The following is a 71,874-nucleotide window of genomic DNA, read 5'->3' on the forward strand; positions in this document are numbered from 1 at the left end:
ATTCGAGTTCAAAAGAAAACGAGAAGAAAACTAGAGAACCACTGATGGATGGGCCATGAGTGTTCCTTACCCGCGTCCATGCTCCACGTTAATGGGCTTAGTACAAACCGCGTTACATGTCTTTCGGCCTAACTGATAAGTTTTTTAGTTTTGATTTCAATAAATCTGCAGCAAACCTGGTTAAATTCAAAAAATTCAAAAAAAGTTTTAACCAACGGATTATGTTCACAAAAACGTGTGACATATTGGGTAAAAAAAACTGGACTTTTTTTCGAAGGTCGAAAAATCGACTAGCTTAGAAAAAGTGGTTTGATGTAACCCAAACGATTCCGTTTGTAAGAATGTGGATTTTTCGACCTTCGAGAAACGCTCCAGAAATTTTTGCACACACTCTCGTATCCATTCTAAGACGAAGTGTGAAGGTTTTTTCAATTTTTGAATTTCTGTGAAAATAAGCAATTAAATTTCAGTTAAATTCGAGTTGAAAAAGAAAACAAAAGAAAACTAGAGAACCCTGCTGGATGGGCCATGAGTGTTCCTTCCCCGCGTCCGTGCTCTACGTTAATGGGCTTAGTACAAACAGGCTTATTAAATGTTCGGAATATTGTCCAACTATCGCGCCTAGCACTGCGTGCCGGCGTTAATGAGCGCCACCGCTCCCGCGGCTCACTCTGGCCTATAAAAGGGCCGCTGTCATCGTCCCTCTCACACACAAACCCTAGCCCAACCCTAGCCGCCACCATCTCAACAAGAGTCGACGCCATGGGTGGGAGAGGCGGAGGCCGAGCTCGCGGTCGTGGTCGTGGCCGCGGCGAGCTGCACGCTCGCCGTCGCACTGCCACACCGTCGGCTTCATCGCCGGAGATGGACGTTGAGGGGCCCGTGCTGTTCGAGTTCCTCCTCGTCCTCAAGGGCGACCCACGCGGCATCCGGAGGCTGCCCGACTCCTTCGCCGTCTACGTCGCCGGCGGCGACCGCCGGGCACGATGCATCTGCGGGAGGCTTCGTCCGGCTTCTACCGGTGGATCGTCGATGTGATCTACGACGCGCGCGGCAAGATGTACCTCCACATCGGCTGGGAGAAGTTCGCGCGCCGCCACAGCCTCGAAGCCGGCTTCATCCTCCTGTTCTCCTATTTTGGCGACAGGGACATGAGCGTCAAGGTCTTCGACGAGACGCGCTGCCGCCGGGACAAGCACGACAACCACGGCGACGGCACGACGAGGAGGACGGGCTGATGAAGAGTGTTGTTTCTTCGCGGCGAATACGTGCATCGAGGTTTCGTCTGTTCTTCCTCGCAAAGAACCAACGGGGGCACCGTCACCGAGCTGGATTTTCCGGTTTCGGTGACTAGGTGTGCCCTCGAGTGTTCTTTCTTGGCAGCGAACACATGAAACCTTCGATGCACGGCCTAGTTAGGTTTAGTTTTTTTGCAATATTTTTTGTTTGTGTCAACCATGGTTCAAACTATGTATTAGTTTGGGGAAAACCATGTTCCTAATTATGTCTTCGTGTAAACCACGTTCCCAATTATGTATTACTTTGTGGAAATTGAAATAAGAATGCCAAAACAATGTTGAAATCTACATGAATAATCTGGGGTATAGACCATGGTGAGTTACACCCAAACACCCCAAGTATAGGGTTTTAGGCCAAAACATGCATTTTTGGGGCAAATCAAGTGGCTGAGGATGGCAGGGGTGAGGCCACATTTGGCACATGGATGCACCATTGCATGCCCCACACTCCTACCCTTTGCATCTACATGAATAATATGGGGTAGACCATGGTGAGTTGCACCCAGACACCCCAAATATAGGGTTTTAGGCCAAAACCATGCACTTTTGGGGCAAATCAAGTGGATGGGGATGCCAAATCAAGTGGATGGATGTGGATGTGGATGGGGTTGCCAGGGTGAGTCCAACTGAGTGCATGGTTATTTCATGTGAGAACCCTAGGAGACTTAACACAGAATGGGATATGGTCTATTTAGTCAACGTCGAAATAATCACAAGTACACAAATACTCCCTCCGTCCTGAAATAGTCTACATTCTAGCTCTAAAATTTGTTCTGAAATACTCTACATTCTAGCTTTTAGTCAACAACAACGGTGGAAACGAGATGGTTTTACTCTCTTTATTGGATGTTGTTATTTTCAATGTAGTTTGGATTGGTTGTTCAAATATCTAAGTAGTACTAATAAATGCACTACTAATTTGTTTTATTTTTTCTAGAATGTAGACTAAATCAGAACGGAGGGAGTATGTGACTATTTTTTACCTCAAGCTTATATGTGACTATTTGTTAAGGGTTCACAATTCTACCAATATGTGACTATTTTTTACTGCTTTCTTACCCGTAGCTTCTATGTTAATAAAACTTGTTGATTTTAGCTAACATCTCTACGTGGCAATGACTTTGTCATCGAGGGATTGAACAAGATTGGCTACGGGGACTGAGTTTGTCTATGTGAAAAACAATCTATGCATGAGAATACCAAACAAGGCATTCATGCATAACAGTTATAACTAGCATTTATCTAGATAAAAGAATAACAAACAAGGCATTCATGCATAACAGTTATAACTAGCATTTATCTAAACAAGGCATTAATGCATAACACTGGAGATATAATAAGTTCTTACTACTAAGACATTCCATAAGTAGAACTTAAGGTTCTACATACACACATTAAACCTAAAAGTTCTTAGTTATCCATTACAACCAGACAGACATAAGCTCAAAGGGACATAACATATATACGGCGGCGAGGCATCGGGCTGAGGCATGCATGGTAGGTTCACATGTTGCGACGCCTCTTGAGGATCCTGCCGGAACGGGGAAGGCGCGGACCCAGCAGAAACCTTGCAAGTGCCTCGTGGTCTGCCTTGCCCTGCCACTCGGGGGCGCTGTGGCGAGTGTCCATAGCATGCATCTCAAGGGAATTCAGCAAGCCGTCCTTCACCTTGCAGGGACAGAAGGGGCAAGCATGCCTTCCCCTACGCACTGTCTTCAGAATCCGAGTCTCGAAACCCTTGACCTGCCTCGCACGTAGGACTCAAAGTTGTCCTCGTCGACGTCATCATCTGTGTTGTACTTGCAAATAAAATTAGTTAGTCATGTGCTTCATATATACATGGAAGGACGAGTAAACCAATACAAGGACGAGTATTCATTTTATTGAACAAAACGAGACAACACATGAGGAATAATCGTACAAGAAAATTAGAACCGATGAGACATTGGATATGCCTCACCTGGAACATACTTCATGTGGAACATAGAACTATTACAATTGGTCGCCAATGATGAGAGGTAGCTAACAATAATATGAGAGGTATAGGTAAAAATTCCCATCATAGTACTACAGACAAATGTGTGTTCCTTATTAGCTTTGCAGGATCAGGGTCACAGCACCGAATTGGCTCTGCCCATAGATTCCAATTTTTCCCCATGATTCGTTGTTTGTAAATTTTGTTTTCCCAAAGTTCATTTATACATACATTTCATGCCGTGACAATTTCTACAAAACATTGTTCGAAAAAGAAACCTTTCACTTTTGAACCGCTCTAACCAATCGGCGGCTTGTTTGTTATGTGATTATAGGACGTGATTAATTAGCAAATTGAATGAAAGCATGCCTTATTTGTTATGTGTTTTGGAACAAATAGTTCTTCATTGAAGCCCGAGAATAAGTAGCCTTATTTGTTATGTGGTTTCTTAATGTTGTTTATTGGTTACTAGCATGCACAACATTTATAAGCACCTAAATTAAAGCATCTTCTTGATTAATGAGCAAATTATTTGACGAGAATACGGCACTTTATTGATTAATAACTCATATCAATAGAAAGGGTCTTCCGGATGCAAGTCGGAGCATATAATTGGAAATAAAACCTAAAGACGCTAGATTACGGGATCTAGCTAAAATGTGTGCCGATTAATTCATAATTGGAGCGTTTAACATGCTAAAAGATGCAACAGAATAGTACTGCAGCATTAGGTTGATGCCCATTACCAACATTCCCACCTGAGACCGATCATGCACGGTGGAGTTTAGTCGCTGGATCAAGGACAAGCAATCGGTGACGAACACGCATTTGAAAAACCCCTATGTCTAGTTATCGGCAGAGATTGTCGAACAGCCAAAGCTTCTGCAATCTCCGGAGAGGTAAATGATTGAACGAATGAGGGTTTTTTTTTTACGAGAAAGATCAAGGTCTCTTCAAAACCACGCGCATCCGCTTATTTGTGGACGGAGGGAGTAGATCTACCTCGCGGGGCTCGACGAACTCGCGGACACGGCAGCGGTTACCGGATCGACATAGCATCCACTCGCATCTAATACATCGACATAGCAGCGGTTACCGGATCCGAGAGGGGAGACAGAGCTTTACCTCGCAGGGCTGGACGTGCGCGGCAGGCTTCGTACAAGGCGTCGATTTCCTTGTACGCCGCCTCCCACTCCGCGGCAGCCACCGCGGCGGCCACCGCATCGGCGCCGCCGCCCGAGATCGGCACCGGCCGGTCCCGCTCCGCCATCCACCACCGCACCAGCAGGCGCAGCCGCTCCCGCTCCCGCAACCGCTCCCGCGGCCGCTCCCGCATCCGCTCCCGCTGCCGCTCCCGCTGCCGCTCCGGCTCCCGCTCCGGCAGCCGCCCCCGCAGCCGCAACCGCTCCCTCTCCGCCGTCCAAACCAGCAGCAGCCGCGGCCAAGTTCATGTCCATGGCCGGATCTGTGCTTGGACTAAGAAATGGGAGTGGAAAGAGAGGCTTTGGTCGAACTAGGGTTAGGGTTTGCTCTCCTCTGCTTTTTGCCAGAAATGGCGATGGTGGGGAGGGGATGAGGCCGAGTGGGGTTAAAATAGGCGACTCTTTTGGACTGTGCGCGTGGGCGTGGACCCTTGTGTGGACCCGTGTGTACGCGGAAGAGAAACGGACGGTAGTGTACGCGGAAGAGGTACGGGCGTACGTGTACGCGGAAGAAGTACGGGCGTACGTGTACGCGGAAGAGGTACGGGCGCGTACGTATTCTCGCGGTGATACGCGTACCCCCTCGGCTAACGGGTCCCGCGGGTTTTGGAGCGGGCATTTCTATACCCGAATCGAATTTGAAAAGACGATCCTGCCCCTCGCCGCGGAGTAATCTGGGTCGTCCTTGTGTTCTGCTCGAGATAACCGTTCGCGTTGGGGGTCTATGGAAGCACTCGCCTTTGAAAATAATCTTGTACACAACATTGCATAAACTGATAGGGCGATATTGGGTAATCAGCTCCGGCCCTTCAGTTTTTGGAATAAGTACAATATTCGTCGCGTTCCAGCCATCTGGGATTTTACGTTCATTCACAGCCAATAAAACCTCCTTCGTGAGATCATCCCCTAAGATATGCCAAAATCGCTTGAAGAAAATGGCATGTAATCTATCCGGCCCTGGCGCTTTCATGTCTCCAATTTGGAAGAGGGATTTCTTCACCTCCTCTGCTGTGTATGGGGCAGTCAATATAGTATTCATAGCTGGTGTAACACACGGTCTCACAACGTCAAGCAAAACTTGGTCTGGTTCCTCCACTTCTCTTGTGAACAAGTTTGAAAAGTAGTCTGATATAAGAGGGACCAAGCCCCTGTTACCTTCCACCCAGTCCCTATTAGAGTCCTTTAGCCGCTTAATAAGATTCTTCCGTTTCCTTGCTGATGCAAAATTATGGAAGTATGTAGTATTGCGATCCCCATGCCGCAACCAATTGGCTCGACCTCGTTGCTGCCAATGAATCTCTTCTTGCTCTAATAGATTTTCAATAAGAACGGTGAGATCCTTTTGCTTAATTCTCACCTCCTCCGTGAAAGGCTCACGCATAACTAATTCTAGCTCACGTTGTGCGTTGCGTAGTCTCACACGAGGGCCTTTTAGAACTTTGCGATCCCAAATATGCAAATCCTCATGGACTGATTTACTACTCCCTCCGTCACGTTAAAGGCAGTTCATTTTCACGTTTGCAATAACCCCCATATACATCCTAAGTGTTCTAAATCTAGGCTTCAAATTAAACTTCAAAAACGGGTTCTTCTCCGTCGCTGTCGATTGTCAGCTCCGTCGCCGGCCTGCTTCCTCGCACGGACGCCGGCCTAAAGCGGACGTCCACGGCCGCACGAAAGCATACCGCAGACGCCCACGAGCTCCCGGACTCCATCATCTAGGACGCGCACGAGCTCGCGGACGCCACCATCGCCACCATCGCGAACGCGCAGGAGGTCGCCGCTGCTGGACGGGGCGGCTCGACCAGGCGGCCGACTGGCCTGATAGCCGCGCTCCTTCATACGTTGGCGCCGCTTCGGTCTTCTTTCTCCCCAGCCTCCGCAGCTCCCTCGCCATCCGCCATCGAGGAAGGAAGTTCGCCGCCGCGGCTAGAAGAAGCTCGCCCTGTGTCGCCGCTGCGGCCAGAGATACCTGCGCCGTGACTCGTTGCGGCGTCTAGAGGCCTCGCCGCTGCTCCCCTGTTGCTCGCGCGCGCCTCGCCGCTGGCCTAATCGCGGCCTTGCCTGAGCTTGTCCTCGTCGTCCTCCCTGCGCCGCCAATCCTCTGCTCCGCGGAGTCTCCTCGTCGACAGCTCGCCGGGGCAGGGCCGCTCCTCCTCCTCGGATCAGCTGCAGGAACCAAGCAAAACTGGCAGCGCCTACTCTGCTCTGTTGCTCGCCCGAGGAAGGTGATGCTCCCGTTCTCTGAAGTATAAGGCACAGATTCAATTCTTTGTCCAATGTTGATTGAATAACTGAAGCACTGCATTTATATTTATAAAACAAAATTGCAGTACCTTCATTTCTCTATGAATATGCCCTTCCAAGTTCAATTGCAAGTATTCCTGTGCATGTTTTTGTTTTGAAGTTTGCATCATCACTTGTCACTCTAGCGACACGGTTGGTGAAGAATTCAGTTGCAAGTATTCTTGTGCATGTTCTTGTCACCTGCGAAGCCGAAGCCTGACTTTCACTGTTAGTCACGGACTGAATTGACACGGTTGGTAAAGAATTAGACGAGTCCTCTGTCTCTGATATATTTGCAACCAAGCCTAGTTTAGGAATTCCCACATCCACCTCAAGAGGTACTGCTTGATTGTTATCGGCTCAGTCTCTTTGTCGCAGCTACCGCCTGAATTCCATTGTCCCCCCACTGCACAACACAAATACACGTAGACATTTCCAAACATCAGTTACTCTTATACTGATACGTCATGGCAAACTGACTTTACAGGAGTTCATAGTAAGAGTGTGCAAACCTGAAGTGGGAGGCCGAGTAGCCTCTGAAAAAGACAGTTGTTTTCTTGGGAGTCACATTTAAATCAACCCACTTGGCCCAAGTGTTTAGATCTTCCTGATAGTAATCTTTCTTGTAGCACATTTGACATTGGAACAGTAAGAAAGACTAAATCTCCCGGCTTCTTGTCAAAAAGTCCTTTGAACTGTTCCTTGCCTTCTTTTCAATTTCCTTTGTTTACACAACGAATGTTAGTTACAGGTTTTGAACGGTACGAGTTATTCATGTTTCGTTGCATACCTGTTCCTTTTGTTTAAGTTTAAGAAGGGCAGCTGTAGCATCAGGCTCTGAAGACTTGTCAAAACCCAATCTTCGGCCCTCCTCTTCTTCTCCCCGCTTGATGCTCATGCTGCGAACCCAGCAGGTTACTGTGAGAGTGTTGTTTGTTTATTTGGAACTGCCAACACAGTACATTTGCACCCTGGCTACCGTTACTGTGTGAATGCAATGATGAATTATTAAAAAACTTTAATGGGAAACCCTCGGAGTGTAGAGTTAGTCATTTTTGATAAAGAGAATATATTAGTATCAAGAAGATACTAATTACATCCACCCACTACTTTAACGGTAATACGGATGCACCCGGCTAAAAAGTAAAAGAAACCTAAGGAAAAAAGTCCCATTACAGTGTTTTAGCCCTTGCACCAACAATACCTCCACCCCAAGACAACACCTGAACTTCAGGCTCTCCAAAAGCGATGTCTCCAAGAGGGAATCAGTGCACAAGCGCCGTCATCGTCCGATCAAAAGATTTTAGGTTTTCACCCTGAAGATAGTCCTCGCTCTCAAAATAATGCCTTCAACAAAGTCATTGCCAGACATAATTAATAATTAATTAAGGCTAAGCCTTGGATTTTCACCTTGAAAGGTAAGACTCTAAACTTCACATGTGTTGTCACCCCGCATTGTATACTATTGCTGACAGAACCAAAACACCAAACAAGTCCCTCAACATCACAAAGACTCGAACCTCCATAGCTAGTCCTACAATCTGCCCTTCATGATATTGTCCGCCTCTAATTTTCACCATGATGAGAATGTCATCTGATGGCAACACAGAACAGAGCTTCACGTCGCTCCCTCCAGAACCAAACGGTCGGAATAAAAGCATGGGTGCGCGCGACCGAATACCACCCCGATCCAGCAAATTCCAGGCAAAAGATGTGATGTTCCATTCGCCGGCGGAGCCTTCCGGAACTCATCACTTGGGCTACATGAAGAAGGATCAGCATCCGGAAAGTCTCTTCACAAACAGAGGAACCCTAGGACAACCAACTTTATGCTCCGAAGCAGATGAGCAGGCCCCCCATGCCGCCATCTGCTGGCCAACGACGACGAAGGGGGACTCGGTGGACGGCGGCCAACCCGCAAGATCGCTGCCCCCTCCTCGCGCCGCCAGCCGAAGCCGACGATGGTCTAGGCGGGCACTAGATCCAACAACCGCCGCCACCATCCATTGCTGGTGGCCATGGAGGGAGAAGCCACCGCCGCTCGTCCAGGGTCTCCGCGCTGAACGCCGTGCGCGTCAAATCCAACAGCCGCCGCCCCAGCCGCCACCGTGGGTCGCTGCCATCAGCAACCCCCCAAGCACGTTTGGCGCCAGGGCCCGCCGCCACGTGGGCGCCGATGGCAGCGGCGGACGGGGAGAGGCCATGGGAGGGGGGCTGGCGGCGCTAGGGTTGAGGCCCCTGGTGTCGCCCTGTAGAGTTCGTTATGTTGTCTTTCCGGGGTTAATTCTTTCAAGGTAGTTCAGGCAAGGGAAGTAAGTGTTCGCTGTGAGTTAAGGATTGGACACGATGAGGGAACATCCTTGCAAAAATTGCTACACACAGATTACTACTGTGTCTGAAAGTTAACTCTGGAGAACTTACCTGGCAGTGGAATTATGACTGTATGAATCAGCGCAATTTCGATTCAATATGCTTGTGAACGGAAAGGTTATTTTCGTTCTGAGTGATTGTAGTTGCATTTAATAAAAATGGACCACCGCCATAAACATTGCAGGCTTGCAGAACAAAACCATATTTAGGTTCAGAACTTCAGATGGCTTTGAAATTGCCAGTAATAAAGCAGCGGCATGTATCCTAAAGATAACGGATTTGCTATGTCTCAGTTGATTGAGATTTTCTTAAGTCTCAGTCACCCACCAAAAAATGCTTCAGTTGCACTTTTCTATTAAAAGTTCTGCCAAAAAAGTGCAATTGAACCGAGTTACACTTTTCTTTAAACTGCAGTTGCACTTTTCTTAGATGACTGAAACTTAAGAAAATCTCAGTCAACTGAGACGTAGGCAAACCCTAAAGATAATGTGTAATAGTCAGGTTTCATAATTCACCATTTTTTAGTTCTCTTGACTGCCCATAATATTTCTGCTTCTGGGTGCGGAGTTGATCCTTGTCTTGTACTAGTGCAATCTTCTAAGAAATATAATACATGGCGCAGAACTCACAGATCCCTAATATTTTTTCGTAACAGTCTGCCTATTCCATGGCGCAGAACTCACAGATCCCTAACTCCTTCCAACCACACTTAGTTAGATACATTTTGTATAAAAGTACTGTCATGCTTCAGCAGCCAATATAATACATCTCATGATCCCTTTCCCGCCTGGTTATCATCATAGTATCTTGCGAATTCTTGATCATTAACAATCAACCGGAGTACCGGAAGTATGTACATTTGGGGGCAGTTGCCAGCTCAAGTACCAATCTAAAATATGACGCCGTTTGTGGTTGTTTTGGCTCAAATACCACCTATTCCCTGACTGGCTTACCCTGGAAAACTTCTGAATCTTCTTTCACATATAGACTTGGGAGCATGATTAACATCTCCGCTTTAAAGTTATTTTGCTCAAAATCTCTGCTCCGTCTGTAATGATTGGGCCTCATAATTTTGCATATGTAGTCATGTACGATCTGTAAATATTCAGACATACTCATCTTATGTTCAGTCCCTGTCCCCAGCTCTGTCCAGAACCACCAAACGCTTGGCTATTCCTGCAGGCAAAATAAGTCAATGGTCTGTGGAGCATTGGTTGTTGCATCAGGTCCTTGGCATCGGGAGAGAGTCTAAACTCTGGAGTTATGTTTTCTGACATGATAACTTGATTAGTAAAAGTTCCACGATTACTATTTATTGGAGAAAATTAAGCATCTGTAGCCCATGCCTGGCCATGGGCAGCCCGGCCCGAAAAACTCGGGCCTGTAGAGAAATGTTGGCCCGACACCCGGGCCGGGCTAGGCCTGGGTAGCCCGAAAATGCCATTTTACACTACGGCCTGGGCCGCGGCCCGACGGCCCGACGGGCTTGGTGGGTAATTGGTCGGGCCAGGCTTGGGCCTGAATTTCGAACGTCGGGCTTTCCTCGGCCTGGCCCGAGGCCCGGCCCGGACCGAGACATGGCCAGGTATACTGTAGCCTATTGCTTTGTTCATAGATATTGGTTTTGTCACTAAAGTTTTACGGGAATTCTACCAACTCTATGTTTTGTTTGTATGTGGGGAACTGCGGATAATAAGGCACAGTTGAGTTTCAGAGTAATGTTCGTACTTTCAGTTAATTAGGCAACATTCGTTTGTGTGGTGATTGAGTTAAGAGTAATTGTACATTATCCTATCTTAGTGTAGCTATTTTGTCAGTGCATAGCTGGCCATACATGCTACGAGGGTATCAAATATTAAACGAACAAAAAGCATCAGAATTGTTTCTCACCTGTACCAGCATTATAACGGCTGTATTTACCTTTGATTTTTTTTCTGCATATGCGTGGTGCTGTGTATATTAATAGACAGGCAATTCCTTGTTTAACCTCTCTAACCCAATTCAACATGTTCATTTGCAGATTACTTCGGATAGTTCAACGGGTGTAGTCCAGCCATCTATGGTTGTTCAAATGTTCCAGTTCTTGGTTGCAATGCTGGTGATGGGTACATGGCAATACTTTGTGCACCGCTACATGCATCAGAACAAATTCCTCTATCGACATATCCACTCGCAACATCACCGTTTGATCGTTCCTTATGCCATCGGGGCTCTCTACAACCACCCTTTTGGACACTTTGGGTGGTGCTATGTCCTTCGTTGTCTCTGGCATGACGCCAAGGACTGCCGTGTTCTTCTTCTGTTTTGCTGTGCTCAAGACGGTCGATGATCACTGTGGGCTTTGGCTACCATACAACATCTTCCAGCACTTGTTCCAAAACAGTACCGCGCGCCTATCATGATATCCACCATCAGCTCCAAGGTACGAAGTACAATTACCCTCAACCTTTCTTCGCAGTCTGGGACAGGATTCTAGGAACCCACATGGCCTATGACCTAGTGAGCCTGAAGGAAGGGGGCTTTGAAGCAAGGCCCGTTGCGAGACTAGCTTTGAGCTCATTGAAGTGTATAGAACTCCAGCGACCCAGCAGGATGTACAAAAATGCTCTTCGGCCGCTCCCTTCCTCGTGATCAGCAGCTTGTAGGGGCCGTCTAACTTGTAAGATGATGAAGGCATTCCAGTACCCCAGCTCCTTTTTCTTTTTCGCGTCTCGGCGGAAAGCCATTCGGTAGTGGAGAGTGGAGAAGACTCTGAAGCTATTGGATTGTGTGTTCTTTTGCCTACAGTTAATCTAGTAGGAGCGCCCACCTCAAACGAAGAAATGATGTTGTCCGGGGCATGGGAGGTCACGTGCATGTTTCTACCACTGATTCTCTGCTTTAAGATTTGTGCCACACAGTGTTACCAAGTTTCATTGAGTCTCAACATGTCACAGTCTCGTTCGACATATTGATATGTAATGAGACTGAATGAACCGGTGCATGGGAGGTGCACGGAAGAATCGCTGTGTTCACCTCAAACGTGCGTGTTTATGTATGGGTGATGGGCTTCTCTTGAATCTTGATTCTTGATGATATTTTTTTGTGCAAAGCAGCCGTTTACATTGCTGTGCAGATAGTGTATTTGCAATTGGTCACTTGTCTATGTACCCAAATTATTTATGTAACTGAATCTGTTGTCATGATCATGACATTCAAACCCATATTTGGTTACTGATGTATAGTTTATTTCTGATTAATCACATATAAATCGTCTGTGGTGGTTCCTTATCTAATTAATTATGTACCCATCTTTGGGATGTAGCTGTATGAGAATTCAGATCCCGTCTTTTGTATGTCTCTAGGAATAGAAAGTAAAGAAACATATCCAGTTATTTCTTTACGAGTTTATGGTATGTTAGCTGCATTATTTGGTTTTTGGTAGTAGCAGCTAAGGCTACTACTTGGAAGTCGGAACTATGAAAATGCCAACCTTTGATATCTCAGTATAGCGGACGAAATCAAGAGCAACCCCGTATTCGGATCAGGAGTCCCATTCATTTTGCAAGTCAGACTGTTTCTCTGATCGCCAGCAAAAGAAGAAAGGGACTGTTTCTGTGTTTCTCCAGGAAAGAAGGGAGTCTTTTCTGTGTTGGCTGTCGTCGTGAGAAACGTGTAGTTGAGCCGTCCTGTGCGTCCATAGTGTAGAGGTAAGCCGTGTGCGTAGCTTAACGTGAGTGGAAGTGTGGATGGAGCCGAACCAACGACCTCGCACGTTCATATGGTTTATTTTAAAAAAAACAAGGTAAAATATTTGCCATTTTTATTGATTAAGGCGAGGTTTTTTTTAGAAGTTTTACAAACCCAAACTTGACCCCTAGGGTCAAGCCAAAAGAAAAGCATACTCACGGGGCATTATAATACTCGACGCTTTTGTCTCGCTAAGCTCCACATTGCCACATCTTCTTTGATTATTGCAACAAGCATGTTTGCGGTGGACGCGCTATTCCGGAACACACGAGTATTTTGTTCCTTCCAAAATTCCCAAAACATCAATATCGCAAGAGATGCCATAGCCTTCCTTCCTTGTGCATGCTTGTGGATCTCCTCGATCCACGACTCCTTGACGGAGCATCTAATATGCCACATACTTAGATCAACATCATGTAGCCCAAGCCAATTCTTCACAACATTTGAAAAAAATGTGAGACGCGGATTCTTGTACTTGATTGCAAAGCTTGCATCTTCCACAATTTTGCCACCCTCTTTTCTCAAGCCTATCCGCCGTCCAAACTTTATTTTGGATGATCGACCAAGCAAATAGTTCGTATTTGGGGGAGCACATGTCCTTCAAACTAAGGATGGCATGGAAGAATTAGGATGACCCAAGAATTACATGTTGTATGCCGACTTAGACGAGTAGCATCCACTAACGGTGAGCTTCCATGAGATTGAATCCGGAGTATTAGGATTCATTTGCAAGGGGCTTATCACCTCCCAAAGGTTCATGAATTGCATAATGTGCTCAATGGAGAGGCCATCTTGCATATTTATTTGAGCGATCCAATAATTGTTTTCCAAAGACTTGCTAACGGACCATTTCCTCCTTTGTGAGACTTTAAAAATATCTTTAGTCCGCCTTCCGTCTAACTAAGGAGCCTCCCAAAAAAAGCATTTTATTTCCATTCCCAGTTGTCACCTTTGTAACTGCGGCGAAGAGTTCCTTATCTTGCGTGGTTCATGGGTTCCCAAGGCCCACCCAATGTTTTGTATCATCGTTCCATTCATGTCATAGCTATCTCATTCAAAGTGCGGACGCAAACTTTGTGAGGTTGAGGATCCCAAGGCCACCAAACCCTTTTGGTTTATAAATTGTTTCGCCATTTATTTTGCATTTCCCCCGGTGACTTTTTCACAAGCCACCCAAAGAAAGGCTCTTATAATGTTATCAATTTTCATGAGAACCTCCATCGGAATGTTGAGCGCACGGTGATGAAATAGATGATAACGCTAGTGAGGATGGACTTCACAAGGGTGGCATGGCCGGCCATGGTTACATGTTTCCCAATCCATGGCACAAGCTTGGTGGCCACCTTATCTTCGAGCTAACTGGAAGTAAATTATCTTTAACCTTTTCACCGAAAGCGGAAGGCCAAGGTACTTCATTGGGAAGTTTGTACGGCTAGCTGGGAAAGCTTGTAGAACATGCTCAAGGTCAATATCCGCACATCTAATGGCCACTACTTGGCTTTTCGTGCAATTTGTGACGAGACCGGTGACATCTCCAAATTGTTGCAAGGTGGAGGATATATTTTTCATGTCATCTTTGTTGGACACCATTAATATGGCAGCATCATCGACATAGAGAGAGGTGTGAATCATAGGGCCTCCCTCTCAACATATGTAGGTTTCCTTGGTCGGTGGTCTTGCAAAGGATGTGATGTAGGTGGTAAATGTCTAGGACAAAGAGAAGCAGAGATAGTGGGCCCCTCCCTCTCAACCTATGTAGGTGTCCTTGATCGGTGGCCTTGCAAAGGATGTGATGTAGGGGGTCAATGGCTAGGATAAAGAGAAGCGTAGATAGTGGGTCCCCTTGCCTAAGAGGTCTTCCATGCTTTATGGGATCTCCCGCAATACCATTTAAAAGCACTCCTGAGGATAAGGAGGTTAGAATAGCCGAAATCCAATCCCGGTATTTACTTAGGAAGCCCAAGTAATCACATCTAATCGAACCGAAAGCTTTTTTGATGTTAAGCTTAAAGAGAAGCGATGGCGCTTTTGACTTGTGCAACTTCCTCGCCAAATTTCTCACATAAAGTGAACTGGCATGCATGCTCCTTTTTTTTGATGTTTAAGCGGTAGAGATAATCATATGCATGAACGGCGCAAGCCTAGTAGCCATCATCTTGGAGATTAGTTTTGCAATGGCGTGTATGAGTCTTATTGGGCGGAAATCAGTGACCTCTTCGGTACCTTCTTTGTTGGGGATGAGAGCAATGCTTGCGGAATTTAGCCAACTGAGGTTATTGGTATGCAAGCTTGAGAATTAGTTGATGATCGCCATTACATCCGTTTTGGTTGTACTCCAATAAGCTTTGAAGGAAGCGCCCGTATAGCCATCCGAACCCAGGGCCTTGTCACTCGCGGTATTGTCCACCGCCGCTTTAACCTCTTCCTCGGTGAACTCCTCACTAAGACTCGAAAGATCACATTGCGAAATCGGAATTGTTGCGCAACTAAAGCCCTTAGTGATTTTTTTGAAGTGGCTATGGATGATAGTCTTCTTTTGGTCATGGACCGTAACCCACCTATTGTGATGTTTTAGGCGTATAATGTGTTACAGATAGGCCCTGATCAACGACATTGGCCTGTGGCACAAATTTATCCCCCGGCTGCCGCAACACCTCACCTACCCGGTTGTGCTGCTGGCCTGCCCGGCCGCCGGCTGGATAATGCGCTTGAGTAGTGGAACATTTTGGCATTTCGTTTGTTGCCTTCCGCATTGATCATTGACACTGAGTTGCGACCTCACAGGGTACCCATCAGCAGCTCAGGTTACGCCTCCGGGTAGTTGGCATGTCCGGTCTCAATCCGTCGCCGGAGAGGCGTGCTCAGAAGTCCGTCGCGTGCACCCCTGAACGCAGGTGCTGCATTTGTACGGCAACACCAGAAGCGCTAATCTGGTAACAAGAGAATCTCCTGCTGGTACCACATACAAAACCAACATGGCTATAGGTGTTCTTCATCGTAAAAAAATAAAGGTTTCTTCAGTCATCAGAGGATTTATAACTTCATAATAATCTTATTAGTTGATGATTCACCACGCTCTAACGTCTTCAGACTATACATTATCCTGCTTCCGCTTTGATTCCTTGATACATGTAGCTCATCCATCCATGACAGCTTAATTAGCCGGCACTGCAGTAGATGAATTGCTATGCGGAGTATGCATACTATGGTGTACACGTACGTACGAGCAGGAAGATAATCACTAGACGAACCGAATTTGCTTTGAAGAAGCTTCATAGTTAGCTAGCGCTTGAGCCCGTGACCGTGGTGCTGAACCTGGTGGTCATCGTCGTCCTCTTCCTCGGAGTAGAACTCGACGATCTCCGACAGGTCATCGGCGGCCGAGCCACCGCCGTCCAGCCACCCGTTGGTGGTCGTGGCCAGCCACAGCAGGTGCTCGAACAGCAGGGCGTCCACGGCCACAGCCACCGCGCCTCCGGGGATCCTACGCCCCGCGGCAGCCAGCAGCCGGCGCACCGGCTCGGCCTCCAGGACCGCTGGCTCCACGTGGAACACGCTCCTCGCCTTCGCCGTCGTCCCGACCTCCACCCTCACGACCGATGCCGCGGCCGCGGAGTGCAGGCGGCGGTACCCGCCCTGTCCGTGGCGGGTGGAGGCGGCGCGGAGGAAGTTGTAGCAGCCGGCGGCGGAGGGCCGCGGGGACGGCGCCTCCTCGTCGGGGAGCGTCACCTGGTGAGGCATGCCGGCAGCCGGCCGGTTTCTTGTCCCGTGGGAAGTGGCCAACGGAGGGTAACCTGGAGCTGGAGGAGGCAAAGTGTTGCTTCGCCGAGCTAGCGATCGGGGGCTGGGCTAGCTGTTGCGTCGCGTCTTGGACTTTTTGGGTTGGCTTCTTTTCTTTGGAGCTCCTTTTATGTTGAGAGAGGGTTTAGAACTAACGGTCGGCTTACCATGATAGCTTTCCTATCGAAATGGATTTGGATCATACGGAAGATGGCTTTTGCGTTTACTTCTGGTTTTCCTTTTTTTCTCTCGATAAATTTGATATGAATGGCCACCTAAATACATGCTTGATGATGATGTGATAATGTTTCAATAACAAAAATATCAACGATTGTCTTGTGTTTCGCAAAAATAAAAAAACTATATGCCTTGTATTTTGCGAAAAGAAAAGGTCATGCACTGTGTCCAACTGCATTTACTCTTTTTCAGTTGGTATTTCTTAGGCACCTAAGAAATAGTGATTTTCCAGTTACACACTGTAAAATAGAGTTGAAAAAACGTTTTTATGCAATTTTAGATTTATGTGACTTCTATATCTTTAAATCTAAGTTAAAAATTTACCGACGCATGATGCCGCTAGGAGGATCCATGCAGCTGTCACCGGCATGGCTTTCGGCCCACATAGAGATGTTGCAGAGTTAACCTGAATCACCAAGTGGAAATGGGACACGTACCAATTCTTAGGACGGGTGCGACAATCACTGGTGTGGTCTTCATTGATTGTATATGGCAATGTGGTGTTTAAACCTCGTTTCTTTGTTGAATTTCTTGCTTGGATCTTACTCAAATTTTCCCTCGGGATGAAACCCTTCGTCTGCCCTTCGGTGGTTGCCTACAGCTGTAACGGCTCTTCCACGTTGTCCCTTTTCGGAGAAATTTTCACGATGTCTGTGTGTTGCCAAGGATTACGATAGTTGTTTGCGTCCGTTGTTGTGTGCAATTGTTTTTGTTATTCTTCATGTTTGAACTAGCTCTTGATCTTATGTAATTGGAGAGGCTTTTTTGCGAAAAGGGGTCATCTTGATATTAGTATTTTCTTCCTTCATTAGAAAGTTATGGTTTTACTATTTTTTTTTTCACTTGAAGCTTGAAAGTAGTTATTTTTTATGTGCATATTATCAGCCTTACAACTGTACATGTAAAGCATATATCAGGGTCTAAAGTTGCACATTATTTTCATGAGACTCAAACCTATCTACTGTGGGCAATATTACCTAATTATATCGTCCATCACTACTTGGTCTCATGTGGTAAGTAACGGCTCGATTATCAAGATCTAACAATAATCTAATGGCGGACAGGTTGCGCATAGCCTAATCACTTGCACGATCCTAAGTATTTTAATCTGAGATGCCGGCGCTAATGTGACTACCACCATATTTTATTTTGAAGAAACGTTGTCGCCTTATCAGTGTTATCACTACAAAACGGATTAGCTTGAATAGAATCGATTGTACTTCACGTGGTTGTTAGGTTTGGTATTTTGGAATAATAAGCAGAAAGAATCACCGGAGAAGCTTCTCGGAATGGGAGAAATTAAATTGTACGTAAGAATCCAAATTGAGTTGCTGTAAAATATCATTTACGTTTTAAAAATGTAAAACACACTTTATTTTACACGATCTTTGACGCGCAACTTTCATCACCGAGATATATCAAAATATAATGATTGAAAATACCCCGTAAAAGATATCATTTTGCTTCATACATTTCTATACTCGCTCCGATTCATATTACTTGGCACTAGTATGATGTTCCTAGAAATAAAATATATATAGATACATTTTGAAAACACACACAATTAGAACTGTTACAATTATTGCCATGTGTCGACACATTACAAAGCCATTTTCGTGTTCCGGGTTCTCTTTGCCGTGTTTATTTGGTACACGGTAAAGAATAAATCTTTCATAGTGCAATTAATATTGATCGGAGGAAGTATTAATTTTATAGACAGATCCATATTATTTGATGCTAAGATAGATACGAGACTACAACTAAAATATGTTTACATACATCTATTAATCTATTAGTATCAAGTAATACGGTTTGGTCAAATTTGTAAACTGGTGACGAACCAAAGCCAAGATATAGGACAGAGGGAGTAATGCTAGTTTGATGAGGCGGCTGGTCGTCCAATCACAATCCTCCTGTTGCTCCAATGGCCGAGCGCTCAACACAACACGCACTTCCGTGACACGATTTGGTGGTTCAAGTTTCATCATCTATCTACGAGTCGTGGCAGCCTCACCTGCATCATGCATCCTGCTAGTTAACTTTGGCCTCAATTCTCCGTACGTAGTGCACAGTATTTGTTCTGTATTTGGAACGTGTTAACCTCAGTTTCGTGCAACCTAGACTCGATTGCGTGCAATCAACTCCTCTGCCATTATACGGCGGACAAGAGTATACAACTAAAATAAACTGCACCTAATTTGTCCAGGGCATGTACTACCTACTGCTAGTGTACTACCACAAAGTTTTATTTTAAAAAATGAGGCAAAACATTTGTTGATTTTATTGATTTATTATTAAAATTATTATTAGGAATAAGTTTTGGGAGTACCAAGCATGCATTAGTACAAGGGCAAGACCTCGTGGCATAATTTTGTCCGGGGCCCGGGCTATGCTCCACATAGCCACCTCCTCTTTTATCTTCACCAAGAGCATGTTGGCAGTTGATGATTAGTTCATAAAGACAATCATTCCTCTCATTTTAGATTTCTCACGAGACAAGCATCGCAAGAAATCTCATTGCCTTTCACGATTGTCCCCCTTTTTTTTTCTTTGGATAACCTCTCTCCACCAATCTTTTACGGTGAGAATCACAATCCATTGTTGCGGTTGCATGTCAATGAACCCACACCATGCTTTCAAATTTGCCCAAATATGTTGATAGTATCGGCATTGGAACATGATATGAGCGGATGATTCTTGTACTTGGTTGCAAAGCCTACAATGGCCGCAATTTGGCCACCCTCGCAGCCTCGCCTATGAAGTCTATCCATCATCCAAACACGATTTTGGAGAATAAACCGTGTGAATATATTGCACTTGGGAGGTGCCCATGGCTTCCAAACCGTTGAAGGCATTGGAGAGATAGTGTGACCCAAGAATTGCATATTGTATACCGAATAATTCCCATCTTTGCCACACTTCCATGCAATCGAATCTGGGGTGTCATGGTCAATGTGAACTCCTGGAAGCATCTCTCATAGCTTGTCAAATTGTGCAATATGGTCAATCGAAGGCCCTCCTAGGTGCAAATATGTGACACCCAATACTCAGTATCCAATGTTTTTATTGGCGTGCACTCATTTTCCTTTTCCTTGCAATCTTTTGATTTTGGAGCAATATCCTTTGGCTGCATCCCACTTAGCCAAGCGGAATCCAAAAAGAGGCCACCACAAAGAGATCACGATATTTTGGAATGTAGGGATTCCCAATCCCCACCCAAGGTTTAGTATCATCTGGCCATTAATTACATAACCATTTTAACCGCAGAGCCAAGGCAAATTTTAATAGGTTGAAGATTCCAAGATATATGTGGCCATTCGGCTTGCACACATGTTCCCAATTGACTTTGCACTTTCCTCCGATGACCTTCTCACAAGCCAAACATAGGAAGGCCTATCTAATGCTATCAATCTTCAAAAGGACTTCTATTGGCACTTTTAGCACGGTGATGTAGTAAATAGCAATGCTAGTTAGCACTACCTCTTTGACAAGCACCGTTCCAGCGGCCAAATTTTACGTGTCTACCAAGCCATGGGACAAGGTTCCGGCCACTCTATCTTCTAGTTCTTGTAAGGAGATCTTCCTTAGGCGTGTGCAGGAAAAGCAAAGACCAAGGTACTTCATTTGAAACCATGCATGAGGAGCTTGTTTAAGGCCATAAACAGATTTTTGGAGACGGCAACCATGAGTTGGAAAACAAGTGTCAACAAAACCAAAGGGTTGCTGACTGTAAACTTCCTCATCAAGGTGGCCATGTGTAAGAAGGCATTTTTAACATCGAATCGATGGATGGGCTAGCTTTGAGAAATAGAAGAGAAAGAACGACATGAATGGTAGTATGTTTAGCAACATGACTAAAGATTTCATTAAAATCAACACATGTTTGCTGAGTAAAGCCTCAAACCACCCAACGAAATTTGTGACTAGAAAGTGAACCGTTGGAGTGAAATTTGTGATGAAAAATCAATTTTCCACCCATAATATTGGCACCCGGAGGGGCAAGAACAAGAGTCCAAGTGTCATTGCTGAGAAGAGCATCGTATTCCTCTTGCATTGCTTGGCGCCACAATGGATGATAGAGAGCAAGAACATAGTTGTGTGAAACGTGAGAAGAAACTATGGACAAAAGATTGAGGCAATTAGGAGGGCCTGGAAGTTTGCATGTAGTACAGTGTGTACAATTAATAGGAGGTGGTTGTGGCAGTGGCGGAATAGCTGAAGAGTTGAATGATGAGGTGGGTGAGGAAGATGCAAGTTTTGCAAGAGTAGGTGGGTCAAGGAGAAGTGGAGACGCAGCAGAGCTGGCTGGCGCCACAGAGAAGGCAAGGGATTTGTCTGCCACAACAGGATTGGCTAGCGCGACATAGGTTTGCAATGGTTTCTACTGCGGCAGAGAGAACTGACAGATTTTCTGTCGTGGCGGCATAAGATGGCGAGTGTGGTTGGGGATGATATAGTGTGATGGGAGGAGGATTGATGACTGTGGTGGGTACAGGATAAGTCCATAGATCACAATGTATGCACTCACAAGGGCGAGTAGTATTGTGAAGGAACAAAGGCAACCCAATATATTTTACTAATTGACAAGCATTTGCATAAACTACTGCTGACTTTGTTGGATGGAATATGTTGGAGTTGATGAAGACGCGACATTGTGTAGGCGTCAGGATGACCATGATGACGATGACAAATATTTGGAGATGACCTGATGGTGTGAGCTTCATGGAAGGCTGATGAAGTGGGAGTGGACCGGAACTATTGCATTGAAGAATCACAGTCCCAGTGAGAAGGTCCTTCACAGAAAAACCGTAAGGATCAAATTCGATGGAACAAGAGTTTTCAGTAGTGAATTAGCGTGCAGAAACCAAGGTTTGATAATTTGTGAAGCAATGAGAATATTACATACATGAAGAGGAATAGATGTGTTGGGGAGAGCATATGAACCAATGTGTGTAATGGGAATAGTTGCATTGTTTCCAATAATGATGCACCGAGAGGAAGAATAGGGGATTAGAGAGAATTTACCATGAGCGGATGCGCCGGAGTCCATGTACCATACATGTGTGCTAGGGAGTTGCTTATTGTTGAATGATGCGAGGAGAGCTGGATCAACCGTTGAACTTAAGGAAGGTGTCAAGGGCAGCATGTTGGTGGTGTTGCCATGCACGTGGTATGCCTGGGGAGCTAAGGACTCACGCGGAGCTAGAAGACATGGTGCCGGAACTTGCCATTGGCGGGGCTTTCACAAGGAGGGTTGTGACGGCCATGTCATGGGAGTCGTCCGCTGTTGCATGAGATGAGCGCGGATGGGGGCATCAGTCCATGGATTGAACTACCATATATTGTTGATGTCACGGCTTCGTCCGTGTCCGCATCGGCCGCCAACACATCCACAACCGTCACCACTGCGGTTGTTGTTGGAGAATGAGCCGTGTCCACACCCTCCCCCGGAGCTAGAGGAGGGACCGTGCTTGCCACCGGCCAATGGAGAGATGTTGTTACCGTTGGCCTAGAGATCGGTGGAGGTGGCGTTCTTGGTGTCGGCCTTTTTCTGATTTACTTCCAAGATGAGGGTCGGGCGTGTCTACAGGAATGAGGGAATGGCACCTGAAACTAAAGAAAAGAGCGAAGGTTGGCAAAGTTGTCATTGAGGCCACACTTGAGGGTCAACACTGGGTTTTGTCGGTGATGGACTGATCGACATCCCCTAGTGTATCAGCAAGGGCCTTGAGTTTCGTGCAATAGTCGTTGGTTGTCATGTCGCCTTGCGGAGTGTTCCTGCACCTCTAGCTTGATCGCCAAGTGCTTATTTTTGTCGCGTAAGAGGTTCTCGATGGCGTCCCAAATAGTTTGTGTCGTGGAGCTGGGGCGTATTACGATGTCAAAGAGATTGGTGGAGATGGAGCCATATATCCAGGAGGGCACGGTGAAGTCATCCCTTCCCCAATCCGACGTGGGGGGTGCATCGGAAGGAGTAGCACAGGCGTTGCGGATGATGTGGCTTGTTAAGCGGTAGCGATCGAGCGTCATGAGAAACAGTTCTCGCTAGTTGGTGTAGTTGGAGGCGGTGAGATCAAGGGTGATCGGGAAGTGAAGCTTGATGAAGGTGGCATAGGTAGATGGTTTGGGAGAGGAATAGGTCGGGTTTTGCTGTCGACGGTCTTGTCCTTAATGGCATTGGTGACCGACGAGCTGTCGAGCGCCGCCTCACGAACATTGAGCTCTCCTTGTTAGAGGCATAGATCGGCCTCACGAGAGCTAGTTTCAGCGTGGCATCGGAGTTCGGCCTCGTGTACGTCCAGGGCTTCGGCGTGAGACTTGAGCTCAGCCTCCTTGTGCATGATTTCATCCGGAGTCATGATGGTGGGAGTTTTGTTCGGCGAGGGTTTAGGGCAGCTAGGATTTCAGTGGAGGTGGATGAATTACAGCTTGCAACTCGAACACGAGTTGTTGTCTAACACATCCTTCCGTGGAATATAAGAGCCATATTCATGGAAGTGGGCCAATGTAGCCATGTTTAGGCTAGTCATAGTGCTAGTATCATAGCAAGTATCATGCACATTGGTCCCACAAAAATGCTGATGTGGCAGCTAATTAAGGATGAGAGAGGAGATTAGAATAACATAGGTGGATACTGTATCATAGCGCATGTCACGAGAAAAATTAATGCCAAACAAATCGTGTGTACAAATTTGCATTGAGATTCTAAAAAGCAATAAATATAGCATGACTATAACACTGCTTCATGATACTAACCACTATAGAGACAGTACCATACAAAAATATTATATGCATGATACTACTATATGATACTTACCACTATGGCCAGCCTTACAGAGTTGTGGATGTGTAGAGTTGAAATTAGTTATATTGTACTTCTTTGTTGCAACGAAATAAAACAATATCGTTTTACGTGTTTTTTTATTTGACGGAAAAAAAATTAAAGATAGAAAGATTGTTGATATAAAATTAGCATCATTATAAGGTGTTTTTTTAATACGAATCCAACAATACTAATTAGGTACAACATAATTAAAATGGTTCGATACTTTCAGTTAAAATGTGTCTTTAATGTGCGTGCGCCTTGTTCTAAGATGGGAAGTTTCGATCTATATGTACTGCTGATTAAACAAGATTACCATGGTACAGCGCGGCTCGTTTGTTTTTGCCACAGCAGCTGCCGACGTGCGGCGACACGTTGCGCCGAGACCGGCCCACGTCGCTCGCCGGTCCAGCGAGCCACCCGACCTCCCGCATCCCCGCACGTGCCGCCCCACGCGTCGGCTCCCGCGAACAAAGCTCCCAGCCTACCACCACCGGTCCGAGCCGATCCATGAGCGGCAGCCTCGCAAACCTCCTACGTACGTACTGCATCGTTTCTCTCTATCACCAGGTGCAAAAAAATGTGCGGAAAGGCCTGCAAGGTCGGCGGCGCCGCGTCGCCGGCGGGGACGAGCAGCACGGCGACCTCCATCGTCGTCCTCGCGTCGCTGCTCCTCGTGGCCTCGGCCGTCGTGTTCTTGCTGTCACCGCCGCCGCCACCGTCGGACGCGAAGGGTCCACCTGAGCCGGTCGAGCTCGCCATCGGCGTCGCCGGCCACGAGGGCTGGCTGGACGCGCTCCGCGCCTGGGCCAAGCTGGCCTGCCTCAGGCTCCGCCCGCTCGAGCCAAGGTAAAATTACTCAGTTTGTTCCATGCCCTTGTCAGCAATGTTGTCAAGGTACGAGAAAGAATGTGTAATCTCATGACGTGTTGTTTCTGTGTGGCGATCAAGGTACGATCTTAGGAGCCCGGTGTCGATGAAGAAGGCGGCCAAGCAGAGCCTGGAGATGGGCAAGGAGGCGGTGGAGCACACCGCGGAGTCGGCGGCGAGGGCCGCCGAGGAGACCATCGCGATGACCACAGAGAAGGTGAGGAGGAAGGTCTCGTCGTCATCCTCGCCGGTGCTACACACCGATGACCTGTGATCAGTCGATGCGAACGCCGAAATTTTGCAGCACAGGGATCCCTCTGCTCCCTTTCTTTCTCCTCTGTATCTGTAGGTAGCTTGGTACTATTGCGAGACCTGGCGTTCTGTAACGTTTTGTAATCTGTACGCACATGCTGCGATTCTCTCCTCTGTACCCTTGTGAATATGAGATGTCAAGGAATTGCATTTGCTGTGAATACTTTCGTAGTTGCAACAACAGTTGTCTGCATCCATTTAGATGAAATGTCAGAGCCCAAGTGATACCAGGAATGGCAATTGTACTATGGAAAAAGCTTTCCTGAACCAAGAGTACAATAGCGAAGCACTTGTCCAACGCATAGCAGGTTTAATCAACTCAACCGACGGCAACCAAATATTTCGTCTGCCGGCTTACTCAACCATAGCATAATCTTTCCTCTCAAAGAAAAAAAAAAACCATCGCATAATCTTCTCACCTAAAGATCAAGATAGGGAGAGAGGTCCTCCCCTACGAATAGGTAACTAGAAACAATCTTTCTGGGCAAAACATCTGATGAGCCTATGGACACAGGAGGGATACATAGAATATACATGATCCATGATCCACGCATGTCGAGGATGGGCATCACTCATTCCGGGCAGATATCCTTGAAAACGGGCAGCCTGCGTCGCCCGCTGCGACCATAGAGGACCTCAGCTATGAGGTCGCCTTCTTCCTCTGTTGGCTGTGGCTGAGCAGACGCCGCCTGAGCTGAAGGTGTTGTTGCTCCAGGTGCTGGTGTCGAGAAAAGCTTGGCTCTGTTTGGTACCATGATGGCACCATCTGGTGATCGGAAGTCGACAGGCGGTGGCCTTGTGGGGCTGAAGAACTGGTGTTTCATGTCGGGAAAACCTGGTGCGCCAGTCAGAGGGCCAGCCTGTGCAACATGAAACAGGATAAGTTACTGTGTACAGCCCGGTGTGGATTTAGCAAATGATAATAAAGGAATGTAAAAGACTCATCAAACCAGCTCAAAAAAGAATGAATTTAGGAACCATCTTAAGCCACTGTCAATCTAAGTTTATGTTGATTTTTACAGTAAAGCTGAATAAACATGGTAACAGTTTCATACGGTAAATCCGTTTAAGGATGAAGAAAAGAATAACATAGGAGGTACTAATAAATAACTGGAGATAATGTATCGCATCATGCTAATTAGATACAAAGGAGCATCGACCGCTCGCATACTCCAGGTGCTGCGAAAACAAGTAAATGGTCTATGCATACAGATTTGTGTGAAATGGCATGGCTTGTCTAATATACAGTTGGGCTTGAAATAAATACTCCAGATCGAAAATTTGTAACTGTAACAGAACCATAGGTATCTACAGCTTAGTGAAAGAACTAGATCCAAAAATGTGTTCAAGGTGAAGGCAAATAAAAAAATTGTGTCAAGCTTAGCAACAGAACTAGATCCAAAACAGGGCCGATATGTCCCAGTGTGGTAGATCGACTTGCTTCCAACAATATTTAAGTCTGAAACAAATTGTATTTTCTCCGATAGCAAGAAAGAGTAGCTAAGGAAATGAGAAAACAGTTTTGCACTCAAGTTAATAATTGTTCACATCACAAATTATGTCTCCACATTTACAAGAGCAGACAACAAGTCTGTGATCTAACCGGACAACAAGTCTGTGGGCAGACAACACTCTCTTTTCTATCAATGCATCGAAACGCAAAGCTTTTTGCAATTTCACGAAAAAATCTGATGAATCAGAACATTTTCTACCATGGCAACAGGAGCAAGCATAAGGAAATAGTAATAAACAATTATGCACTGAAGCTAAGGGTAACTGAACTACTGAAACCTAACCTAGCCCTAGTTTTATGTAAGAGCAAACAACACTAGAATTAAAAAATACAGTCATGTATGACAAAGTAAAGCACTTTGTAGAATTTGCAGTGGGGAGTAAAAAGTAGCTCAAATGCATTGTCAAATAGAGATTATAAAAAATAAAGTCCACAACATGAACTGACATAAGAAAATAGTAATAAACAATTATGCACTCAAGCTAAGTGTAACTGAATTACTGAAACCTAACCTAGGTCTAAATTCATGTAAGAGCAAACAACACTAGAATAAAAAATACAAGCCTTGTATGACAAAGTAATGCACTTTGTAGAATTTGCAGTAGGGAGTAAGTAGTAGATCAAATGCATTATCAAATATCATGAGTATATCTCTACTAATAAGTTACGGACCGGTGGTGTTGGTAGGTCCAAAAAACTGGAACAAATTTTCGTCCGTAAAAAAAACCGGGACTCCCAGCATCCGTCTATAATTTGGTACGTCAAAAAAACCTTGCAGAGTTTACTGCATACGTCAAAAAAACCGCTATGGATGGTTTGGTACGTTAATAAGCCGGACACGGATTAAGAAACCATGTCGTGCGTAGGTAAGAAAAGCAATCAGAGTCCGTCCATGAGTCCGGGTTACTCACGAGCAGGACTCCTTCCAAGAAGGACCAAGCACGCACGAGGCACAACTACTTCCGATCCGATCGATCGGGAGGGTCGATTCTGTAGATGAAAGCCGCCGCCGAGGCACTACCCTCAGCGGCGCTGTCCTTGGCTGCAGCTTAGGCACAGAGGAGAAAGCGACGAGAAGCGGAGCAGGCGATCCCTCCCACGATTCCGTCCGGGGCACAAGCGCGATGAAGTCGAGAGTTCCCTGGGAGCACCGTCCTGTCAGTAGGGCTGGCAGAGGAGGAGCATGGATATCTTGTCTCCTTTGGTGCCGTTCCCGCTGCTGCAGAGGCGCCTGCAACATACACTCCAATTCCCTCCGCTGGCCCTTCACTAGGACGCGTTGGGCCTGACGCTGAGCTCTGAATAATCTTTGATTCCCTTCACGCGTGACGCGCTCTTGCACCGGCGCTTGGCCGAGCCGCCCTCTTACTCCGGCGCTTGGCCGCACTGGCACAACCCTCACACTCCGGCGCAAAGCTGCGGCCGACAGCTCCTGGACGACATGCATGTCGCGTGGCAAGAGCCATTAGTCATGGCGGCTCGTACAGCCGAGAAGCGGGCTGGATGGGGCGTGAGGCGCTCGCGATCTGCGACAGTCGACCCTGGAGAAGTGACCACCACTAGGTCGAGGCCCACGAGCTCGCGCAGCTAGAGCTCCACCAGCTACAATTCTTAGCGAAGGTTCATGGCAGCGGCAGCGATTCAGGTTCAGGCACCTTTTTTTTAGCATAGGTTCAGGCACCTTTGATCCCCAAGGTAGTACCTGAGAGAAGGGAATTAATGCTACTACGTGCAATGCTTCAATCCAACAAGCTTCAAAAAAAATGCTTCAATCTCACAGAAAGAGGGCATGAGAGGAGCTTCCTTAGGCTAAATTGATATTAGAGGAAACACTCTCTCTGCTCTCTTAATGGATTGGATGCTGCAGCATGTGCTAGCCAGTTTCATTTGCGTCTCAAAATTTGTAGAAGCCACTAGGATGAGCGTGAATTATTTAAAAAATAAATCAAAAATCGTACTTATATGTTTAAAATAATTATCAAACAAAATCTGGACATAGTCAATGTTGTAACCTGCAAACATGCAAAATCGCAATGCTAAATTATTTATATTGTAGGTTACACAAAAATGACAAAATCTGATAAAATTTGGATATTTAAAAAAATATGCATATTCAGATGATACAACATTGGCCACATTCGGATTTTTTTGAAACTCCTAAACCATGTTAAGTAATCGGATCAGGGGAAATAGTTGTACATACACAGAAAACAGACCATTACATACAAATAATGGAGAGAGACGGCAGCAAAACGGTAATACTGTAACACTAATCTATCATCTCTTTCGGTTTATAAGTCGTGATATCTTAAGTCTCTTCCAATACAAATATTATTTGCATTAGCTGATGTATGTACTACAACTTTCCCAAAAAAAGAGATTTTACCGTAAGCTATTACTTAAAACCACCACCTCCAGTATATGATCGAAAAGAAATCTTAGTCACAAGAGATAATTGTTGGGTTGTTGCTTTGTATGTATACAACAACAACAAGCCTTTCAGTCGCAAACAAGTTGGATAGGCTAGAGTTGAAACCCATAAGATCTCGAAGCCAAGTCATGGTTCCGGAACGTGGATAGCTAACTTCCACGCACCCCTGTCCATGGCTAAATCTTTGTCGATATTCCAAACCTTCAGGTCTCTCTTAACGGACTCCTCCCATGTCAAGTTTGGTCTACCACGACCCCTCTTAACATTCTCAGCACGCTTTCCGGAGGCCGCCGTTGGATATGTTCAAACCATCTGAGACGATGTTGGACCAGCTTCTCTTCAATCGGTGCTACCCCAACTCTCTCCCGTATATCGTCATTCTGTACCCGATCCTTTCTTGTGTGGCCACATATCCATCTCAACATGCGCATCTCTGCTACACTTAACCGTTGGATATGTCGTCTCTTCGTTGGCCAACACTCCGCGCCATACAACATCGCAGGTCGGATAGCTGTTCTACAAAACCTACCTTTTAGCTTTTGTGGCACTCTCTTGTCACAGAGTACGCCAGAAGCTTGGCGCCAATTCATCCAACCAGCCTTGATTCGGTGGCCCACATCTTCATCGATATCGCCATCCTTCTGCAACATGGACCCCAAATATCGAAAAGTGTCTCTCTCCGGTACCACCTGCCCATCAAGGCTAACCTCTCCCTCCTCGTGCCTAGTAGAACTGAAACCGCACCTCATGTATTCAGTTTTAGTTCTACTAAGCCTAAAACCTTTCGATTCTAGAGTTCGCCTCCACAACTCTAACTTTCTATTAACCCCCGTTCAGTTATCATCGACTAGCACCACATCATCCGCAAAGAGCATACACCATGGGATATCTCCTTGTATATCCCTTGTGACCTCATCCATCACCAAATCAAAAAGATAAGGGCTCAAAGCTAACCCTTGGTGTAGCCCTATTCTAATTGGAAAGTCATCAGTGTCGCCATCACTTGTTCGAACACTTGTCACAACATTATCATACATATCCTTGATGAGGGTAATGTACTTTATTGGGACTTTGTGTTTCTCCAAGGCCCACCACATGACATTCCGAGGTATCTTATCATAGGCCTTCTCCAAATCAATGAACACCATATGAAGGTCCTTCTTTTGCTCCCTGTATCTCTCCATCAGCTGTCGTACCAAGAAGATGGCTTCCATGGTAGACCTCCCAGGCATGAACCCAAATTGGTTTTTGGTCACGTTTGTCAACCTTCTTAAGCGGTGCTCAATGACTCTCCCATAGCTTCATAGTATGGCTCATCAGCTTGATTCCACGGTAATTAGTACAACTTTGAACATCCCCCTTGTTCTTGAAGATTGGTACTAAAATACTCCGCCTCCATTCTTCGGGCATCTTGTTTGACCGAAAAATGAGGTTGAAAAGCTTAGTTAGCCATAGTATCGCTACGTCTCCAAGGCCTCTCCACGCCTCGATGGGGATACCATCAGGACCCATCGCCTTGCCTCCTTTCATCCTCCTTAACGCCTCCTTAACCTCAGACTCCTGGATACGTCGCACAAAACACATGCTTGGTATCATCAAAGGAGTCGTCTAGCTCAATGGTAGAGCTCTCAACCTCTCCATTGTAAAGGTTGTCAAAGTACTCCCGCCATCTACGCTTGATCGCCTCATCCTTCACAAGAAGTTGATCCTCTCCGTCCTTGATGCATTTGACTTCGTTGACATCCCTCGTCTTCCTCTCCCTAAACTTGGCCATCTTATAGATGTCCCTTTCGCCTTCCTTTGTGTTTAAACATTGGTAGAGGTCCTCATACGCCCGACCCCTTGCTTCACTCACCGCCCGCTTTGCAGCCTTCTTCGCCACCTTGTACTTCTCCATGTTAGGCATCTGAAACAGTCCTTCTTCTCCCTAATAACCTTCTGGACCTCATCGTTCCACCACCATGTATCCTTAGCTTCCCTTCTACTTCCCTTAGTCACCCCAAACTCCTCTACAGCGACCTTCCGTAAGCAGGTCGTCATACTCGTTCACATCATGTTTGCATCGCCTCCTTCCTCCCAAGGGCCCTCCTTAATAACCCTCTCCCTAAAAGTCTGGGATGCCTCACCCTTGAGCTTCCACCACTTTGTTCTAGCAACTTTGGCGCGCTTACCCCGCTGGACACGGATCCTAAAGCGAAAGTCAGCAACCACCAGCTTATGTTGAGGGACAACACTCTCTCCAGGTATCACCTTACAATCAATGCAGGCGCGTCTGTCTTCCCTTCTAGAGAGGACAAAATCAATCTGGCTAGAGTGTAGACCACTACTGAAAGTCACTAGATGGGATTCTCTCTTCCTAAAGAGGGTGTTAGCTACGACCATGTCATAGGCTAGAGCGAAGCTCAGGACGTCTTCTCCATTTAAGGAAAAATAAAATCTACTCTCTAAAGGTGTACTAAAATAGAATCAATTAAAAGAGAACGGAGGATGTATTCGGTATTCCTCTTTGAAATATTAAGTGGCTATCTCTACACGAATTTTCATGTGTATCCGGTAACATATATGACAAGAAAATCTTAAGTCGGCCGTAGCAACGCACGGGCATTCTGCTAGTATAAATAAAGTCCACAACTTGAACTGGCATACTAGAATAGTGGACTGAGCTATGACCATATAGTCAACATATAGTTCGATATGCTGCTTATGACTTAGGATTTTAGGAACATAGATGACAAATGTAAAAGTTTGATGGTTTGGTGTGATCTGCTTTCGTTTTGTACACTCAGACTGCCAGACAACCTTCAGACATAGTATGACAGTATCATACAAGAACAAGTTACCTGGCAGAGGCCCAGGTGAATTCTCTTATATTTATGGATATAATTACCTATATTAGGAAAGATTCTGCCCCCTATAACACAATCTAGAGTGCCACATTGGATCTATGTGATTAAAAAGAGAAAGTATTCGAATCATCTGACCATGCAATTATCAAGATCAACAGCAAAAAATACAGGAGTTATGCAATCATAGAATTAGCCTAACCAGTAGGAGGCCTAAAGGCTTTTACCACTAGAACAGATCATGAACCATTCTGTACCCCATCAGTTTGATATATACTTCAGACAATGGCAAGGCAAGACTGCAAAAGAAGTTAGTACTGAAAGTTAGATCTGGGGAGCAGCATAATCACCTGGCGTTTGTGGCCATGGAGGTAGGCCTCAACCTGGAGCGCCTCATGGTCCGGCATGGGGTACACCGGCCGCGGCTGCGCCGGTGGCGAGTAGACGAGGCGGCGGCTGTCCATCTCCGGATTAGCGGAGAAGCGGCGGTAGCGGGGGAGCGAGCCGAGCTCCAGCCCGCCGGACGAGTAGGAGGAGGCGGGGGACCCCGGGTGGCCGTCGGCGACGTCGTTGAAGGCCGGCGTGAGGTAGGTCCTGAGCGAGAGCGACGAGAGGCGGCGCTGCCGCCGCCGCGACGCCGACTCGCCCAGCCACTGGCCGCCGGGGGAGGCGGCGGCGCAGTCGAACTCGAAGTCGAAGTCCATCGCTCGCGCGCGGCGAGATTTGGGGGCAGCGGAGGCGACGGCTCCGGGGAAGGGAAAATCTGAAATTTTTGAAACTGATGGAAATTAGGGCAACCCACCGAGAAGAGGGAGAAAGTGAGAGGAACAAAATCAATTTCTGGGGAAGTCTGCACGCGGCCAAGCACGGCGGGCGGTTTCGAACTCGTGATTTGGCAGGACAGGAGGAATCCGATGAAAATTTTCAAATTTTAAAATCTTATAAAAAGGAGTAAAATTCGAGAAATTAAAAAGTGGAACCGAATGCGACAGGAAATCGACAGGGAATCGCGTGGTTTAAGCCGGGTAGCACGAGGGAGCAGCTCAGCTCCTGCCTCCTGACCTCCAGAACCAAGAACAGCCGAGGACGAACAGGCGGATCAGGATCTAGGAGGTACCAAACGAATCAACAGGTAAGTTCAAAACTCGATCAAATCTCGGACTCCGTCGCGATCTCGCCTGCTGATCCGATTAAGCAATCCGAAAATATAAACTTGCAGAAAAGTAGCTTGATTAGACATGCAGAGCAGTTACCTACTGGCACCCAAAGTTCAAACTCCAACACAGATGAAAGACTGGGTGGGCGATTTCACCTTGTGAATCCTGGGGAAAGTGAAGACGATGGCTGTCCCGCTCGGCCGCAAGCTGCGTCAGGCTCCCATTGGGTGCTCGGGTCGGCCGGGCGGGAAGTGAAGACGAACTTGGGGGATACGAACCAGGGAGAGAATGGGGGACGGGCCAGGTTAAGTACACGTGGCCATTATGTCTCCTAGGATTTAGTTTGGGCTTGGCAGTATGTGACGGGGGTCCAGTACAATCGATGCCTGGGCTTGGGCTGGTTTGACCTAAATCAATGTTTGACTTTGTTTTCTCTTATTATTAATCCACTATTTTTTCTGGAGATATTGCTCTATATTTTCTACACGAATAAAGGTTGATTCTAAAATTAAAAATGAGTTACTTAATTCAGGCCACAATTTTCTTGACAAAATCATGAGATGTAGTTTAAGAAACGTATGCAGACTCAGAAATACAAATTTCAGGGAATCTCCAATAACCGTTTAGGTCCGCGCAGATAAAAAGTAAGTTTGCCCCGAGCCCAGCGGCCCAACGGCGAATGCATCCGCCTCGACGCGGCGCGGTCAGGACCCAACGTGTCCATGCCCGTCTTTCTTGGGCCCGCCTCACAACGAAATTCTACTGGTCATATTCGTGGGCACCTCCAGTCATGGTCGTCGTCGAGGACGATGACGATGACCAGCGACCGTGGAGGCGCTCTAGTGGGATAGGTTTCATTTTTAGTCTTTTTTCGGCTATGGAGTACTTTCTATCAAGAAAATATCAACAAATTATTTTGCGTCGAGCCGCTGGGCTATCCTTGATGCAATCGGTTAATCGTATCATGGCAGCCAAATTCGTATGAACGGCCCGATACGTCAGACCGTTGGAGATACCCTCCGTCCAATACTGAAAATATTCCTTCATACAATTCATATAAGGACGTCTCAACTTTGTCTAAATTCGGATGTATCTAGACCCGATTTAGTATATATATATATCTAAGTTTTAACTAAGTTGAGACATTTTTTATGGACTGATGGAGTATACAGGTTCCAAAAGGTGCGATTTAAAAAAAAGTTACAATCAAAAGTTCAGACGACCTGCACGTTCATGTGAAAAAACATATAATCTGGCCTCGTAAGCAGAACTTACTTACCCTAAGGTCCTGCTTGTTATACCAAGAATGTCCCTGGCAAGAGTGAGGGTTTTACCTGTGAAAAACGAACCTCAAATATAAGTTCATCTTTCTAGAATCAGGTCAGATTGGAGATAGCTACCAGGTCACATAACTGTATCAATACCTACCAGTTCATCTTCCGTAAGAAGATAGAGTTTCTAAAGTGAGAAAAAAGAAGTAAACATTAAGTACCCAACCTGATGATCATCACAAGAAACAGAAGTACACAACCTGATGAAGAAGCATATTATTCATTCAACCACATATATGTTCAGCAAGAAAATAACCATTACATCACACCACAAACCAAGCCAATATATTCCGCACCGGACATAAAAGGTTACAGGGAGTTAATTACACAAAGAATACCTTATTCTATATTTTGAATACAAGCTGTAACTCTCAGGGCACGTCACCCCTTCTTTCAATTCTGTATGCTACTACAACACCGCCTCCAATGCGATATGTACAACCAACAACAAACCAAACTACCAAGGCCTCGTACAAACAACTGGACGAGCTAGGTACACTTGATGCAAATAGGAGTAGCGAGAACTACCCTAGTTAAAAATTAGATCTAGGGGAGCCAAGGTATACATGCTGAGGAGCATGGCAAGGCTTGGTTTTGAACCTAAATGCAAAATTTATTTGCATAAAAGATATATATACCCCTCTCAAAGGCTATTAAGAAGAGCCCTTTTGCAAGAAGGCTGTTGAGAAGTCTCTGGCTTCGAACCAGGCGAGGCCAATTCAAGCACCGACAGCAGAAAATTCTTCTCCTGGAAAGTTGAAGAAAATACATACGTGAGTAACTTTACCAAGTATTTACTTCAAGTGTGAGTTTGTGTGCAGAATATTAATAACAATCACAGGACAGAAGTCAAATGCTTACACTGGCAGTAATTTTTGGAGTTGGCACGTTCTCTGTGTATGGATGGAAAGTTGGGACTGTATGAGCAGGAGAGGCGAATTCCATGCATGGGTGTGTGTTGCTATCTTTCGGAACCTCGCTACAGTTCTCCAAAGCTTGTTTTCGGACACATGCTTTACCTTTGACAGCTCTGTGAGCAGGGGAAGCAAATTCAACACATTGAAGCCTGCTATCTCGGGCAACCTTCTCTGGTATTTCTGCATCAGCATTAACTTGTGAATCTGTATGAGCAGGAGAGGTGTATTCTGTACATTGAAGACTGTCATCTTTACCATCCTCACTCAAGTTTACGGATGCTGGTATTTCTGGATCTGTTTTAGCTGGCAAAAGTATACGAGCAGGAGACATGTACTCCGTACACTGAGGTAATCTACCTTCAGCAGCCTCACTCAAGTTTACGGATGCTGGTATCTCTGGTTCTGTTTTAGCTGGCAAAAGTGTATGAGCAAGAGACATGTATTCCATACATTGAGGCAAGCTACCTTCGGCAGCCTCGCTCAAGTTTACTGATACTGGTTTTTCTGCATCTTCAGCATGCAAAACTGTATGAGCAGGAGACATGTATTCCGTGAACTGAGACCAGCTATCTTCGGCAGCCTCACTCAAGTCTACAGATGCTGGTATTTCCGCATCTGCTTTAGCTTGCAGAGCTGTCTGCTCAGGAGAACTGTATTCCATGCAATGAAGCCCCCCATCTCCAGCAGTCTCATCTGAGTTTACATAAGCTAGAATCTCTGCACCTGTTTTAGCTTCAAAAGTCAACTAATCTTCTGTGATGTGGATTAAAATGCATGTAACTAAGTTCAGATTAAGAGCATAGGTTACCTGGGGAAGGTTCCATACAACTAGACAGTGTGATTCCACAGAGAATATCATCTTCTGTGCCCTGATCTACTGGGCAATTATCCATTATATGATCAGGAGCCATTTCTGATGTTACTCCATTCTGCTCGCTGTTTATTAGAATGATGGTGGATCAACAGCTGAGGCCATAGATTAAACCAAAAGGATGTGAGATACTATTCATTATTTACCTGGACATTTGTTCATCTTCCTCTTCGTTCTCATAGGGATCTACAATTAAATCGTCGAGGTCCTCTAGGAGTGAAGCTGTTCCAGACATGCTGCTTTCTGACATGTCATTGTCATCTTTCTTAACCAAATGATGCTGTAACTTCTGAAAGGTCAAGCATAAAACAGTTTATTCTAAATACTAAAATACTATAGATCTATAGTGTAAAACTTCTGACCATCAAGTTGGTGATGCCATACCTGCCAGGCTTCATCCATGCTTTGGCTCGTGTTTTCAGTTTTTACTTTTGTTGCTAGGGAAGAAAGCAAATCAGCTTGCTGAAGTAATGTAGCAAACTTTGGATCATTCTTGTTCAAGAAATTACCCTCGTGCTTCACACCTGAAATTGTTCACAAGGAGCAAGTTCAAACATTGACACAGCACCTGAATCACATTAAATATTCAGTATCTAGGATAGTAGGCTCACAACTCTGCTCCTCACCATATAATTGCTTTGCTGAGGTCCTAGTAACAGAATTTTGGGTTTCCACAATATTCACACTTTGATTGGGTGGACAAAGGTCAGCAAGGGGTTGCCGAGAATCTTGTCCTATGCTCTTCTCTTGTCCAAATGACTTCGTATTTGGTGCTATGTTCTCCTTGAAATCAAGTTTGCAAGACCTGGTTGCAGAAAAGAACAGGTAAATATGTGTAAGTTGATTCGCATTATTAACCAATAGCTTCTGCTGGTACTGTGTGTACCTCATGTTAATAGGTGGCGAGGAGCTAGGTGCACCACGTGTGAGGCCACCAGTCTGTGTCAGTACCCTCTTTGCATTTGCATTGGAACATACTGCAGTATTTTCCTCGAACAGGTCATCATTATTGGCCCGCCTTTTGCATAATGTGGAAAACCTATTCTTCACTGCATTATCAGTCCTATTAGAGGCAAACGAAAATTTCACATGTCAGATATCTTGTTTCACATATCTAACAGTGATTACTCTTTTCACCTTACTGCATACAGTAACCATTTGCGAGACACTCACCTCCCGGAGACAACCTTTGCTATTTCAGTCCATTTGTTACCAAGAACCTTTTGAGTCTGCATGTTGACAAGTCCAAGATTATCATTTGCACCATAAGAGTTCCACAGCAATAACAAACAGTAATAACAGGTGGTTTCCTAATTTCTCTTATGCACCATTGCAAATGTGTCAGAACACAACCAGCGTCCTAATCAAAGGGAATGGTTATTCTATTATAGCTTTTGAGCAATGTATGATCCCTTCTAGTTGTTCGCATCAATAACAATCATATGTCCTACAATTCACAAAACAAATCCATCATTTTTTCCAAATGTATGAAATCAAGGATAGGATCCAATAAGCACTCATGTGTAGCTCCATGGACACAACTATTTGCCTGTGCAGGTGTTAGTGTTCACCAAGGAAGTTAGATAAAGTGTGGTGTCTTGTGGCCCAAGAAGCTTAAACAGCTGCTGCTAAATAAGCAACCAAGAGAAAGTATTTGCGAAGCTTCTTTTCTTCCTTCTTGTAACCCTGTTTCTCTGAATTATGATCTCTTGACCAATATTCTATCTAGTCTAGGTCCTGAACCTCAATTTCCCTCTCTAATCCCTCCTACTCCAAGAGATGAACTTTGGCCCCAAAATATTCTAACTGTTTGATGAAGCAGTGGCACCAAGCAAGTAAAATGGTAGAAGCACACCAAGTTCTCACCTCGCATAAAAGCTTGTCTTCTTCACGAGACCACCCGCCTTTCTTGCACTCAGTGTTCAAATAATTGTACCATCTGCAGCAACAGCAGGGCAAAAAAAAACACTGGAATTAGCTCTGCTCACGATACCAAGCCAACGCTTCTGCATGTCATAAAAGATACAATTGGACAAATACTACAAACGTCATAAAACCAAACAATTTAGAACCAAAGATCCCTTTTTTTCCAGCAGAGAGAGGTGCATACCTCCTCCTGCACTGTCTAGCAGTCTTATCCTTGAATTGTGTCGCTATAACTGTCCAGCTACAAGAGGAAAAGAGAGAGAAGGCCGAGGTTAATTTTAGAAGGCCTTGCTGCAAGGGAGGATAGCGAAAAAAGAAATCCGTACTTGTCAGTTCCAAGGTGCGCGATTTGAGCACGAAGCACGTCATCCTCCTACAGGAAACAAGTCAGAAGCATCAGAAAGATGTTGAACCATTTGAGCAGAATCGCAGAGGCACACAGTCGAAAACCATGTAAAAGTAGTCAAAAATAAGAAAACAAACAATAAAATAAGTTTTCAGCCTCGGAATTGCAAGCACACAATTAGGATAAGGCAAAAAAAAAATCAAAATTTTGTAAAACATGTGCGAAACTGCCTCTTTTTCGGCAAACGGAAAAGGGGAACGAATCGCTACAGGAACGAAGGAAGTCCCAAAATCCAATCCAGCGAAATCGAGCAGGGAGAAGCAGCGCCGCGGCAGAAACTTCCGCAGCCGCGAGACCCCAGGGAACAACAGCACGGCATGGCACGCACCTCGGCGCTCCAGCTCACGATGTGGCGGTCCTTCTTGGCCGCCGACGAGGCGGCGTCGGCGGCGGAGGAGGAGGTCAGATCGGGGCCGGTCGCCATGGGCCCAGATCCCGCATGTTCCGCGCAGGGATCCGGCGGGGCGGGGAGGTCGGACCGGGTAGGGTTTGGAGTTTGGGCGCGACTGCGCGAGCGAGCGAATTTTTGAACTGGAGGTCCGGAGAAGAAGACAGCGAGGAGGAGGGGAGAGTGGTGTGGGTGAAGATGGAATTTTTGGTCTGTGGGGAGTGGAGCAAAGGTGGGTTTTTTAAGGATGGGCCATGGCGTGAAAGGGAAGTGTTGTTTGGGACGACGACCCTCCTCTACTACTGTGTGAGTGTGAAAAACTTTGCACCAAAAGCACGTGCTGGTGCTGGGATTAATAAGGGTACAACTGTACAAGAAGAGACCAATTGTACTGCTGGCATCTATTATCTCCTTGTGGCTACCATCACACTGCATATCTACTGATAAAAAAGGCTTAAGTATTCATTTAAGCCTTTACTGGATCTTATTTCAATTTCAACTTTTTGAACCAAAGTTTTGGAAATGAAATTTACGATTATGATGCATTGATCGGAGATTCCAGGTGTACACATATCTCGTACGGAGAAAACTTGACCTATCGTCTAGGACTTCCTCGCCATAGTTACACCGACCCGTTGGCTTCAAGGATGCGGAGTAGGTGCGCTATAGATATACACTCACACGGCGTCATCGGCTTTTGTAGGCTAGAGGCGGTAACAAAGTCTCCTAGGGACTATCTCTAGTTTTCTTCGGGGTTTGTTCTAACTCTTAAACTTGTTTAAGATATGGCTTCTCACCTTCGGAAAAAAAAACCCCAAATAGGTCCATGTGAAGGCATTAGGCCAAGGAGGCATCTAATGTGTGCCACATAACAATAGTTCTTGCCTAGCGTACAATTAGTTTTCGGTTATTTTGCCATAGAAAAGTTCAACCTTAATCTTTTAGCTCACTACTTCGAATTTCCAAGTCAAACATCAGTCATCAGCAGTGGATTTTGACTTAAATTCAACAATTCAAACCTCAACTTTTGAATCTAATGTTTGAAATTCCAACTCGCTGGATTTTAGGTATGTAAATCAGAAACTTGATTTAATAAAATCATTCAGAAGAAACACCGGTTGTAAACAATATTGAGCAGACACAATGACTGTAAACAAAATATCTTGTTTAAGATACACATCAAGAAGAAAACAACTTTTTCTCATTGGTTTCTAGGAATGTTCCAACAAGTTGAGTTTATACTCTTTTAGCCAAACACTGCTATGGTTTCACGCTTGGATTTTGATTCGACGCGCGGTAAAGTACCAGACCGACCATATGGACCATGCCTATGTTCAGGTTTATTTTCCATGAAACAGGTTTAATTTAAGACTCTTATGGAGAGATTATTTCTCGGTTCACTTAGAAATAATTATTTGCCAATCAACCTTCATAGCCATTCATTGTGAATCTTTTTATTTCCTTCATATTTTCAAAAATATCAAGGATCGGATCAGATGGTTTTTAGTGCTGCCTTGATAATTATTTTCTTTGACATCTAAGAAATATGCAAATTACCACTCTAAAGCAACATATCATCCCATTCCACATATATTATACATCTGACCGTAAATTTTTCCGGAGCTACCTAACACAAGATGGGTATAATTAGCTTTTTCATATATACTCCCTCCGCCCAATTAAAAGTATCTTAACTTCGTCTGAATTTAGGTGTATCTAGTTATTATTCAGTGTCTTGATATATCTAAATTTAGATAAAGTTTGCGACATGTTTCATGGGAGGGCTACTACTTTACCATTTCTCTCCCATTTGCTTTCCTTTTTTTCAACGGTGAGCAATGTTCATGACTTGCATCATACAGTGCGTGCTCCGTGCCATGCGTGTACGCATGTATGAGGCATCCGTGAGTTCGTGTGACTCTGTTTATGGTGCCACGCTCCTGCTACGTTGTACTAAAAGGTTTGCACACATTCGCTTCAGATAACGAAGGTTTGTGCATGCAAGGTGATGGCAAAGGCACAGGTATCTTGTGAAATCGGTTCATCGTTGCCAGTTGCCACCACAACAAATATGAATTCTTAGATTTCCATCTCAAACTTAAATATGAGCAGCTAGCTTATTTTTGAAAAAAAATAAAAAAAAAAGCTTATTTTTGAAAATTAGGCTGTTGCAACACTGTAGTTAATCTTTTCGCAAAAAAAAACACTGTAGTTAATCAAGTTTTACTTGATCTAGTCGATCAGGTCACCTGGCTCTGATACGCATGCAACTGCGTGTTCCATAAACCCTGCATCTTCTTGCCACTCAAATAGTCAAATGTGCGATTCGGCAGATATGGCTGTTCCTCTGTTGTTTGTGGAACAAGTACTGTACTTAGGAGTATGTTAGACTACTAAAGGAGGAGTTAGTGAAAGTTAAATAAAGGTTGACGGTGCGCACAATAGCCGTGCTCAACCACTTTCAAAAAAAAAAGTCTAACTAGAAATTTGAATGGATTGTGTGGTGCTGGTGGTTAAGTAAAAAAGATTAATTGCTAAGATTTGAAAGAGCATTACATATAGTCAGGTGTTCGGCAACCTACTAGGTAGTGAAAGTCTTGTTTGTCCACTGGTGTGTGTGATCGTGACCACTTAGCCATTGTTAATCAGCGATTTCAAACGAGGAGTATAACGGCTACGAAGAAAACCCTACTCGAACATTATTGACTTGGTGCCACCTCGGTGTAGATAACTGTCACTGCCAGATTTTTGTTTCATGCATTGCAATTTCGTGAGAAAGCTAGGTACCGGCATCGCGCGCACAGCATGTAGTAGTTGTTTCGAAGTCGCAACAACATACTCCTATACGATTTTCAAACAAAAAGTTCTATACATGTATATTTGTTTCGGCCGGCAACTACTAACTCTACACAACACGGGATCTAATTTTCCTTCAATAAAGGGTGCTTCATTACTTAAGAATATAAGCATTACACTCAGCATCTGCATAACAAAGATGCACACAATCATTTATAGTTTGACGGACGAAGCAAGAAAAAACAAGGTTCGATAAGGAGGTGCAACGGCATCTAATGCGAAGAATGGACTATTCGAAGACTATGTTGACACCTATGTTGGATAATGCACTCCTTGACCGTGTCATTCAATCGTGTAGACATCTCCATAAATAGATCTTTATTCTTCATCCGCTGAAGCGACGACCATGAACGGAGTGGAGAAGTACATGGTAGATGACCAGCATAAGAGAATAATTTTTATCGGGGATCTCATTCTTGCAATGTCCCAGGTTTAGAGACGATCGAGGGGTAGATTTTAGAAAGGGATGTGCATTGCATAGTAAATTCTGGGGAAATTTCGCGCTTTTAAACAAAAACTGCATCGAAGGGGGACAAGTTTCTCTCTCGACACCTTACAGGGTTAGGGTTTCGAGAGTGCGACAAACTTGCTCTTATCTAACTAAACTAGGGTTTTGAGAAGAGAGGAGAGAGTTTGATTCACAACTTAAGTTGCATGATTGAATTCAAACCTAAGTTGAATTTGAATTTCATAATTCAAACATCAAATAAATATCTCATAAAATCAATTGTGAGGAAATTCATTAAGTAAATATTAAATAATAAACACTATGAACAATTAAAGTAAAATAAAGCTCATTAGGGAAAACTTTGAGCTTTATTGATATTCACACATTATACAATGTCAATTACAATATTCAGAATTGAAATAAAGGAATTACTTACAACACATTACACAAATTGGGATAAATAAAAAAAAAAGATAAAAGAAAAGTACAAGTATGAAACTATTCTAAATACTACAATGTGATTATCATCCAATCTTGAGCTTGAAGATCATCTTGTTCATTTGATCATCATTTTGAACCTGCACATACACACAACAAACACAAGTTATGCCAAGTGGCATAAGCCACTTGGCAGGTTAAAAATAAAATGGAATTGAGCAGATATGATCAGGTTCTGCCGAGCTGATCCACTCCCAGCCTAGAACCAAGCCAGATACCAAGCACTTGCATACACACACAGCAAGACTGCTCACAAGGCAGTATGCATGCCCAACAGCACACACAGGCCAGTGAGTCACCACAAGATTGCCAGGCCAAGCTGTCGACCAGAAAGGCAATGAAAGGGAGGTATAAAAACCTCCACAGTAAAACCTAACCAGTCCATCGACACCAGCAGCTGGGTAAGTGCATCAAGAACACCAGAACACTTAGAACAGGAAGAACAGCAAACCCTCAGAGATCATCCAGGGACAGTTTCACCAAAAACTGTCAACTGTGAACAAGCACTGGATGGAGTAGAGCAAGCTCAAGCTAACCAGGAGGAGCAGGGCAAGCCAAGAAATCAACACAGCAGCTAAACCTCTACACCAACAACCTTTCTAGGAGCTGGAGTGAGGTATACCACACAAGAGCCTGAGCAAGATCATATCTTGCTCATACTTAAGCATGCTTGCATCACAGGAGCACAGAAGGGTATGGTTACCCTGTGTGAATCATCATCTGGTGATCAAACCATTTAATGCTGGCAAAGAGGGAATTAAGCCAGAAGAAATCATCCCAGGGAAGCAATGGTCAAACCCACTGTATTAACACTGAGATAAACCAAAGCATCCAGCAAGGAAAAGATTCACAGCTAGCCTACCCAACTCACCTAGCACTACATGGTTTGCTAACCATCAGATAGATAGGCACTTGTGCCTATTCTAGTTTGTCAACAACAAAGAGCACCGGAAATCCAACATGGATTGCCCGGAGATGTATCCACCAAGCCACAACAAGCCACGAGAGGGGGAGCTACCCTTGACAAGATTACAGAGCATGCCAGTGGCTACCTCAACCCACAAGCCAACACTTAGAACCACCACATCATCACTAGATAGGTTCAGTAGTGGGCTAGGGTACCCAACCGAGTGGTTGGCATCCAACTAGCCCTAACAAATTCATTGAAATGATCATCATCGAATCACAGTTCACATCATTTATCTATCTAATCAAGCAAGGATAAACGAGATAAATGAAACAGACAAACAATTGATGCACCGGGGTCTTGCAAATGATCAAATGGATCATGACAGGCATCAATTGATGCTTAAGCAAGCAACAGACACATCGGGCCAAGCCTCGTGTGATGCATAAACAGCACGAGAGGAGCCCCAGAGAGTCACAGAAAGGAGCACAACAGATAACTATCAAGCAAATGATGATCAGAGGATCATCAGAGCTTGCTAACTCTTGCTACAGATTGCCATAGCCTAGTACCACAACAGGAATTAACCAGCTGCTGAAGAAATCCAACCAAGTCATAACTGAATAATTAGATAACTGAATTAATGACTTTATAATTGTATCCAGAAGCACATCAAAGGCTTGATGAACCAAAGGATCATAATACACAAGAAAAGCACATATTAATTCATCACTGAATCCCACTGCTAAGCCAACGGTAAGGCTCACTGGAGCATAATCATGAATTTGAACACAATGATCGAGCCGGAGGCACCTGGCACTTGCATATATGCAAGGATTAAGCACAACAATCAAGCCAGGGGCAAGAAACCAGGGCCAAACATGATTATCCAGTCACAAGCAACAACAAGCTGGAGCAACATGGCAAGCCATGAGCATCACAGCTTGCTCATGAGCAAGTATGGAGGCGGCACAGAAGAAGAACTAGCATGTATATGAGCATAGGCTTAGCAACACAAGCATTAGCTAGAGCAGAGAGCCGTATGAACAGCACAGCAGCATAGGCATCAAGGCAGCAGCAGAGCAACATACGCACATACAGCTAGCTACGCACCGCAGAGCACCAGCACAGCAAGCATCTCCAGGAGGAGGAGCAGCCGCGGCCAAAGCCAGAGGTGGAAGAAGAAGAGCTGGCAAGAATGAGAGAGAGGAGGGGATCTGAGGAGGCGTGTACCTGGAGCAGAGCACCGGCGTGCCATGGCGGCACGGCGGCACAGGCCACCACGGCAGCGCCAAGCCGCGCCTGGCCTGGCGTCGCCGAGCAAGGGCGCTCCAGCACCACCACGACGCCTGGATCGACAGCGGGCGACGGAGCACCACAAATCACCACGGCCGTGCCGCAGAGGCGTTGGGGACGAACGGAGACGGCGGTGAAACACGGATCGGCGCGGACCGAACGGTGCGCCGTCGTGAGGCCGTTAGATTGCGACCAATCTCGCCGGCGGCGATGGCCGGAGCTGGCCGGAGAAATTCGGCGAAGGGGCGGCGACGCGCGAGTCCCCAGAGCTCAGGGATTAGGGTTCGCGAGGGAGAGAGAAGGGAAGTGAGGGCGACCGAGTGGGCCGGACCAGGCCAACTGGGTTGAGCCCAACCCACTCGGGTTCACCCTGACAGGTGGGCCCGAGGGCAATTTGGGCATTTCCAAAATACCATTTAAGTAAGAATTTCAAAGAATTTTAAAAAATAGAATATGGCTCTAAAAAAATAATTAAAAATATGAAAATCAATCAGCATAAAATTCTCTATCCAAATAAAATATCAAAGAGGATTTTTGAAGATAATTATGAATAGGTCTTAATTTGATGATTTAAATAATGATTTAAATCACACATATTATTTTCAATAAAGAAAATAAGTCCATTAATGTAATTGGACTATAAAAACACCTTGACAATATTTCAAGGTTGTATTTACCCTAAATAGAGAATCTCCAAATTATTCTTAGTAAATACCTCTCACATAAAATAATAAGACATCGGAAAGGGGGGACAAACCCTAAAAATGGAAAGCATGCATAATTGCTTCTTTAACCATTGCCCTTATCGGACAATGATGCTATTTTTCAGAACAAGAGGACAAGGGTCAGTCCACACCTTCCAACTGCAAAACTTTGCAGTGTTCAGGCAAGTTCATCACTTGCTCATGTCATTTGAGTATTTCTATCAAATTACTTGCAAAGTATTATGGTTATCACTATTGCATAAAAACCAAAACCACTACTTTCATAACTATGAATATGACTATGTGGTGGGCAATGGAACCATGGATTGTGTTGATATGGTGGAGGTTCCATTGCAAGGGTTAATATCCATCTAGGATTAAACAACAAATATCGCCAGTGATTCTTGTGCCATAATACCCGTGTTAACCATAAGATCTTGAGTGGGACGGAGTAGTCAAAAGTGTTTCCACCTCTCGTACATCAACGGATGCGCTTACCGTAGACACTTGACACTAGTAGGAAAACCCTTATAGGCGATGCTTAGTTCTGTGGCGCACCGTTTAAAATGCGCCACAGAAAGTTATTTTGTGGCGCACCAGACACGGTGCGCCACAGAAATAGCTTAATTTTGTGGCGCACCGAGGATCCATGCGCCACGAAATTTGGTGGGGCCAGCCCCAATCATTGGTTTCACTATTTCGTGGCGCACGAGATCACGTGCGCCACGTAAATAAGACATTCCCGTGGCGCAACGGCTCGGTGCGCCACCGAATTAAGACTTTCGTGGCGCATTGTTCCCGGTGCGCCACCGAACTAAGACTTTACGTGGCGCACGTGGGATGGTGCGCCGCGAAAGCCTTATTTCGTGGCGCACATGAGTTCCCAACTCCACCCCCCCCCCGTGGATCGCCTTTTTAACCTCTGTAAAAAATAAAAAAAATAGATAAAAATTTCAAAAAATAAATCCCTTCAAGATTCCTATGTATTATGTCATCTTTTACCACTGAGAATTAACAAACAATAATTTCGACTTTTTTTGCAAAATTGCGTGGGAAAATCATCAAACTGGATTTCGGTTGCATACGAACTCGAAAAAAAACGCATAATATATCAAAATGTTCCCACGAAAAATCTACATCCGAATTCACCGGGGCTTGCCCGGTTGGACAATTTTTAGAATCTCAAAATTCCAAAAGAGTAAAAAGTTACGGGCAGTTAAAGATTTTTTGCTGCAAAATAGAAAAAAAGAAAAAAAATTCTGTGGCGCACCAAGTGCCCGTGCGCCACAGAATTAACGTCCAAATTTGAAATTTCTGGCGCCCACTTCTCCTTCTCCTCCATTTCTCCCCTTCTCCACTTCTCCCCTTCTCCTCTTCTCCTCCTCTCCTCCTCTCTTCCTCTTCTCCACTTCTCCACTTCTCCCCTTCTCCTCCTCTCCTCTTCTCTTCCTTTCCTCCACTTCTCCACTTCTCCTCTCTCCTCTCCTACTCCGGCGACCAACTCCGGCGACCAACAACTCCGGCGAACTACTCCGGCGAACTGCTCCGGCGAACTACTCCGGCGACCTACTACGGCGACCACGACCAACACCTCCTCCGGCGACCACCTCCTCCTCTACCACCACCACCACCACCACCACCACCACCTCCTCCTCCTCCTCCGGCGACCACCTCCTCCTCTACCACCACCACCACCACCACCACCACCACCACCTCCTCCTCCTCCTCCTCCTCCTCCTCTACCACCACCACCACCACCACCACCACCACCACCTCCACCTCCACCTCCTCCTATTCCACCACCACCACCACCTCCTCCGGCCGGCCTCATCCTCCACCCACCCACCCCACCCACCTCCGGCGACCTTCCAGAAAATTTTAAAAAAAAATTCGGCGGCCCCAGATCTAGATCTAGATCTAGATCTGGCCGCCACTTTTTTGAAATTTAAAAAAAAATTCCGTGGCGCACCGGCGGTGGTGCGCCACGAAATAAGACTTCCTGTTTCGTGGCGCACCACCGTCCGGTGCGCCTACGTAAATAAGCTTCGTGGCGCATTGGCTGGTGCGCCACAGAATCCTTATTTTTGTGGCGAGAATTCTGTGGCGCACCACCCATGCGCCACAGAATGTGTTTTTGGTGCGCCACTGATGAGGCTTTTCCTACTAGTGTGACCCAGGTTGGGCAAGCGGTGGGGTGGGGATCCCATTCTAATTCCACACGGTAAGTGGTCTATGATGGGTTGCAGCTACCGGCGAAGGAGTTTCGTTAACGAGTCCCAAACTGTTGTCGTGGTCGGGGTCCATCCTTAATTGGTGTAAGAGGACCGACGAGGACCCAGGGTCGGGGTATGCAACCAAGGGTGGGTGTGCGAGGCAGCGGAGGAACATGATTGGCTAGACCTTATACCGGGCCTCACACCGAAGGAAGTGTGGACGGGAAAGCTGCCCGGTTGGCACCAAGGTTAAGATCTCTTATGGGTAAAGCAACACACCTCTCGCGAGTGTAAAGAACTGTGACCTGTCACTCCTCGTTCCGGGATTGAGGAACTGCGAACGCGGCCGGAAAGGAGCTCCATGAAGTTCTAGTAAACCGGTGAAGGCCGACGGACATAGCTCTTTGGAATAAAAGCAATCTCTTGAAGAAATGTTTACCAAAACTTGCATTGGTATTAGACTTTCTGGTCTAATATCGTAGCTAGTGCATTAAACACCTCTTATCTATAATGAACTTGTTGAGTACGCTCGTACTCATACCACTCTTAAATCCCATGCTTAGATTGTCTGAATCGTCTGGAGGAGGACTACGACAACAATGAAGGAGCCGAGATCATCGGCTACGAGGAACCGGACCTCTCAGGAGGAGTTGAAGGCGTAGACTACCTCATCGTCTACGGATCCGGAGAGGCTTCCGGAGGAGAACAAGCCTAGGGATATCCGCTAGTAGTAGTAACCGAGCAGTCTGAACTCTTAGTAGTTAGCTGCTCGATGAAATAAATGTTTAGTTTAATGAAACTCTGGTATTGTAAGTTAAGTTGGGTTCACCTCGAACCCAGGAGTACTCCTCTTAGGACCCAAGGGGAGCTCCAAGATGACATGTGTATGATAGTTGTAATAATAAATAAATGAGTTATGGACCCTGCTATGTTCTGTTGTACTACTCTGAGGGATGTAATATTTGCGGAATGGTACTTCGTGAATGTTATATCAACGACTGGCATACTACAACATGCAGTGGTATGCAGGGTCACCACAAGTTCTTCCATTTCTCTCTCCTCATCACCCATTGAGAGTTGCCAAGTTCGTCCCGGCTCCCCATCTCTCATCCGTGGTTTCGCCGTCGGCTGGTGTGGTAGGGGGAGAGGACGCTGCTCTCCTCTTGCAAAATAATACTTGCAATAGGGTTAGTTGTAGTTTAGTGTTTGCCCTTGTAGCTTGCCTCTCCATGCCGCGAGAAGTGCGTTGCGGTGAGGATCCGTCGGTGACCTCCTTTGTTTTTCCTCCATGGTGAAGGCCACGAAAGGGGTGCAAATCAGGCACATGCTTCTGCAATAAGTTCAACCAAGTCACAACTAGATTGCAGTGTATACTTCTTTAGGGTCCTTGCTGTAAAAGAGTGAGAATCATTTTGTGACTTCTAACGTCTTTGTAACTTGTATGCCCATCGCTTAAGCAGCATCCAAATCCTTGGGGATTCTTTCCCTTCTAAAGAAAAAGCTAATAACTATATATAGGCTCGAGGTTGTAGCTCTATGTAGCCTGTACATGACATTATCAAAAGTAGAACACTTCTAACAAAAATATATTTTCCATTGTATTCGTTCCTCTTTAAACCTCTTTGAGAAAGAGAGAGAGCAAAGAGAAGGAAAATGCACTTTGGCTCATAGGAGTATTTGCTCTCATTATGTGAATCCACATTTTGAAGTGTTAAAAAATTCTAAACTAAATTTTTACATGTACATCTAGACATTTTATGTTGGTACACAAATTTTCAAAAAAATAAAAAAATTTATGTGGCTCCTGTAAAAAAGACAAATTTTGATGCTGTAACACGACTACGTACATTACATTTTTTTGTCTTTTTTGTACACACCACACAAAATGTTGTTTTTTCATGAAAACTTGTGTACGGACATAGAATGTCACGATGTACACCAAAAAATTATGTCAATTTTTTTTGACATTTTTAAAATTAATTTTTAAATATTTTGTATAATGAGAGCATTTGCTCCCAAAACGCCACCTCCCAAAGAGAACCCATCAAGTAAATAAAGTAGCTCGTCGGAAAGCTACACTATACAGCTGGGAAAGCCCGGGGTGTGGTGGCCATGGCAAAATTACAATCGCGGATAGGCTAAGGGCATCTCCAACGCGGGTACGCAAAACGTCCGCGTGCGTCCTTTTGGGTAAAACGCGTCCCAACGCACGGACGCAAATGCAAAACGGACGGCCAATAAAGTCCGGGGCGACCCAAATACAACTTAAATTTAGGCGGACTTTGCGTCTGTCCGGCTAGCTCGGGACAGCTCCGGACGTCCGTTTTATCCACCCAGGCCCACAGCTTCTCTCTCCTCTATCTTCTTTTTCCCATGGAGATGACCGGCACAGCCATCGGATTTTGGCTGGCCTGGGCTAATGCCGCCGTCGCCCACGCCGGCAGCACCCCGTCGCTGACTCCTCACTTTTTTCCATCCATGCCGGAAGTTGCCGCTGCCAAAACGAGCTCCGGCGGCGAACCTCGTCGACGGTGACGCGTAGGGCGACGACCGCTCGCCACGCCGGCGCGAGCACGACCAAGGGCGGAGCCACGGCCAAGGGGCGGGCAAGGTCGCCGGCCGCGGAGCCACGGCCAAGGGGCGGGCAAGGTCGCCGGCCGCGGAGCCACGGCCAAGGGCGCGGGCAAGGTCGTCCGGGCCGCGCCTCACCACTCCGGCAGCGCGGGCATCGGCTGCAAGCACCGGCCGCCGCGGGCGCCCTCGCCACGCCACGCCACGCCGCCGCGTCGGCCACGGGCGGGCTCGGGCGGAGCTCACCGCGACGGGCGTCGGCCACGGGCGGGCTCGGGCGGAGCTCACCGCGACCGGGCGCGGGCACGAGCGGGGCCGGCCGCATCGGCCACGGGCGGCGTCGGCCACGGGCGGGCACATGCGGGGGCGGGCGGGGGCCGGCCGCGGCGGCCACGGGCGGGCGGGCACGGACGGAGCTCGCCGCGACGGGCGCGAGGCACGGGCGGAGCTCGCCGCGACGGGCGCGGGCACGGGCGGCTTGCTCGCGTCGGCCACGGGCGGCGTCGGCCACGGGCGGCGTCGGCCACGGGCGAGCACATGCGGGGCGGGCGGGGCCGGCCGCGACGGCCACGGGTGGGCGGGCATGGGCGGCTCTGCTCGATGCGCGCGCCGCTCGCTCGGCGATGGCGCAAACCTCGTCCTCGCGCTCGCGGCGGGCCTTGTTGCCGGCGAGCGAGACCGCGCGGAGCTCGTCGGCTGCGCGGAGATGAGCCGCTGGCCGGAGCGCGACGTGGGTGGCGGCGAAGCGCCGGTTGTCGACGAGGAGCCCCGGATGTCGACGTCCCCGGAGATGATGCGCTCCTCGAGGGCGGCCACGGCCGGGTGCGCGCGGACCCCCGCGCGGGATGGGGAGGAGCTCGCCGCGACGGGCGCGGGCACGGCCTCCTCTGCCTCCGCGGCGGCCACTGCGGGAGCTCGCCGTCGTGCGTCTCCGAGTAGTACTACTACGAGCAGACTTTGCGTATTTGGGTGCGTTGGGGAACACAAAAAAAATAGGACATCCGCTGCTATCCGCGTGTCCGTGTAGCGACCCAAACGACCCAAAACGGACGGCTAAACGCGTCCGTTTGGGTCGCAGGGTTGGAGATGCCCTAATGTCACTTTGGTGCTCACAGTATATCCCGGAGCAAAGTGCAGCGTGCGTGCACCCGACGTGATGGCTAGCGTGGTGACCGAACTCAGCGTCACACGCACACGGTCGCCTACACTACAATCCGGTAAAAAAAAAATTTAGACGCAGTCACCGTCCTTTTCCTGTTCAAAGCTGCCGCCATTTCTGCTGCTGGGACCTGGCACTGGAATTCAGTGGCGAGTGCGTTTTTCTGGGGCCTGCTACGGCTGTCAGATCTGTCAGTGCCGAAAGTGTCCAACCGAGGGAGTAGCATCCTATGCAAGTGCAACGACCCGGTCAATCGCTAGTCATCTCCCCACCTCGGTTGCAGCACTAATCCTGACTCCATGGCACGATGGCATTGGGTTCGTACAAGGTTATCTCGCGCGTGGAATATTTTCATCGTTTTTCCCTCCTCCAATAGACGGACGCATTTCGGACATTCAAATGTTGATTGTGTTTGTTTGCCTCGGCCGCGGACGTCATGCGTGTTGAAATATTGGGCCCACTTTTAGTGGCCCAAATTAGATTTCAGTTTTCCTATAAATCTCAAAGCCCACATAGTGGCAGCCTTGTGAGTTTGAGCCCAAGTTGGTGGCAGCTCACTAGGGAGTGGCAAGAGGTGGGAAAGTTTAGTCCCACATGGAAAGTTGGGAGGAAGTTACACCACCTTATAAGGTGGGTTGTTCCACCACTAGTAAGTGAGTGAGAATAGGAGTGCTACACGCGCGCTCCTCCTCCTCCTCGCTCGACACGACACGACACGACACGACACGACACGACACGACGCGCGCCGCGCTCGTGGTGAGTGGATTGAGCCTCGAGCCGAGACGTTCCTTACTTTTTGCAGCTCAGGAAAACGAACAAAGTCCTAGACGGACGCGTCGCAGTTAGTCGATCCGGGTCGCTCCCGGATCGTGGGCTATCTGTAACCGACTCGAAACGTTCGTGCGACGTGGGCGTGGCCCACGTTGCCTAGGGTTTCCCGAGCCTATATAATCTCCTGCCCGGCTACCGCAGAAACACATCCAATACACGAGTTAGGGTTTCCACCTCTCTCTGCTTGCGCCGCCATCGTAGCCTATTCCATCCCGCGAGCCGACGTGCATCGACGAACGGGAGAGCGAGGTCTCGGAACCGCTCGTCCTTGCGATCCTGTACGGGAGAGGGCGGAGTGGGTTTTTGGGAAGCGCTCGCGCGGCTTGCTCAAGCTCTTCATCACGGGTCGCCTTCGGTCCAAGTCGGGCGGTGCGCCTACCGTCGTCTTCAACGCCGTCTACTTCGACCCGTCGTCCCCGTCGTCAACAACGTTGTCATCAACAACGTTCTCGCTGCGACATCATCCGCTACACCTCCACCGCCACCTCCACCGGATCGGTACGTGCGACATATCTCGATCCGTTTAGCGATGGATGCTTTACCGTTTGCGTCTACTGCTACTCATGTTGATTAATGCATCTAGTATGTTTGAGTTTCACATGTTAGTAGTTGCTTGCCATCATGTTTTATATTCGGAATTAATCATGGAAATTGTGCCTAATTATCCAACAATCCAAAAACCTAATTGTAGGCAATTTCCTGAGTTAACAATGGCTGGTTTTGCTGATGCACTGAGGCCGGATAAGTTTACCGGTGTGCACTTTATGTAGGATAACGTTGCATAGAAAACAAAAATTTTCCTACCGCGAACACGAAATCCAAGCCAAGATGCAATCTAGAAGACGGTAGCAACGAGGGGATTATCGAGTCTCACCCTTGAAGAGATTCCAAAGCCTACAGGATGAGGCTCTTGTTGCTGCGGTAGACGTGCACTTGCCGCTTGCAAAAGCGCGTAGAAGATCTTGATCACGGCGCCACGAACGGGCGGCACCTCCGTACTCGGTCACACGTTCGGTTGTTGATGAAGACGACGTCCACCTCCCGTTCCGGCGGGCGGCGAAGTAGTAGCTCCTCTTGAATCCGACAGCACGACGGCGTGGTGTCGGTGGCGGTGGAGAACTCCGGCAGAGCTTCGCTAAAGCACGCGGGAGCTATGGAGGAGAGGGGTGGCTAGGGTTTGGGAGGGGGTGGCCGGCCACTCAAGGGGGGCGGCCAGGTTGTGGTCTTGGGGTGGGTCGGCCCCCTCCCCTTGGCCCCTCATTATATAGGTGGAAGCCCCGAGTGTTGGACTACAAGTTTCCGAATAAGACCCGAACCCAAAACCTTCCATGTGATAGGGAAACCTACCCAAGGTGGGAATCCCACTTGGGTGGGATTCCCCCCTTCCATGTGGGGGGGTGGCCGGCCCCCATAGGGGAGTCCACTTGGGACTCCTCCCCACTAGGGTTGGCCGGCCATGGAGGTGGAGTCCCTCCGGGACTCCACCTTCCTTGGTGGTTTCTTCCGGACTTTTCTAGAACCTTCTAGAACCTTCCATAGAACCTTCCGCATCATTTTAATTCACATAAAATGACATCCTATATATGAATCTTATTCTCCGGACCATCCGGAACTCCTCGTGATGTCCTGGATCTCATCCGGGACTCCGAACAAATATTTGAACTCCATTCCATATTCAAGTTCTACCATTTCAACATCCAACTTTAAGTGTGTCACCCTACGGTTCGCGAACTATGCGGACATGGTTGAGTACTCACTCCGACCAATAACCAATAGCGGGATCGCGGAGATCCATAATGGCTCCCACATATTCAACGATGACTTTAGTGATCGAATGAACCATTCACATACAATACCAATTCCCTTTGTCACGCGATATTTTACTTGTCCGAGGTTTGATCTTCGGTATCACTCTATACCTTGTTCAACCTCGTCTCTGACAAGTACTCTTTACTCGTACCGTGGTATGTGGTCTCTTATGAACTTATTCATATGCTTGCAAGACATTAGATGACATTCCACCGAGAGGGCCCAGAGTATATCTATCCGTCATCGGGATGGACAAATCCCACTATTGATCCATATGCCTCAACTCATACTTTTCGGATACTTAATCCCACCTTTATAACCACCCATTTACGCAGTGGCGTTTGGTGTAATCAAAGTACCTTTCCGGTATAAGTGATTTACATGATCTCATGGTCATAAGGACTAGGTAACTATGTATCGAAAGCTTATAGCAAATAAGTTAATGACGAGATCTTATGCTACGCTTAATTGGGTGTGTCCATTACATCATTCATATAATGATATAACCTTGTTATTAATAACATCCAATGTTCATGATTATGAAACTAATCATCCATTAATCAACAAGCTAGTTTAAGAGGCATACTAGGGACTTCTTGTTGTCTACATATCACACATGTACTAATGTTTCGGTTAATACAATTATAGCATGGTATATAAACATTTATCATAAACATAAAGATATATAATAACCACTTTTATTATTGCCTCTTGGGCATATCTCCAACACTTTAAGAGGTGGCAGGTTAAGGCCACGCTCTGGCTTACTCATCTGAAAGTGTTCGAAGTTAGTGATGGTTTACCTGAAGGAACTATATCTGACCAAGATCAGAACAAGTTCAAGGAAAACAATACTCTCTTCGTCGGATGCGTTACGAGTATTCTTGTCGATCGTCTGTGTGATGTGTACATGCACATAACAGATAGTAAAGAGCTCTGGGATGCACAGAATGCTAAATTCGGTGCAACCGATGCAGGCAGTGAACTGTACATCATGGAGAGCTTCCATGACATCAGGATGGTAAACAACCGTTCTGTAGTCGAACAAGCTCATGAGATACAGTGCATTGCGAAAGAGCTCGAACTCCTTAAGTGTGCCTTACCTGACAAGTTTGTGGCTGGATGCATCATTGCTAAGTTGCCCCCTTCATGGAGGAACTTTGCCACAACCCTCAAACACAAGAGACAGGAGATATCGGTTGAAAATCGATAGCGTATCTTGATGTTGAGGAGAAAGCTCGGGCTAAGGATAATACTGAGAAAGGAGAGGGTCGGTCTAGCGCCAACATGGTGCGGAAGAAACCCTACGAGCAAGAACAAAGGGAATAACAAGCCCTCCTTCAATAAGCCTATGAAGACTACAACCTTCAAGAAGAAGAAGATGATAAACAAAGCGGATCCGAGTCGCTTTACCTGTGGAGAGGCTGGCCACTTTTCTAAGGACTGTCCAGAGAGGGCAGACCGCAAGAAAAAGGGGAGGCAAGTCAACACGGTGACCGCTAGCAATGCTGATGGGTACAGTAATCTCTTTACTATTCTTTCAGTATTTCAATCTCCATGTTGGTGGATTGATACAGGTGCTAATATTCATGTGTGTGCTGACATATCCATGTTCACTTCTTACCAGGTCGCCCGGGATTCTTCCGTCTTGATGGGGAATGGGTCACATGCTTCGTTCGTGGTGTTGGCACGGTAGATCCGAAGTTCACTTTGGGGAAGATCGTGCGGTCGAGGAACGTGCAGCATGTCCCTACTATGAACAAGAATCTCGTTAGCGTCTCCCTTCTATGTAGAGATGGGTTTAAGGTTGTTTTAGAGTCGAATAAAGTAGTTGTTTCCAAGTTTGGACAATTTATTGGTAAAGGCTATGAGTGCGGAGGCTTGTTCCGCTTTTCGCTTTCTGATTTCAGTAATAAGTCTGTGAACCATATTTGTGGCAATGTTAGTGATGATACCGAGTGTTTGGCATTCTCGTTTATGTCACATTAATTTTGGTTTAATGTCTCGGCTATCCGAGTTTAAGTTTAATTCCGAATTTCACCATTGCCAAAGGTTCTAAGTGCCATAGTTGTGTGCAATCAAAGCAACCTCGGAAGCCTCACAAGGCGGCCGAGGAGAGAAACCTGGCACCTCTAGAACTCATACATTCGATCTATGCGAGATGAATGGTGTGTTGACAAAAGGTGGAAAGAGATATTTCATGATATTGATTGATGATGCGACTAGATTTTGCTATGTTTATTTGTTGCAAACTAAAGATGAAGCTTTAGACTACTTTAAAATTTATAAGGCCGAAGTTGAAAATCAACTAGAGAGAAAGATCAAGCGTCTTAGGTCGGATCGTGGTGGCGAATATTTTCCTAAAATCTTTGATGAATTCCGTGAGGAACATGGCATTATTCATGAGAGGACGCCTCCCTATTCACCCCAATCAAACGGGGTTGCCGAGAGGAAAAACCGCCCGCTGACTGACTTGGTGAATTTCATGTTAGCCACTGCTGGTTTATCAAAGGCATGGTGGGGGGAGGCTTTGTTGACTTCATGTCATGTCCTGAATAGAGTTCCTAACAAGAATAAAGATAAAACCCCTTACGAGGAGTGGGCTGGGAGAAAACCATCACTTTCGTATTTGCGCACATGGGGATGTTTGGTGAAAGTCAATATTCCAATTACTAAGAAGCGCAAACTTGGACCAAAGACAGTTGATTGTATCTTTCTAGGTTATGCTCCGCGGAGTGTAGGATATAGATTTTTAGTAGTTCAATCCGAGGTACCTGATATGCATGTTGATACTATTATGGAATCTCGTGATGCAACATTTTTTAGAATATGTTTCCTATGAAAGATATGCATAGCATTGCTAGAATTTCTACTGAGATAATTCACGAGTCCGAGTACATCTAATGAGTATTTTGAACAATCACATGAGAATGTTACTGAGAAGGATGACAATGAAGCTCCTAAACGAAGCAAGAGACGAAGGATTGAAAAATCCTTTGGTGATGATTTCATTGTGTACCTTGTGGATGATACTCCCACGTCCATTGCAGAGGCATATGCATCTCCAGATGCAGATGACTGGAAAGAAGCTGTCCATAATGAGATGGACTCGATTCTTTCTAATGGAACTTGGGAGTTGTCAGAACGACCCCATGGATGCAAGCTAGTAGGCTGCAAATGGGTGTTCAAGAAGAAGCTAAGACCTGATGGTACTATTGAAAAGTACAAGGCACGGCTTGTAGCGAAAGGCTACACACAGAGAGAAGGCGAAGATTACTTCGACACCTATTCACTGTCGCTAGACTTACCACCATTCGAGTACTACTATCCATGGCTGCCTCCTATGGTCTTATCGTTCATCAAATGGACGTAAAGACAGCTTTCCTTAATGGAGAGTTGGAAGAGGAAATCTATATGGATCAGCTGATGGGTTTGTAGTAAAAGGTGAAGAAAGAAATGTGTGCAAGTTGCTGAAATCTTTATATGGCCTAAAATAAGCACCTAAGCAATGGCATGAGAAGTTTGACAGAACTTTAACTTCTGTAGGCTTTGTTGTCAATGAGGCTGACAAGTGCATTTACTATCGCCATGGTGGGGGCGAAGGTGTTATACTATGTTTGTATGTGGATGATATTCGATCTTTGGTACAAACATGAAAGTAATACACGAGGTCAAGTCTTTCTTGTCAAAGAGCTTTGATATGAAAGATGCGGGAGAAGCCGATGTGATTTTGAACATCAAGCTGATTAAGAACGAGAGTGGGATTACTCTAACGCAATCCCATTATGTTGAGAAGATCTTGAGCCGGTTCGGCTATATTGATAGCAAGCCTTCTTCAACACCTTATGATCCCCAGTGTGACACTACGCAAGAACCGGAGGATTGCCATAGATCAATTGAGATATTCTCAGATCGTTGGCTCACTCATGTACTTAGCGAGCGCGACTAGACCCGACATCTCTTTTGATGTTAGCAAGTTGAGTAGGTTCATGTCAAACCCGGGTACTGATCATTGGCATGCACTTGAAAGGGTCATGCGCTACCTATGTGGTACAATGAGTTATGGGATTCACTATTCAGGGCACCCAGGTGTGCTTGAAGGATATAGTGATTCGAATTGGATCTCAGATGTAGCTGATCTGTACGCCACAAGTGGGTATGTATTTACCTTTGGAGGTGGCGCGGTGTCATGGAGATCTTGTAAGCAAACCATATTGACGAGGTCAACTATGGAAGCAGAACTTATCGCTTTAGACACAACCACTTTGTTGAATCGGAATGGTTGCGTGAGCTCTTGATGGACTTGCCTGTGGTTGAAAAACCTGTTCCGGCAATCCTTTTGAATTGTGACAATCAAACTGTAATTGTCAAAGTGAACAATTCTAAGGATAACGCGAAGTCATCAAGACACGTCAAGAGACGTTTGAAGTCCGTCGAGGAAATTGCGAAACTCCGGAGTAATAACTGTTACATATATTCAAACAGGACAAAAACCGGCGAGATCCCTTTACAAAGGGACTATCACGTAATGTGATAGAAAGTGCATCGAGGAGATGGGTTTGAGACCCGTTGATGTTACGCCATAGTGGTAACCCAACCTTTGTGATCGGAGATCCCGTGAATTAGGACCTGGGAAGAACTAACTAGTGGTTTAATTGAGGAGAGTATTATGTAACCCTCTTTATGTGAAGATGCACAACTCTCGATTCTCTGTAAGGCAGGTTGGCAACAAGCCTTAATGTGTTTATGTTGGCTATTTTAGCAAAGATGCTTGTCCTACGGAGCATTCTTGAAATAACACACCTATATGAGTCCGATTGTTAAACGTCGCAATCTATGAGATTTGGGTGATCTCTAGTAAACTCATGAAGAGACCATGAAGTATGACGCATATGCTTCACCCGCGGGGTAGGCTGCGGCAGCCATGTACTGGTCATGACTTTGAGTGAAACCCTGTTCATGCAAAACTTGCAATTCAAGGCTTAGTCCATTGTTCAAGTGTGAGTGGATGTAGCTTAAGGTTCTAGGCGGAAGTTCAACTTAACGGTCTCAGTCGAAACACTTGGTATATAAACAAGCAGCGAGTATTGGTAAATCTCTAAATGAGGATTTGAGATGCGGTGGGGGATTGTTGAAATATTGGGCCCACTTTTAGTGGCCCAAATTAGATTTCAGTTTTTCCTATAAATCTCAAAGCCCACATAGTGGCAGCCTTGTGAGTTTGAGACCAAGTTGGTGGCAGCTCACTAGGGAGTGGCAAGAGGTGGGAAAGTTTAGTCCCACATGGAAAGTTGGGAGGAAGTTAGACCACCTTATAAGGTGGGTTGTTCCACCACTAGTAAGTGAGTGAGAATAGGAGTGCTACACGCACGCTCCTCCTCCTCCTCGCTCGCTCGTCTCGTCTCGACACGTCACGACGCGCGCCGCGCTCGTGGTGAGTGGATTGAGCCTCGAGCCGAGACTTTCCTTACTTTTTGCAGCTCAGGAAAACGAACAGAGTCCTAGACGGACGCGTCGCGGTTAGTCGATTCGGGTCGCTCCCGGATCGTGGGCTATCCGTAGCCGACTCGAAACGTTCGTGCGACGTGGGCGTGGCCCACGTTGCCTAGGGTTTCCCGAGCCTATATAATCTCCTGCCCGGCTACCGCGAAACACATCCAATACACGAGTTAGGGTTTCCACCTCTCTGCTTGCGCCGCCATCGTAGCCTATTCCATCCCGCGAGCCGATGTGCATCGGCGAACGGGAGAGCGAGGTCTCCGGAACCGCTCGTCCTTGCGATCTCGTACGGGAGAGGGCGGATTAGGTTTTGGGAAGCGCTGCGCGCGCTCGCTCAAGCTCTTCATCACGGGTCGCCTTCCGTCCAAGTCGGGCGGTGCTGCCTACCGTCGTCTTCAACGCCGTCTACTTCGACCCGTCGTCCCCGTCGTCAACAACATTGTCATCAACAACGTTACTGTTGCGACATCATCTGCCACACCTCCACCGCCACCTCCACCAGATCGGTACGTGCGACATATCTCGATCTGTTTAGCGATGGATGCTTTACCGTTTGCGCTGCTGCTACTCATGTTGATTAATGCATCTAGTATGTTTGAGTTTCACATATTAGTAGTTGCTGCCATCATGTTTTATATTCTAGAATTAATCATGGAAATTGTGCCTAATTATCCAACAATGCGGTCCAGGGCGACCGTTTGCATCGGGTACCTCCAGCGGTGCGGATGCATTTTTTAGCGGAGACAGCGTCAAGATCGTTAATGGCGTTTTACGTCCTGTTGAGGACTGCCGTCGCCGATTAACTGTTCCCGCGCGACGATAGTCGTTCCCGCGCGTGCCCAATACAGTGGCAAGTTTCGTCGGCGTTTCGCGTGCGGGAAATGACATGCGCGGCAACGTCGTTTCCTGCCCCGCCGTGACTATATATGTTGGACACCGGCGTGGGTGACGGGCACACCTCACGCTAAACCCTAGCATCCATCTATGGTCGAGCACAACCTTTGGGATCAGGTAGTTCAGACGTGCCGCCACGTCCACCCGGAGGAGGACGAGGAGCTAGTCGCCGCCGCCGTTCAGGGCGACCAGCTGGACCTGGAGGTGGAGGCGGCAGAGCGCACGGAATTGCGCCTCGCGGCGACCAGGGTGGAAATCGCCGACGCTAGGGCCGAGCTCGCCAACGCCAGGCCGGCGCTCTCGGAGGCGCGGACGGAGATGGCGGCCCCTTCGGCGGCCCCACCAGCGAACACCGTCATCCACGATATCGCCGCCGCCGACGACACCGTACCCGGCCGCTTCGAGTGCGCGGGTGACCAGCGGATTCTGCTCGCGTCCTTCGAGACCCTGGCCGGGGACGCCCTGCGTCGTCAGGCTTGGGCAGCGGAGGAGGAAGCCCACAGCTATGTGGTCGCCATGGCTCGAGGGTACATGTGCTCCGACCTGGACTCGCTCCAGCGGAGGGGCCCTTCTCCCGCTCGGGTTGAGCAGGAGAACCGGGAGCTGGCGGGCGCCATCGTCACCAGGGATGAAGCAGTCGCGGAGGCGGCTAGGGACAAGGCCCGCTTTCACGCCCAGCTGGCGGGATTGCTGGCGGCGGCCGTGGAGGCGGCCCAGGCGGAGGCCAACTCTATGGCCAGGAGAGTCTTGTGGGACTCCTCTCTGGCTGAGGCCCTCGAACGCCGCAGGCGGCAGGACGAGATGTCCGATCGCCACCGTGCGTGGCGCGCGGAGTGCGTGAAGCGCTCCCGCTTCAACGACGGCGCTGGCCCCTCCGGCGGCCAGTAGTAGGACGCGCGACTGCGAGTAACCCAGGCCGTGGTAGGCCGCGCGATGGCGAGTAGGTACAACCGTTGTAGTTTTAGGTTAACTCGACTAACCATCTCTATAAAGATGGTCCTTTTGGCCAATCAATAATAATGAAGAAATATTTTGCTTACCTAGTCACTGTCGATCGGACCCGGATGCAACGAACGCGGACACTTTCCGCGACCGCGCAGCGTCCACGGAGACGAAACCTGGCGCATATTTGGGTCAGATTTGCGTCACCGCAGATGTCCCGGTCACTTTGCGTCGTCCCGCTGGAGCAGGGTCCAGACGCATTTTCGATCACGACGGACGCAAATGGTCGCTTTGCGTCTGTTTCCGTCGCCCCGTTGGAGATGCCCTAAGGGCATCTTCAGCGTCACGACTTAAAGTGATTGTTTGTATCCAACCTAAAAATGGTATGTACCTAGCCTAGTGGTTCGACCCAAACTTAACGAACTATCCGTGGAATTATGGAAACACAAATACGACCCAAAATTGCACGGAGAATGTGTAGGCGTGGACGCAACCCATGACCACCCATGACTGCTCCTTTCTACATCGATCCCTCCTAGCAGCGACCCCGTCCGCTCTGTCTTCTGTGTGGCGTAGCAGTACTGGCTGGGCAGCCTCGCTTTCGCCGTCTGCACACTGGTGCCCATCGAGGCGATGCAGGTTCCTCGGGCTTATGCGGGATCCAGCATGTCACTGCATGTCGTAATATGCAAGTCGTTGAAACATATTTTCACTGGTTATCCCTTAGAGTGGTACAACATAAACATTGCGGGTCATAGGCATGTCTATAGGATTACACACAGACTATTTACAAAATATCAACACAGTCTGGTACACTACAATGAGTTAAAACTGTAAATAACTCCAGAAGACCAACTCGTAAGCTAGACCTAGTATTAGCTCTACCTATATAGCTACTTGGCATGCTAAAGAAATGCTAGCTGAACTCTAGCTATTTCGGTGTTAGGGTTAGGGAACTGGTTCTTGTCTACTGTTGTATGCTAGTCTAGGTTTCAACCATGGAGTATGTAGTAGTTGCCTTCGTTGACTCCTCGATCTAGTTCCTACCCCAAGTAGTGGTTGGCATCTCCTTCTTTGAGCTTCATGGTATCTTTTCTTTCTTCAAGTGCGTCACCACTTCTTTCAATCCTTATCATATTGAGGTCTTCAACGGGGTTTGGTTCTGGTTTACCTGTAAATCTTGCAAGTATAATAGTTTGACTTCCAGCTATCTTCCCCAGTTGTGTCTCGACGGTCTTCGTCCTTTCCTGTAGAACTTGAACATCATTCTTAATAGAAAAGATTTGGTTAGATAAATTCCCTAACATAGTGCTATGATTTTCAGTGAGCTTTGTAAGGGTACTATTTTGTTCAGCTTGAGCATGCATAAAATTCTTAAAAGTACTTTCAGTTGAGGTATTACCATTGCTTGCTCCATTACCGTTGGTGAAGTTATTATTTGAAACTCCTGCATTATTATATTGTCTAGGAAAATTAGAGCCATAGTTTTAACTCTTCCTTGCAGGGTTGTAAGGATTTCTTGCTATGAAGTCGATGTCCTCAACTTTAGCATTGGTGGTGGCATTAATTTAGGTAATTTCCTTACCCTTGAAAATATGTATAAGCTCATCTACCTTTGAAGTAAGTTCTTCATTGTTACCTTTGGTGATTGCATTAACCTTTCTTGAGGAGGATCTGTCCACATGTCATTGAGCATGGTTGCTTTGCATATCATCTAGAAACCTCCTTGTCAAATCAACTGGCTTGCTCATGAATGTTCTTCTTGCTGCAATATCAAGCATAGACTTTAATATTGAGTTAAGTGCATTATAAAATAGGTGTATGATTAACCAATGCTTCATTCCATGACTTGGACAGTTCATGGTGGCTCCTTCGTCCTTTCCCATGCAAGCGCTAGTGGCTTGCGGTCTTCTTGTCTAAAACCTGCAATTAGAATGCAGTTGCATAGTCTTTGCTCGTGGGAAAAACTTAGTCGTAAATATATTAGTGCATTCATCCCATGTAGTTATACTATCCTTAGGTAAAGCTAACAACCAGTCCTTTGCTTTTCCTCTTAATGAAAAAGGGAACAAGCGTAATTTAATAGCATTTGGATCAACATCTTTAATACGTATCATATGACATATTTTAGTGAATGTATTTAAATGCATACCTGAATCTCAGCGGCTGAGCCTTCAAATTGGTTCTGCTGAACCAAACTTAAAAGGTTAGTCTTAAGTGTACCTAATTATCAGCTAGAAACTCACCCGTGATATTCTTAGGACATACACTCTAGAAATACATATGAAGAGTGATGTCTACGGGTGCTTCTATTCTTGTAGACAGTGTTGGGCCTCCAAGAGCAGAGGTTTGTAGAACAGCAGCAAGTTTCCCTTAAGTGGATCACCCAAGGTTTATCGAACTCAGGGAGGAAGAGGTCAAAGATGTTGGAGATATGCCCAAGAGGCAATAATAAAAGTGGTTATTATATATCTTTATGTTTATGATAAAAGTTTATATATCATGCTATAATTGTATTAACCGAAACATTGATACATGTGTGTTATGTAAACAACAATGAGTCCCTAGTAAGCCTCTTGTATAACTAGCTTGTTGATTAATAGATGATCATAGTTTCATGATCATGAACATTGGATGTTATTAATAATAAGGTTATGTCATTATGTGAATGATACAATGGACACACCCAATTAAGCGTAGCATAAGATCACGACATTAAGTTATTTCCTATAAGCTTTCGATACATAGTTACCTAGTCCTTATGACCATGAGATCATGTAAATCACTTATACCGGAAAGGTACTTTGATTACATCAAACGCCACTGCGTAAATGGGTGGTTATAAAGGTGGGATTAAGTATCCGGAAAGTATGAGTTGAGGCATATGGATCAACGGTGGGATTTGTCCATCCCGATGACGGATAGATATACTCTGGGCCCTCTCGGTGGAATGTCGTCTAATAGCTTGCAAGCATATGAATGGCTCATAAGAGACCACATACCACGGTACGAGTAAAGAGTACTTGTCATGAGACGAGGTTGAACGAGGTATAGAGATACCGATGATCAAACCTCGAACAAGTAAAATATCGCGTGACAAAGGGAATTGGTATCGTATGTGAATGGTTCATTCGATCACTAAAGTCATCGTTGAATATGTGGGAGCCATTATGGATCTCCGAGATCCCGCTATTGGTTATTGGTCGGAGTGAGTACTCAACCATGTCCGCATAGTTCGCGAACCGTAGGGTGACACACTTAAAGTTGGATGTTGAAATGGTAGAACTTGAATATGGAATGGAGTTCGAATATTTGTTCGGAGTCCCGGATGAGATCCTGGACATCACGAGGAGTTCCGGAATGGTCCGGAGAATAAGATTCATATATAGGATGTCATTTTATGTGAATTAAAATGATGCGGAAGGTTCTATGGAAGGTTCTAGAAGGTTCTAGAAAAGTCCGGAAGAAACCAACAAGGAAGGTGGAGTCCCGGAGGGACTCCACCTCCATGGCCGGCCAACCCTAGAGGGGGAGGAGTCCCAAGTGGACTCCCCAAAGGGGGCCGGCCACCCCTCCATGGAAGGTGGAACTCCCACCTCTAGTGGGAGTCCTAGCTTGGGTAGGTTTTCCTATCATATGGAAGGTTTTGGGTTCGGGTCTTATTCGGAGACTTGTAGTCCAACCCTTGGGGCTTCCACCTATATAATGAGGGACAAGGGGAGGGGGCCGGCCACCTCAAGACCACAAAGCCACAAGCTAGCCGCACCCCATAGAGGCCGACCACCCCCTCTCCCCAAACCCTAGCCGCCCCACTCCTCCTTCTTCCCCACACGCTTAGCGAAGCTCCGCCGGGATTCTCCACCGCCACCGACACCACGCCGTCGTGCTGTAGGATTCAAGAGGAGCTACTACTTCCGCTGCCCGCTGGAACGGGGAGGTGGACGTCGTCTTCATCAACAACCGAACGTGTGACCGAGTACGGAGGTGCTGCCCGTTCGTGGCGCCGTGATCAAGATCTTCTACGCGCTTTTGCAAGCGGCAAGTGAACGTCTACCGCAGCAACAAGAGCCTCATCTTGTAGGCTTTGGAATCTCTTCAAGGGTGAGACTCGACAATCCCCTCGTTGCTACCGTCTTCTAGATTGCATCTTGGCTTGGATTTCGTGTTCGCGGTAGGAAATTTTTTGTTTTGTATGCAACGTTATCCTTCAGTGGTATCAGAGCCGTGTCTATGCATAGATGGTTGCACGAGTTGAACACAATGTTTTTGTGGGCATTGATGCTCTTGTTATCTTTAGTTGAGTACTTTGCATCTTTATGGCATAGTGGGGTGAAGCGGCTCGGACTAACTTTACATGACCGCGTTCATGAGACTTGTTCCTCGTTCGACATGCAACTTGTATTGCATAAGAGGCTTTGCGGGTGTCTGTCTCTCCTACTATAGTAAAGATTCAATTTACTCTTCTATTGACAACACTAGTATCACCGTTGTGGTTCATGTTCGTAGGTAGATTGGATCTCACTCGAAAACCCTAAACCACGTAAAATATGCAAACCAAATTAGAGAACGTCTAACTTGTTTTTGCGGGGTTTGGTGATGTGATATGGCCATAATGTGATGATGAATATGTATGAGATGATCATTATTGTATTGTGGCAACCGGCGGGAGCCTTATGGTTGTCTTTAAATTTCATGTTGAGTAGTATTTCAAAGTAGTTGTAATAGTTGCTACATGAGGTGAACAATCATGAAGACGGCGCCATGGACCTTGACGCTACGCCGACGATGATGGAGATCATGCCCGTTGATGATGGAGATCATGTGCGTGTTTTGGAGATGAAGATCGAAGGCACAAAGACTAAAGGGCCATATCATATCACATATGAATTGCATGTGATGTTAATCCTTTATGCATCTTATTTTGCTTAGATCGCGACGGTAGCATTATAAGATGACCCCTCACATTAATATCAAGATAATAAAGTGTTCTCCCCTCGTATGCACCGTTGCCAAAGTTCGTCGTTTCAAAGCATCTCGTGATTTCGTCGTTTCAAAGCATCTCGTGATGATCGGATGAGATAGATTCAACGTTCATATACAACGGGTGTAAGCCATGTTGCACACGCGGAATACTTGGGTTTGCTTGACGAGCCTAGCATGTACAGACATGGCCTCGGGACAACGGAAACCGAAAGGTTGAACACGAGTCATATGGATGATATGATCAACATGTTGATGTTCACCATTGAAGCTACATCATCTCACGTGATGATCGGTTTTGGTATAGTGGATTTGGATCGTGTACCACTTAACAACTATGAGGGATGTTGTATTAAGTGGGAGTTCATTAGTAATTAGATTAAAACATGAACTAATTATCATAAACATAGTCCGAGTAGTATTTTGAATTAATTTTGTAGTATTGGCATCCGTTTTCTACCATGCGCTAGTCTTGTTATTGAGATAGAAATACTCGTTAAAATCTGACAAGAAACTTTACGGATTGGTACCGTATTGTTAAAGAATCAAGAATTAATTAAGTCCTATTGCAAACTTTTAGTAAACCTCACATTGTTGATTCAAAGAGCTATGGTTTCAATTAGTACCTAAAGTTATCTTATCTCCGTGAAACTTGAAGTTCAAATCTGTTTGAAAAGTAAGGAGCTGAAAATTTAGTTTTCGAAATAATCAAGGTATGAGATATATGTGATATCTAAGACCTTATTGCAAGATGATAGAATATAAATTTGGTGAGACTACATAAACTCATAAGTTTTATGGGAATGTATGAAGGTTGAAGACGCCGAGCGTCACAATCCTCCAACTATTGGGGCACTAATAATATTCGCATATCCATGAAGTTATCGTCCTTAGTATGCACCGTTGCTAAGACTCATCGTTTCGAAGCATCACGTGATGATCGGGTGTGATAGATTCTACGTGTGCATACAACGGGTGCAAGCCAGATTTGCACATGCGAATACCAAGGTTAAAACTTTACGAGCCTAACATGTACAGACATGGTCTCGGAAAGTCGTCATGATATAATGGATAAAATTATGAGTGAAATTGTTCATCATATTACAAAGTTACTAATAGTGAAATCTGAAACACTTGTCATATGATGATCAACTTCAAAGTAAGAACCTCAAGGTTATTGGTATTTGACCAACAAACCTAGAAGTTATTGAAGGTGAAGTATTTTCTGAATAATGAGGAAAGCTAAAAGAGAAACTACAAAAGATATTTTGGCGAAAGAAAAAGACTAGAAAGTCTAGCTCAGGTGTATATACATGATATACATGTTATGGTTGTATTCCTAGTTTGGTCACACAATGAAATTCTTGGGTATTAGTACCATATTGGTTGGTATGAAATGTCATACAAAACAACGCAATACAAGAGTACAATGGCCTAAGTGACTGACAAGGAATATGATAGGACTGCACTTCTGGAACAAAAATAAAGTGTTATTATGTTCGTCGTTGGCATCCTATCTAGCCCTTAGAATTTATAATAGAGTGTGGATTTTTTGCCACCGGTGGGCTATGCCCCCCCACTGGCCACCGTTCGATTGACTGCTCGAGATTCGATATAGTTTGTCAGTGGTCCCCCAGCACACGTCGAAAGCTCGGTTGATCGTATAGAAAACATGATTAAGTTGCTAATTACACGCTTGATATGTCTGCATACGCAGCAGGTGTGCAGCGAAAAAGGACGGTACGGCCAGTGTAAGGCAGATCATGTGCGTGCCCTCTGTACACATAACACGAGGCATTCATCGTTGAGACCTACATGTACTAATTTGGTGGTGTCTGGGTGACTGATATAGTGATATGTGTGAATAGTCGAACGTCCGTCTTGCAGCTTTGGCCAAACATCTAGATTCTGCTCATATCGAACATGCGAGGCGAGGCTGACAAGGCCTTGTTAAAAAAAGACTAGGTGCCACACGTTCTCTTTCTAAAATGTCTAAACAACATTTACCAACCACATCCGTTAAATTACTCCCATATAATTCATACAAGCCTATTCTTTAAAATCTCTCTCCATTCTGTTTCTTCTTCTTTCACCTGCTAAAACGTAATGGAACACTTCGCCCGGAGCTCCGCTGAAAGCCTGAAACTATCATGACCACTGTCTTCGTCAAACAAATTGAGCATCCAAAACTAGGCGTACAAATTTTTGTGGAGATGTCTTAGCTTCTGCTGCAGCAGTTCATGATCGTAGAGTACGTCCGAAAACAGTCGGCATCCGTGAAGAGCTTGAGATAATAATGATAAAGGAGATACACCTGACTTAAAAGATACAGATGGTTGGAAAAGAGCAAACCCGCGTCCAGAGCGAGCAGCAAAGAAAGCTCAAATTTCTTGCTCTGCTTTAAACAAAGATTCACACTTATGTTTTTCACACACAGACCGAGTAAGGCTAATATGAATACTCGAGGCATCCAAAGACGCGGAGTATTGTTCACATACCGGTTGAAACTGTAGGGCTATAGTCTGATGGTGTGCTTTGATTGCGACCTCATCATTTCCACCAACAAGACCTGCATCATACTGCTACGAACTACTCTCTTGCCTGACACTCATAAACAGCTAGGGGCCAGATGATTTGCAGAAGCTGAACTAATTAAGTGGTAAGCTCCAAGAGTGTGAACGAATCTAAATGATCAATCGTGCGGCACTGAGTGGGGTGGTATAGCCACCCGGTGGCAACACCACATTACCCTTTATAATAAAGAACTTAATAATTGTTATTTTGCTCTGGTCAAATAAAAACAATGAGTTGTTCAAATTATGACATTACTCCATGTACGATGGATAAGTTATTATAAATCTTAATGGTGAAACACACATACATAATACTGACGCTAAAATGCCATAAGGCAAATGATTTAAATTCCACTTATTTGTGGAACCGCAATTTAGGTCATATTAGAAAGGAACGCATGAAGGAACTCCATGCAAATGGATTTTTGGAGTCATTCGATTTTTGAATCGTTTGGCGCTTGCAAATCTTTTCTAAAGAGAATGACTGAAATACCGTTCATAGGCCAAGAGTTGAACGGGCAACTAACTTAGTGGAAAAATACATGATGATGTATGTGGTTCACTGGGCATAGGTTGTGCGGGAGATTCTTCTACTTCATAAAAACTTCCAACAATGAATTGAGTATATATATGTGGATATATTCGATAAGGAAGAAGTTTGAAACATTTGAATGGATTCAAATAAATTTCAGCATGAGGTGGAAATCATCGTAATAGAAAAGTCAAATATCTATGATTGGATCATAGTGGAAATATTTGAATTACGAGTTTTAGCGAACATCTAAGAGAGTTATGAAATTGTTCTACAACTCACGTTTCTTGGAGTATCATAGTGATGATGGAGTATCCGAGAGATGTATCCAAACCTTGTTGGGTCAATGATGAGATAAAATATTGATGCTATTATATTTTTGTGGATTATGCTTTAGTGACTACCGCTTTTACACTAAATAGAGCATCATCATGATCCGTTGAAATGACACCATACGAGTTATGGCATGGGTATGAACCCTAATAGTCCTTTCTTAAATTTTGGAATGCATAGCATAAAGTAAATAAGTTTACAACCAAAATCGGATGAATGTCTTTGTTGGTTATCCCACGGAATTGATTGGGAATTCTTTCCACTATGGAGACAAAGACAAAAGTGTTTGTCAATGTTTCTTACTAATTTCCAAGAAATTGTTTTTAGCGAAGTATTTGAGTGGGAGGACAATAAAACTTGATAAGGTTTATGAACCTGAGCATAATGATCAGAGTAGCGCAGCATCGGAATTGGTTCCGGAAGCGGCCACGATGATCATGGCTCCCATGTCTACAAAATGTTATAGTCATGGAGATCGAAGTACTTATTGAACCTTGTAGGTATGGTTTACCTTGTGATCAAATAAATGATTTGTGAACAAAGGATTGTTTTTGAACAATGATAAACCAACTACATACAAAGAAGTTATGATGGGCCCTGACTCCGTTAAAATGGCTATACGCCATGAAATCCAAGATAGATGAATACTTTTTGAAAGTAAACGGATCTATAAAATTGATGGACTTGGATGGAATATCCTTGAATAAGCTCGACTTGTCGAAAAGTTGTTTACGATAAAGTTCAAAGAGTTGACTACGATAAGATTAGATCTTCCGTAGCAATGCTTATAGTCTATGTGGATTATTCTAGTAATCGCTACATATTTCTTTCATGAGATATGATAGTAGGATGGCAAAATACATTACTTAACGAAGTGTGTATTAAAGGTGTATACAAGATACAACCAATTGTTTTGCTAGTCCGTGGAATACTAGATAGGTAAACGAACTTCAATTAGATGAAGTGAGTATCACGGAGTTGGAATCTTCACCGGATGAAATAGTCAAAGAGTTTTTTATTTCATCAGAAACGATGAAGAGGCTTGCATTTGCAAGAAATTAAGTGGGAGCGCTGAGACATATTTATAATACTTTATGTAGATACATATAGTTGGTTATAAATGATGTAATTATATACTTGATTATAAAAGATTTCATTGAGAATTAACTTCAATGAAAGGATATGGACTGAAACATATTTAGTGTCAAGATCTATGAAGATAGATTGAAACACATAATAAGTTTAAGTCAAAGTACATAGAAAGGATATTGAAGTAGTTCAATATAGAAATATTAAGAAAATGTTCTTGTCATGTGAATTTTTAACAAAACTTGAGTGTATCTGACACTCAATGAGTAAAAACACATGAGTGATTTAGATCACAATTAATATGTACACAATCAGATGTCCTGTGCTCTAAAATGTTAGGAGCATATACCAGAATGATTCATGTAATGATCATTGGACAAACAGTAAGAATATCCCTGTGTACTTTAGAAGAACCAAGGATATATAAATAGTTTTGTATGGAGAAAAGACAAACAAATCGCTGTAAGGTGTTGCACCGATATTGGTTTTGTCACATATAAAAATAAAATTTCAATCTCAAAATTAGGCTAAGTGTTGTTTAAAAGGTAACACAATGCTAGATTTAGAAGAGTTCTAAATATTGTGACGGATTCTACAAACGAAGGCAGAATATGTCATTGTTTTGACAATGACTGAGGATGTTAAGTCAAGAGGTTCTTTGAGAACTTGGTGTAGTTCCGATAGTGTCAGAACTTTGAAGCTATATTGTGTATGACAATATTAGTGACATATTTCAGACCGCCGAATTAAGGTTCCACCAGAAGACCAAACATATTTAATGCCGACTCATTTGGAAAATGAGTGATGCGTGAAGACGCAAATGAATTGCAAAATACATACGTTTCTGAGTGTGTCAGAACCGTTGACTAAAGCTCTCCCTAGGGCAAAGTATGACCAACACCAGAATGCCATGGGTGTTAAGTACCTTACAATGTAATCTAGATTATTGACTCTAGTGCAAGTGGGAGACTGTTGGAGATATGCCCAAGAGGCAATAATAAAAGTGGTTATTATATATCTTTATGTTTATGATAAAAGTTTATATATCATGCTATAATTGTATTAACCGAAACAT

At 45.7% G+C, this 71,874-nt stretch overlaps 4 protein-coding genes and 1 pseudogene across 4 annotated transcripts; 2 read left to right on the forward strand and 3 right to left on the reverse strand.

Annotated features, from left to right (window-relative positions):
- Window positions 1-4,845: 4,845 nt before the first annotated feature.
- On the forward strand, window positions 4,846-11,762 carry LOC124673557 (annotated as a pseudogene).
- A 4,181-nt stretch (window positions 11,763-15,943) lies between these two features.
- On the reverse strand, window positions 15,944-16,601 carry LOC124670494. Its single transcript, XM_047206989.1, has one exon. The coding sequence runs from the start codon at window positions 16,599-16,601 to the stop codon at window positions 16,143-16,145; it is 459 nt and encodes a 152-aa protein (XP_047062945.1). The 3' UTR covers window positions 15,944-16,142.
- A 7,679-nt stretch (window positions 16,602-24,280) lies between these two features.
- Window positions 24,281-33,677, forward strand: LOC124673558. Its single transcript, XM_047209612.1, has 3 exons — window positions 24,281-24,549; window positions 24,652-24,804; window positions 33,476-33,677. The coding sequence occupies exons 1-3, from the start codon at window positions 24,281-24,283 to the stop codon at window positions 33,675-33,677; spliced, it is 624 nt and encodes a 207-aa protein (XP_047065568.1).
- LOC124678810 lies at window positions 25,294-32,373 on the reverse strand. The gene is made up of 2 exons (XM_047214661.1): window positions 32,020-32,373; window positions 25,294-25,742 (listed from the first exon to the last, which is right to left on the reverse strand). Exons 1-2 carry the CDS (start codon window positions 32,371-32,373, stop codon window positions 25,455-25,457), a joined length of 642 nt encoding a protein of 213 aa, XP_047070617.1. The 3' UTR covers window positions 25,294-25,454.
- A 1,084-nt stretch (window positions 33,678-34,761) lies between the features above and the next one.
- On the reverse strand, window positions 34,762-38,851 carry LOC124674843 (transcription factor MYB124-like). Its single transcript, XM_047210899.1, has 12 exons — window positions 38,606-38,851; window positions 38,198-38,244; window positions 38,056-38,112; window positions 37,812-37,884; window positions 37,119-37,174; window positions 36,832-37,008; window positions 36,557-36,750; window positions 36,330-36,469; window positions 36,092-36,234; window positions 35,883-36,010; window positions 35,019-35,797; window positions 34,762-34,905 (listed from the first exon to the last, which is right to left on the reverse strand). The coding sequence occupies exons 1-12, from the start codon at window positions 38,699-38,701 to the stop codon at window positions 34,801-34,803; spliced, it is 1,995 nt and encodes a 664-aa protein (XP_047066855.1). The 5' UTR covers window positions 38,702-38,851; the 3' UTR covers window positions 34,762-34,800.
- Window positions 38,852-71,874: the final 33,023 nt, after the last annotated feature.

This window comes from Lolium rigidum, chromosome 7 (assembly GCF_022539505.1).
Source record: "Lolium rigidum isolate FL_2022 chromosome 7, APGP_CSIRO_Lrig_0.1, whole genome shotgun sequence".
Taxonomy (NCBI): Eukaryota; Viridiplantae; Streptophyta; class Magnoliopsida; order Poales; family Poaceae; genus Lolium; species Lolium rigidum.

Coding starts and splice junctions, on each gene's coding strand:
- LOC124670494 (XM_047206989.1), bottom strand. CDS start 16,601: ATGCCTCACCAGGTGACGCTCCCCGACGAGGAGGCGCCGTCCCCGCGG.
- LOC124673558 (XM_047209612.1), top strand. CDS start 24,281: ATGTGCGGAAAGGCCTGCAAGGTCGGCGGCGCCGCGTCGCCGGCGGGG. Junction 24,550..24,651: donor CTCCGCCCGCTCGAGCCAAG/GTAAAATTACTC, acceptor GTGGCGATCAAG/GTACGATCTTAGGAGCCCGG. Junction 24,805..33,475: donor AAGGTGAGGAGGAAGGTCTC/GTCGTCATCCTC, acceptor ATAAAAAGTAAG/TTTGCCCCGAGCCCAGCGGC.
- LOC124678810 (XM_047214661.1), bottom strand. CDS start 32,373: ATGGACTTCGACTTCGAGTTCGACTGCGCCGCCGCCTCCCCCGGCGGC. Junction 25,743..32,019: donor TCCATGGCCACAAACGCCAG/GTGATTATGCTG, acceptor CATGTTGCACAG/GCTGGCCCTCTGACTGGCGC.
- LOC124674843 (XM_047210899.1), bottom strand. CDS start 38,701: ATGGCGACCGGCCCCGATCTGACCTCCTCCTCCGCCGCCGACGCCGCC. Junction 38,245..38,605: donor TCGTGAGCTGGAGCGCCGAG/GTGCGTGCCATG, acceptor TGTTTCCTGTAG/GAGGATGACGTGCTTCGTGC. Junction 35,798..35,882: donor TTGTATGGAACCTTCCCCAG/GTAACCTATGCT, acceptor AAGCTAAAACAG/GTGCAGAGATTCTAGCTTAT.